The sequence below is a fragment of the Protomyctophum parallelum genome (assembly GCF_964188405.1).
Source record: "Protomyctophum parallelum genome assembly, chromosome: 11".
Taxonomy (NCBI): domain Eukaryota; kingdom Metazoa; phylum Chordata; class Actinopteri; order Myctophiformes; family Myctophidae; genus Protomyctophum; species Protomyctophum parallelum.
Window position 1 is genome coordinate 11,078,535 of NC_139707.1, and position 72,089 is coordinate 11,150,623.

Consider the following 72,089-nt stretch of genomic DNA (forward strand, 5'->3'; position numbering starts at 1 on the left):
GGACCTAAAATCTGTAAACCATGAGCGCATGGGTCGAGCGCGTGTCGTGTGTGTCGTACTATTTAAACATCTTTAAAGGTCTGTTGCCAGTTGCATGCCCACGCAAGCCCATGTCCCTTATCGTTGTTTCCAGCCTGAATCGCTGTGTTCCGTGATTATGAATTGTCACTTCGCTACTCAGTCTGGACAGAGGCTGCTTGACTTGCATTTCATAACATCAACTGTTACGTAGCCACGTTGTTGCTGATACGTCATCAGCCAGCGCCATGCTTCTCACTGTTCGAGACTCGAGAGTCCAAACCTACGGTAAAAAGTAAACGATTCAGTAGTACACTGTCAGATTCTGTAGTACAAAAGAAAACTGGCTGGGACCGTTGAGTTTAGTGAATAATAAATTATAAGGGGACGTCGCAGGACAACAGCAGTAGCTGTGTGGGGTGAGTTTAGTGAATGATAAGGGGACGTCGCAGGACAACAGCAGTAGCTGTGTGGGGTGAGTTTAGTGAATGATAAGGGGACGTCTCAGGACAACAGCAGTAGCTGTGTGGGGTGAGTTTAGTAAATGATAAGGGGACGTCGCAGGACAACAGCAGTAGCTGTGTGGGGTGAGTTTAGTGAATGATAAGGGGATGTCGCAGGACAACAGCAGTAGCTGTGTGGGGTGAGTTTAGTGAATGATAAGGGGACGTCGCAGGACAACAGCAGTAGCTGTGTGGGGTGAGTTTAGTGAATGATAAGGGGACGTCGCAGGACAACAGCAGTAGCTGTGTGGGGTGAGTTTAGTGAATGATAAGGGGATGTCGCAGGACAACAGCAGTAGCTGTGTGGGGTGAGTTTAGTGAATGATAAGGGGACGTCGCAGGACAACAGCAGTAGCTGTGTGGTGTGAGTTTATTGAATGATAAGGGGACGTCGCAGGACAACGGCAGTAGCTGTGTGGGGTGAGTTTAGTGAACGATAAGGGGACGTCGCTACTACTTGACAAAGTGCAGGGCCTCTGCATGCGTGACGCTGCCCTTGCTGCTGTCCAGCGAGGTGATGAGCGTGTAGCCGGCGCGCAGCGCCAGCATGACGGTCTCCAGCTTGAGCGTGTCCAGCGTGCACAGGAAGGTGCTGTCCTCCTTCAGCACGAGGCGCGACCCCGGCTCGGAGCGGATGAAGTGGCGGAACTGGATCACGTTGGACGACACCTCGAACTCCTCGGGGAAGCCGTCCAGGCGGCTCTTGGAGATCTGCACGAGGCGACCCTTGACCTTGGTGATGAAGGCGGGGTCGCTGCAGTACACCTTGAGGCCCTGTAGGGGGGGAGGGGGGGTAGAGGTTAGGGAGGGGCGATATGGAAAATGTGTAATATCTGTGGTTTTTTCAAGCAGCATCATGATACTTGGCATTACGATATTTCTTTCATGCGGTTATTACTATGCACCTGCATTTCCGCCTCCATCTCCATATATGGAGCTGACCCGTTCAGACATTCCTTATGTTGATCTTACCTCATCAAACCCTGTAGACTCAAGACACGCTCCATATTTGGCCCAATATATACAGAATTCATTCCATATGGTGATCTGACCCCCCCACCCCCCCCCCCCCCCCCCCCCATGCAAAAGCGCCAGCGCTCGTCCAGCAGTCTGCCTTCACCCAGGCGGATGCGTGCACGCACAGTCGCACATACATATTTGTCCTACAGGATGAGCCTATAGGGGGATGGGATCAACGTCACATGTCCCAGTATGAGCCAATAGGGCAAGGGAATCAACATAATGTCTGGCTCTAAAACTATGGAATGCACTTCCCACTGCAGTCAGAACTGCATACTCACTCCCGATCTAAACTATGGAATGGACTTCCCATCGCATTCAGAACTGCAGACTCACTCCCAATCTTCTTCACCGTAGTCTTCTTCAAGACTCCATCTTAGCCCGTAGCACTTGCCCCGACGACCTTACAGGCGTATGGAAGGCTCAACTTATGTAACTAGCATTTTGTGTAGACGCAACACTCTATAGTGTATACTTCACTGTTCATGTACTGCTAATGCTTCTGGTTGGTTCTTTGCTTCCTTATCTTGTTTTATGAATTTGAGGTATTACCATGTGGTGTTCTTGCTCACTGTACATCGCTCTGGATTAAGAGTGTCTGCTTTTGATTGATTGAAGTAAATCGGCACTAGGGCAATTTTGAATGTCAGACCTATTTTCAATTGTTTGACCTGTCTTCTATACCCGGAGCCAGCCTATGCTATCCAGATGCTCTGCATGTAGGTGGGTCATTGGTCCCACGCCTAGAAGAAGTCGAATTAGTTTGTTTTGGAAGATTTGGAGCTTATTCTTCTGTGCCATTGAGATGTTTGTGAACCAGGATGTGCAAGCATAGTCGAAGATGGGCAGTATGAGTGCTCCAGCTAAAGTCCTGAGAGCCCTTTTGTTGACAAAAGAGAACATTCTGCCCAGGAATGTTGTCCTTTGATTTACTCTTTTGATCGCCCATGCTTTCACCTGTCATCTTATTGTCAAGGATACAGCCTAGATATGTGACCTCTCCTTTGCTAGAGATTACAATGTTGTCAACTTGGACCTTAAAAGATATGTACATTTAAGGGAACGGTTGGACCCGAAAAGGATGGATTCCATTTTACCAAGATGCAATGAGAGTTTCGAATTCGTATTTCCGTGAGTTCTGTACCGAGAGCCTCTTCAACCTGCTTTTGGTCTTCTCCCGATATCAGGAGTGCTGAGTAGTCGGGAAACGGGAACAATTTGCAATTACAGGCGGCACTCATGTCGTTAATGTATAGTAGGAACAGTAACGGTATGTTTCCTTGCTAAATGCCTAAATTGCGTCGCCTACTGATGCAGGCCTGGTTGACTAGATTTAGACATTTTGAATCTCTTACTACGGAAATGATTGATTTATAGGGAGAAACCCTGTTATTTAAAGGTTTCATGACATTAATTTTCATAATTTAAAATCTTTCGCTTTTTCTTATAGGTTATTTTTTTTTACCTCAATTACACCCAAACAACCTGAACATTCAGTGGATTTTATGTGGTCTGGGATTTTCTCTGTGTCTGTGAAGCCCTTTGAGCTGCAAAGAAACCCCCCCAGGAAAATCGGTTTGAGCCAGAAAACCCCACAGAAAATGTACTGAATGTTAAAAGTTCAGGGTTTTTTGGGTGCAATTGAGCAAATGAGAAAACCTAAAAATAATTACATTAATTATAATAATTACTTTTTATGTCGCAATCCCTTTTACATGCATCTCGGTCGCATAATACATTTCAACGACCGCGCATCTCTCTCTAACCTGCGATCGCTCGTGGCTGTCCGTCATCTCCAGGAAGGCAGGGTCGCGCTGCGCCGTCCTCTGCTGCGCCCACTCGGCCACGGCGTCCGACAGCGCCCCCAGGCGGTAGAAGTCGGCCTCGCGGCGCAGCAGCGCCGACTCGCGGAAGTCGTCGGGCAGCTGCAGCTCGCCGGCGCGCAGGAAGTTGAGCACGTGGCGGAAGGCGGGGCCGTCGCGGTCGATGAAGGTGTGGCCCATGGCGTCCGTGTGCGTCACGGCCTTCCTGCCGCTCGCCAGCTCCTCCAGCAAGGAGCCCGGGTGTTTGAGCAGCGTGGAGCGGTGGGCCGCATACAGGAAGCCCCCCACGTTCAGGGTGATGGTCCCCTGTTAATACAGTTAATATCAGAGTAAACTACAGTTATTATAGTTCATAGTTTATATCAGAGTTAACAGCAATTAATACAGTTAACTACAGTAGTTAACAATAAGTCTTTTGACGCCAAGATAATCTTTTGACGTCATTTATATATTTATTGATTCTGTATTGCTCTGGTTGCTGAGCGACAGAAGTAAACAGTCCATTCACATTTATATTATGAGGAGTCCATTCACATTGATATTATGAGGAGTCCATTCACATTAATATTATGAGGAGTCCATTAACATTGATATTATGAGGAGTCCATTAACATTAATATTATGAGGAGTCCATTCACATTGATATTATGAGGAGTCCATTAACATTAATATTATGAGGAGTCCATTAACATTAATATTATGAGGAGTCCATTCACATTAACATTATGAGGAGTCCATTCACATTGATATTATGAGGAGTCCATTAACATTAATATTATGAGGAGTCCATTCACATTGATATTATGAGGAGTCCATTATCATTAATATTATGAGGAGTCCATTCACATTAATATTATGAGGAGTCTATTCACATTGATATTATGAGGAGTCCATTAACATTAATATTATGAGGAGTCCATTCACATTAACATTATGAGGAGTCCATTCACATTGATATTATGAGGAGTCCATTCACATTGATATTATGAGGAGTCCATACACATTAACATTATGAATGGACTCCCCATAATATCAATGTGAATGGACTCATAATATCAATGTGATTGGAGTCATAATGTCAATGTGAATGGACTCATAATATCAACGTGAATGGAGTCATAATATCAATGTGAATGGACTCATAATATCAATGTGAATGGAGTCATAATGTCAATGTGAATGGATTGCAGTAACTCGTGAGTTCGAGTGGACTCGTTGGGGGGGGTCCCGAGTCCCGAGTCCCTTACTGAGTCAGGTCCAACGAGTCAAATTAAGGACGAGAAAGAAAAAAGGAGAACTCGAGACGAGGGCACGAGACAGAGTCAAATAAATTGCGAGACGAGAGCGAGTAAATGAAAGTGTGGAGCGGACACAGTGAGTCCAGGACTGGAGTCCTTACCTGCGAGGTCTTCTTGAAGCTCTTGCTGGGCTGCAGCAGGTCTGGGTTGATCTGTCTCACTTCACTCTCCATGCTACTGAGCTTCCATTCCATTCCACACCTTGCCTCCCTCCTCCTCCTCAAAGTTGGGAGAGCGCGTGCTTTCTTTGTGTGTGTGTGTGTTTGTGAGTGTGCTCGCTTTCGTGTACTAAAGAAAAACAATGAAAATAATAAAATAGAGTAGTTCTCTTGTCAGCGTGCCGCGCCGGTGTGTGAACTCCAAGCCAGCGAGTGTGAGAGTCAGAGAGAGGTCTTCACCGAGAGTCTGACCGCCCGAGAGCAGAGCGCTAAGAACTGCCTTCTCTGTGCAGCTCTGCAACCTCTCTCTCTCTCTCTCTCTCTCTCTCTCTCTCTCTCTCTCTCTCTCTCAGAAGGGGATGGGCACAGCACTTCGTCACAGAGGAGGTGGAGAGAGTGGGAACAGGATTAGAAAGCAACAGTGTATGACTAGGTTATATCCTATATGTACACTCTCTCTCTCTCTCTCTCTCTCTCTCTCTCTCTCTCTCTCCCCCTGTAATTTCCGTTGATGAAAAGGGCACTTGTCTGACAGCTCTGAGCTGCATCGTTTGAGTCCATATTTGAAGTGGCGTTTCTACGTAATAGAATTTATACTGTGTACAATTTACAATTTAGGCATTTATCAGACGCTCTTAACCCATTTAGATTCTACAAATGCCTTGCAAATCCTGACAGTTTTCTGAAAAAGAAACCTATGTTTCTATGTCAGTCATTCTCAAACATTTTCATGTCAAGGACCCCCAGAATTGTATGTATTTGGCCGCCGACCGCCACCTGAAAATATGTTGTTCCAGGGACCCTCCCCCCAGAAGCAAAGATTTTAGTTGAAAACGTTGGCTCTGAAAGAATATATAATCAAATATTTGTGCCACATTTTCATGATTTTTCAAAAATTGCAGATCTGCTATTTTTCAATGGTTAGTATAACATAATGCTTAAAACACCAACAGGGGTTCCCGTCCAGAATGGGTTTAAAACAGAGAGATTTACAGTGAGCAAGAACGGCACATGGTATAAAAAAGTACATACAAAATGTAGTCCTCAAGAATCATACGTAAGCTAAGAACCTAACATCCGTGGAACAGTGGAATATAATGAAACTATGTGTATACGCTATAGAGTGCTATGTCTTCATAATATTATATCTAAGTTACATAAGTTGAGGCCCATACACCTGTAAGGTCGTCGGGGCTAGGGCAAGTGCTACGGGCTAAGATGTAGTCTGAAGAGGTGGGTCTTCAGACTACCGTGGAAGATTGGCAGTGAGGCTGTAGTTCTGACTGCAATGGGAAGTGCATTCCATGAGTTTTGGAGCCAGAAGGGAGAAGAAGTTTAGGACGTGTGGAGCGTTGTCCCGGCATTTTCAGAATGAATGAAATTTTATCCAGAAACGGTCTGTATCAAATTTGAAAGACTCACCCTGACAGGAACGCCAGGATGATTTGTTTCTTTTTGGAACACAGTTGGAAGTGGGGTTCCAATTTGTTCGCACTTAAGCAGATAATAGCGACTTTAAGCAACGACGGATACGGCAGTCGGCTCCGGCATCCGGAAATGGATCAGTGTCTCGATACATAAACCTGCTCTCCGTCGCAGCCCTTTCTACTACGGCATAACCTACACTTACACGTAGTGTCTACAACGCCATGTCATAACCATGTTTATTGAAATTATAGCTGTCATACATTTACACCGATTGCTCCATCACCTCTCTTATGCTGTGTAATGTGTTGGCATGTTCTGAATGAAGAAATAACACTAATACCATCATATGTCATATTAACCATGCTTATTAAAACGGTTTTAGAATAAAACAGATAGCTCCAGCACCTTCCTCTTTCCACTGCTGATCATGTCTAGCGCATGTAAGAATTAAACAATATCGGCACGTTAGCTGACGCACGACGTTGTTGTTGTATGTTTCTATTCAATTCAATTCAATTTTATTATAGTGTCAAATCACAACGAGTTGTCTCAAGACACTTTACAACCAACAAAGATCCACCCAGAGCAAGCAATATTGCGAATTTGCGACAGTGGCAACGAAAAACTCCCCTTTTAGGAGAGGAGAAAAGAACGTCAGGCAGAACCAGACTCTGGGGTGGGCGGCCATCTGCCTCGACTGTGTCGGGGGGGGGGGGGGGGGGGGGGGGGTAGAGGGAGAGAGAGAGAAATAGACAGAAATAGACAGGTGGGCTCCGTGGAGGGGTCTGGTCCACATCTGGTCGAGCTCTGTGAGGCCGGGTCCAGGTCACACTTCTGGTGGGCTCCATGAAGAGGCCTGATCCACGGTCACGCTCATTCAGTCAGTTGGGGGTTAGTATTAGAGGTCCACAGAACTGCGACGGGGAGGACGAAAAGAGACTCCGGGGAGAGATTCCCCGGATGTTGGATTAGTGGCAGGCCTTACTGGAGCCTATATAGTGTATATTACAAGTACTGCTGGGAGACAGACCCACACAACAATGTACGACCATGGTATCCAGCCAGACTTGGAGACAACTCTAGCTATAGGCTTTGTCGTAGAGAAAGGTTTTCAACCTAGTCTTGAATGTGCAGAGCGTGTCAGCCCCACGGACCGAAGCCGGGAGAAGGTTCCACAGCTGAGGTGCCTGGGACCTAAACGCCCTGCCTCCTATTGTAACTTTTGATATTTTTGGAACAGTAAGCATTTTTGCATACTGTAGACGCACTGGTGTTCTATTTGGTTTGTAAGGATCAATGAGATCTTTGAGATATTGTGGTGCCTGACCATTGAGAGCTTTGTAGGTAAGAAGAAGAATTTTGAACTCTATTCTGTGTTTGACAGGGAGCCAGTGTAGAGAGGCCAGTGAAGGAGTGATATGGTCTCTTCTTCTGGTACCTGTCAGCACACGCGCCGCAGCATTTTGAACTAGCTGTAGGCTTTTCAGAGACTTACCTGGGCAGCCTGATAATAGCGAGTTGCAGTAGTCCAGCCTTGAGGTAACAAATGCGTGGACAAGTTTTTCTGCGTCTATTTTGGATAGGATGTGCCTAACCTTTGCAATGTTTCGCAGGTGAAAAAAGGCAGTCTTTGAGATTTGTTTGATGTGCGATTTGAAAGACATATCTTGATCAAAGGTAACTCCCAGATTCTTTACAGTGGCCTTGGAGGCCAAGGTAATGCCATCTAGAGAAAAGTTCTCATCGGCTAGCTTGTCTCTTAGGGGCTTAGGGCCGATCACGATAATTTCCGTTTTGTCAGAGTTGAGGAGTAGGTAATTACGGCTCATCCAACTCTTTATGTCTTTAAGACAAGCTTGAAGTTTGACTAATTGATCCGTTTCGTTCGGTTTCATCGATAGATATAATTTAAAAAAATATATATAATAATATTAATAATGTGTTTATGTTTGACACATGCATGGACGCGCGTCACCATGGCAATCAATGTCGCCATCGCCGGAGGCTGATTGCTTAACGATTTTGACAGCTACGGCGACTGCGTCACAGCCGCCGTACTTCCGCGTATAGCGGAGCTGTCCTGAAAACAGTCGTTGCTTAAAGTCCCTAGTGTCCCATGGCTGGGGGGGTACGAATATGTTCATACTTAGCAAAATAATGATATTTGGTATGGTATTTGTAGGCCTACTTTACTTGAGTATTTTCAATTTCCAATACTTTTACTTCTACTCCACTGCACCTCAGAGGGAAACATTGTCCACTGCATATAGCCTATTTGAAAACTTTAGTTACTAGTCAATTTGTAGATTTTGATTATTACAAAAAAGATATCCACTTCAACACTAATCCACTTTCGCCATTTGAAAATAGCCAGTCTACAAGCTGCCAATCACAATGCATTGTGGGCTTGTATAGATCTGCTATTTTCAAAAGATTTAAACAAAAAAAAATTAACTTCAAACTTCAAAACTTGAAATGGGACATACATAATGAGTACTTTTACTTTTGGTACTTTCAGTGCATTTTGATACCAATACCTATGTACTTTTACTCAAGTAAATTTTGAATTCCGGACAGAGTATTTCTATATTGCAGTATTGATACTTTTTACTTAACATGTGAGCACACACACGTACATGCACGCATGCACGCACGCACGACACACCAGTCTCCAGATGGGAGAGGGGGCTGTGTACTGTGCTCTGGGTGGGTGTGAACTGTGAAGGTGTCTTGGCTCGCTGGTGAGCGTGCGTGTGAAATCCCCCGTATATATCTTCCAACAGCTCAACCTATGCCACAAAAAAAAACTAACTCCATCTGTTTACCGTGCAGCGTGGGAATAGCAGGTGGATCAGAATTAGGGATGCGCAGATATATATCGGCCACCTATATCGGCAAATTAGACTGACATTAAGAGGGACGGCCGGGGGCATTCGTATTGTGAGGTGAAATTATTGGAACCGGCGCAAGACGGACAAAAGTGAAAGCATTTGCCAAGAATGTTTTCATTAACCGATGGCAGTAGCCGATATGTATCTGTTGTTGATAAGCATTCATTTTGCGTTGGTGTAGATATACATGTTTTTCAGGGCTATCAGGCCGACGGGATGGGGAGAGAGTATGTTTTGCTCTCTGTCCGTGTGGGTGTGAGTCCATGTGTGTGTGTGCGTCCTCCGTCTGTTAAAACTCATCCAGTGCCACAGGTGGATACCAGTTTTGGCCCTCGTTGCCACCGAAGTCCATTATAAATAAAAGAAAGAATTTGTAATAAAATTGTGCATGTAATGTGAATATCATCACCTGAACACCAGATTAGAGGAATTTTTGAAATCTGGATAAAGTAAAAAAAAACAAAAACAAAAACATTTTTCTTTTTCAAAAAGGCGTCCAAAGGCGCCCATGGCAACGAGGTTGTCACAGGATAGGCGTCCATAGGCGTCATGTGGCACTGAATTAGTTTTAACAGCTAATCTCCGGCACCGTTAACCGTTAATTTGAGGCTTTTTGTTCAAAACGGGCCAATCCTGCAAAATCTAAAAGCCAATGTTAGCCAATTAGGATGGAATATGAAATAACGGACAGATCCGTCTTGAACACGTGACAATAGAGATAGTGTGTAACGATTTGTGGGCTTTTTGGACAGCATCTGGAGGAGTAATATCAAAAAAAATGTTTCTCAAAAGTAGGCCGTGGCGCTATAACAGGCCATTCTGGAAAATTTGGGGCAGAGGTTCATCGTTGGCATCCAGGGAGTGTGTGTTCAAAATGTAGCATCGACCGGGTTAACGGTGACGGACATTAGCTGGTAACAGACGGACAGACTCGCACACGGACGGACTGACGGAGTGCAAAACATACTTCGGCCTGGTGGACACAACTGAGTGGTGCAACTCCCCCACTCCCCCACCCCTCTCTCTCGCTCTCTCTCTCTCTCTCTCTCTCTCATTAGCAGGCAACAGTGCAGCACTATCCCTCTATCTGTTTCTGGCACAACAGTGCCCCTACTGGTACTCATTATACTGGTGCTCATTAACGTCACATAGGTGAACAACACATAGGTGAACACAGACATTGCTGTTCCTTGGAGTGGTTGCACCACTCAAAAAACACAGACAATTAAATTGTTAATCTCAATTATTCGTGTGGCAATGAATCGTCATCTTAAACGTGTAACGGTGACGGCTCTAGATCCGACGAGAGGAATTCAACAAGTGTGCATGATGTCAGGGGCGTTTATGTAAATGGTGGTAATGGCAATTGTATTTATGCAAATTGGCTCTCTCTCTCTCTCTCTCCCCCAGAGGTAACGAGCAGCTGGCAGCGAGCTGTGTCATTAAAAGACAAAAAGTGTGTGTGTGTGTGTGTGTGTGTGTGTGTGTGTGTGTGTGTGTGTGTGTGTGTGTGTGTGTGTGTGTGTGTGTGTGTGTGTGTGCTAATTTGAGTGTGGGCTTGAGCAAATTGCAATGAGCAGATTAGGTTTCAGTGGTGAATTCCGAGGGAGTGTAAGTGACGTCTTTGTAAGAATAAAAATAACATGAGTGTGTGTGTGTGTTATATATATATATATATATATATATGCACACACACAGTATGCTTTTCATACGGTGAATATTCCTAAAGTACAATCTGACGGTATTTGAGTGTTTGTTCATAAACATGGTCTCTCTCGTCTCTCTGAGTGTTTGTTCATAAACATGGTCTCTCTCGTCTCTCTATGTGAGTGTTTGTTCATAAACATGGTCTCTCTCGTCTCTCTGAGTGTTTGTTCATAAACATGGTCTCTCTCGTCTCTCTATGTGAGTGTTTGTTCATAAACATGGTCTCTCTCGTCTCTCTGAGTGTTTGTTCATAAACATGGTCTCTCTCGTCTCTCTATGCGAGTGTTTGTTCATAAACATGGTCTCTCTCGTCTCTCTCCAGCTCTTTATAAAACACAAAATCCAACGGTATCGGCTGCAGTAAAGAGCACCTCTCAAAGATAATTACAATTTAGGCATTTAGCAGACGCTCTTGATCCAGAGTGACTCACAGTAAGCATGAAGACTAACAAACCTGGTAACACATCAAACGCATAGGAATAGTCGTCATGAATCATACGCAAGCTTAACCCATTCTGACCTTAGATCAGATTAAAAAAATGTCTTCTACATCCTGACAGTTTTCTGAAAAAGCTATGTTTCTATGTCAGTCGTTCTTCGATTTTTCAAAAATAGCAGACCTACAAGGTCGTAGCGCGCCACTCGGTAGCGCGCTATGAGCTTGTAGATCTGCTATTTTCCAATAGCTAAATTATAACATAATGCTTAAAACACCACACATAACAGTGGCACAAATTGAAAGTCGCACCCTATATGGCCAGAAAAATAATGAAGTCTGTGTTTGACTGGATTGCTGAATTCCTACAATGCCCATAATGCAGTGCACTTCCCCTCCTTGTGGAGAGGGGGGGGGGGGGGGAGGCTGCATGGATGTGTGACTTTGTCAGACGGAGCATTCCGCCAGAAGCAGTTGCTAGTTAGATTTGTTCTGGCGGAACGTTAACGTCACAAGCAATAAGTCTGTTAAAATAAGCTCTGGTTGTAAAAGTGTCCCTTTAAGAATATGACAGTGGAATATCTATATCATGAAACTATAAGTGTATGTATTGTATACACTATAGAGCAGTGGTGCAGACATTTATATTTTATAATAAATATTTCCTTTTCGAAAATATATTGTATTTATTTCGCTGCTATCACTGCCTCTCATTCAGACAGGCTGGACGCGCTGCTTCCATTCTGTGCAGGTACAACAGTGCTTGTTTTTTGAGTGGTGCAACCGCTCCTACATCCAGCAATGTCCGTTTACCTGTGAGCACGAGTGGTGTGCGCATGTGTGAAATTGGAACGAGAGAACTATGTGACATGGCTGCCACCTGCTGGACGCAAATCCAACTTCTGACTGTCTAGGTTCGCTAAAGAAGGAAAGGCTGAGCCAAAATAATAACTAAAAAATAGTTCTCAGCGACGCGGATTGATATCCATAATAAAGCTAATCTGACGGAGCAGAGAGAGAGAGAGAGAGGAGGGGGGGGAGGGGGGAGAGAGGGGAGTTTCACCACTCGGTTCACACAGGTGTGATTTTTATTTTATTTTATTTATAACCAATGAGATTTCTTTCCTTGTAAACATCTCCACCGTGAGGCTGGATATAGAGATTGACAGGTTCCTTAGCCAATCAGATTTTGAGTTTGCCCTGCTGGGCGTTTTCTTTCAAGTGCCAGGATACTCTAGCTGGCCTTTGGTGACGTTAGCATCTTGCCTGTATCCCATCGCTGGGGAACAATATTGTCCATTGAGAAAACAGTACTGGTGTTTCAAACTTTCTGCGCAAGATACTATGGGTTGAATTGAGCTCGCTAAATTAACAGATTTAATTCACAAACAAACGCGTAAAACAGCTGAAGGAGAAGAAGAAACATATGTGGTGGAGGATTTACAGTCAAAGACTTTTTCGAGAAGGAAGGACTTTTTAAAGGACCTATAACATAAAATTCAACTTTTTCAATTTATTTTGTGTTTTTGGTGCTCCCATGTTTTCTATCCCCACAAATAACCAATTTTGAACAATCAGGCTTTCATATCATATCAGGTGTTTTAATGGAAATTGCTCTCAGGAACAGCTCAACTGATTTTGTCCTCATTGTCATCAGTATCGCTCTACTTTGTATAATTCCTCCCCCTCAAATTTGCATTCCCACTTTGTTTATAATGCCCGCCATTGTTGATTTTCCAAGCTGGCATGGAATGGAAATAAGCCTGGTTTTATAATGATTCAAATATTTAAAAAATAAATCTGCATATCAGCGCCCCCACCACCTCAGGACATTGTGGTACTGCAGCAAAAAACTGCTTTCAAAGTCCAGAAAGAAATGACAAGGACTGGTTATATCAGAGAGGTGATTGAGGCTCAAACCATTAGAAATAATGAGGGACATAGACAATATGATATTAAATATTAAAAGCAGTTTAAAAATGCATGTTATTTGCGCTTTAAGGGAAGCTTGCTATTCTAACGAAGGGACGAGGAGGACCATGGTATGATGCAGGCAGCCATGGCATAAGGATCCATAGTATATCATATTTATACATGCAATGCGACGCAGCTTATTGATGATTGTGTGTGTGTGTGTGTGTGTGTGTGTGTGTGTGTGTGTGTGTGTGTGTGTGTGTGTGTGTGTGTGTGTGTGTGTGTGTGTGTGTGTGTGTGTGTGTGTGTGTGTGTGTGTGTGTGTGTGTGTGTGTGTGTGTGTGTGTGTGTGTGTGTGTGTGTGAGACTATAGCTTGTGCAGCATGGCTTGTGCAGCATGGCTGGAATATGTGATAGAGCCTGAGTGTCGTTCAGTTCCACTTATTCTTTGCGTGCTTTCGTGTTGTATAAGAAAATATGAGAGGTTGTTGTTATGTAACGCCGTTGCCATTGTTTGTGTGTTTGTGTGTGTGGGGGGGGGGGGGTGTTGAAGGCCTGGTTCATTTCGGCACCGCCCGCCACTGCTATAGAGTGTTGTGTCTACATAAAATGCTGTCTAAGTTACATAAGCTGAGTCTTTGCATACACCTGTAGGAGGTCAAGGCTACGGGCTGAGATGGAGTCTGAAGAAGAGGTGGGTTTTCAGACTGCGGCGGGAGAAGATTATGATAATAATAATGAACATAATAAACATAATAATCAGGGGTGCACATTATTACTTTGGGCTAGTCCTCTGAGGAGCAGCTGTAGACGTAGCTTGGTGCGCGCAGCGGGGAGGGGGGGTACGGACGTTTCTACCTTCCAGGACCTCTAGTAGTGCAGCTTGTGAGCTCGTAGATCGGCTATTTTCAAATCGGAAATGTACCGTATATCGATCGGGCTGAAGTGGTTGATGTGTGTTTTGTAGTTAAGAATCCAAATCAGAGCTCTCTGGTGGCGTGGTCGAGATCATGGGTTTCACAATGCCACGTCAGACCTCCCAGTCCTTCATTGCCATCCCCAGTTCCTGCTTACTGATTGATGCCTGTGTCCCTAGCGATGACATAAGGGAAGATATAACTTACTGATGCCTGTGTCCCTAGCGATGACATAAGGGAAGATATAACTTACTGATGCCTGTGTCCCTAACGATGACATAAGGGAAGATATAACTTACTGATGCCTGTGTCCCTATAGCGATGACATCAGGGAAGATATAACCTCATTGTCAGTTCTGTAGCAGTGGCCGGTAAACTGTGTTCCTCTGGATCGGACTAGTGAAGAAACACGGGGAAGGCATGCCATATATTAGATGTACTTAGTTACATTCCAGTGCTGTTTACAGCCCGGAGGAAGCATGAACAGAGTCAGGCAGGCAGTATGTCGTGTATAATTGAACAGCTCTGGCTCTTTGGTCTGACACTGACAAACGACCTGGACTCTGGAAGCATTTGTCACCGCAGGTCTCGTGTAGCCAGACAATTATTCCACAGTTTCCGAATGTTATATAGAGTCTGGAACTACACCTCCCAAAATCAGAGTTAAGGGCCTTGCAAACGGGGAGCGATAAAACGTGCCTATACTTCATTTTCAATGAGACCTGCATTTTTGCTCAGAAGTCGCAGTGCGACAACGCAAGCCTATTTACATGAATGCGCTCCCGTGAATTTGTTGCGCGCATGCTCGTTTCGTGCACACTCACCAGACCTGGATTCGGTTTAGCTTTTTTTTTACGCTTGCGTTGTCGCGCCCCTCTTGAGCAGACCTGTAGCAGTCCTGTAGCAGACCTGTCTTTGATCCAGATCTGGAGGAGACCTGTCGTTGATCCAGACCTGGAGGAGACCTGTCTTTGATCCAGACCTGTAGCAGACCTGTCGTTGATCCAGACCTGTAGAAGACCTGTCGTTGATCCAGACCTGTAGCAGACCTGTCGTTGATCCAGACCTGGAGGAGACCTGTCGTTGATCCAGACCTGGAGGAGACCTGTCGTTGATCCAGACCTGTAGCAGACCTGTCGTTGATCCAGACCTGTAGCAGACCTGTCGTTGATCCAGACCTGTAGCAGACCTGTCGTTGATCCAGACCTGTAGCAGACCTGTCGTTGATCCAGACCTGTAGCAGACCTGTCATTGATCCAGGCAACAACGTGTGCGTTCTTCACTCCCCCGATGGGAAGGCCCTTTAGGAATCTGGCATTTCCGTTCACGAAAATATATTTTAAAATATCACGAAAATATATTTTAAAATATCTTTACATTTCATTTCTTTCCATTTCCTTTTCTGCTAAGCAAAAAGCTATATATGTTTAGATGATTTTGATTTATATTACGATACATTTGTCTGAGAGGCTTAATGTAATTAATTGGTGGTCTGTGGCTCAGATGTCGAATACATAACGGGCGTGCGACACTGACAAACGGCCTGGACTCAGGCAGCATTGGTCACTCTAGGGGAGGGAGAGGGAGAGGGAGAGGGGGAGAGGGAGAGGGGGAGAGGGGGAGAGGGAGAGGGGGAGAGGGAGAGGGAGAGAGAGAGAGAGAGAGAGAGAGAGAGAGAGAGAGACGCGGGCACCGGTGTGCAACATTGACAAACTGCCTGGACTCTAAGCATTTGTCACTCTAGGAGAGAGCATTGCTTATTTCGGACCCTGGTCTTGGAATGACCTAGAGTACAGACTGGCTGCTGTGATTCCCCTAGTGAGCTTTAAAAGGATTGCCATGGGAACACTTCCCATACATTGCTCCTGCTTTGACGTATACAGTAGCAAATGTCTGTTTGCTTTTTAGTCAACTAGCAATTTCCGTTGCTTAGTTTTTATTTATTAGTCCTTATTGGTCGCGTTCCTTGTTCTCCCTTTGAGCTTCTTCGGTAGTGGTTACTGTATTTATGAGCATTGTATGTCTGTCCTGTTTTTGGTTGTGTATTTTTTGTTACTGGCAGAGCTGTGTCACTTATTTTTCCTCTTGTCTTGGCCAGTTCACACTGTGTAAAAGAGACTTCAGTCTCAATGTGGTTTTTACTGGTTAAATAAAGTGGTCGATGATGCACGCGTCAAGTGTGAAATATGACACCGTCTCCGTCGGTCTGGAAACCTCATGAGTCCCAAAACGTTTTTTTACTGTTCAGCGTTTCAAATTTAAAAATTAGCAGACCTACAAGTTCCAAATCCTTGGGTTTGATGTAACGGCTGAAATCCAATCTAACTTTATTCATGAAGCACATTTAACAACAACAGAGTTGTTAATAATAATAATAAAACAATGCAATGGGAAAACAACACACAATACGGCTAAACATGAGCACACAAATCAATCACTGTTTGAAAGCCAAAGGAATACAAATTTTCAAGTTTTCAAGATGTGTTTCATAATCAGGTAGTGTTGGAGGTGAGGTGTGTGGTGAGGTAGAAATAAATAACAAACAGTATTCCAATATTAACCCGCAGCCCACGTTAAGTTGCCCACGGCTGTACTCCATTAAGCTGAGGACACTACAGTAGCAGTACAATACAATATCTCACAATTAGGGATGTCCCGATTTTCGTTTCGTTTTCGTTTCAGATCCGATCCCGATACGACCATTTCTGTGTTTGCAGATACTGATACCGAATAGAAGTCCACCGACCGGAAATTATGTTTATAGCTATCTAGCTACAGTATATATCTCATGTTGTGTTTATAGCAGACTCCTCACTCAATGTGCACTTGCAGTTCGGGGCAACTCCAAAGCAAACTCCACATGCCCCAACATTTTATTTACCTGCTATAGTGTCAACCCCTTATTACCCCTGTGTCGGATCGGTGGTCAGACTGGCATATTCACCCATACCGATATGACCCGATATGACCAAATAAGGGCCGATCCGCTATACTTTAGCGATACAGTATCGGGACATCTCTACTCACAGTATGGAGGGACATTCTAGTGACAATATGTTACGATCATAACATTATCATTTTTACCACCATAGTTGAGTAACTTTATGGTACGATATATCTCATGCATCCACGTGTTCCTGGTACTTAACATCGTGATGTGTATCTAATGCCACCTGGATAATTATAGACGTCTGAGAAACGTTCTGTAAACACTAACGTTTCATCAAATGCTGTATCAAATATTAATAGTGTTTGGTCTTGATTCCTGTGGCGTGTGAAGTTCATGCTTTGCTTTGGAAGGCCTACAGCTGTCTCTGTAATGTAGGTGGCTTCTCTCTCTCTCTCTCTCTCTCTCCCTCTCCTATACATGTATGTTCCCTCAAGGCCACCAACACATACCGTGCATGCATCCTTCCTAACACACACACACACACAAAGTGTGTGCGTGCGTGCGAAGGTATCCAGGGACTGTAAGGGTTGAGTGGTGGGCGGTTCTGTGTGTGTGTGTGTGTGTGTGTGTGTGTGTGTGTGTGTGTGTGTGTGTGTGTGTGAGAGAGAGAGAGACAGAGAGACAGAGACACAGCGCATGTGTTATTTCATCAAGGGTGGCGCAAATATCTGCACTTTTAGGTGTTATGTGGTTTTATGTGTGCAGCATGACAACTGTTTTAAAGTATTGCACTGCAGTTCATGACAACTAAGGTCTCTGATGTTTATGATGTACTATTACTAAAAAAACTGTGGTTTAAGATCATTAAAGCTGGACTGAAGTGACTGATAGTGTTCTCACGATATACTGCCCGACTCAGAAACTCACAAACTATTACTGTGCTTTTTCGAGACGTCAATATAATTATATCGTTTGTAAATCGCAACACGAGGTCTCAGAAAATATATGTATTCTTTATTTTTATTCTTTTACAAGTTCTTAAAAAAATGATGTTTCTTCATTCATGCCTTGTCTACTGGACTCCCATTGAGTCCAGTGCATTCCGTTAGTTTCTGGTCCAGAGCTTTGTAACTATTGGACTCCCCATTGGGCTGCCCGTGGCCGCCATGAATTGAACGGAGAACTCTCTCGTCCTATAGCTCTGGATTGGATGAATTGTAGAACGAGAGAGAGGGGGAGGATGAGGGGGCTGAAGAAAGACGAGCATCTCTCTGACTCTCTCTCTCTCTCTCTCTCTCTCTCTCTCTCTCTCTCTCTCTCTCTCTCTCCCCCCCTGTCCTGTGGGACTTCAAAATAAAGGTATTCACTGAAAAAGAAAAAAAAAAACACTGGCAGTGGGCGGAATAATTAATGAAATTAATGAACACCTGGCAGTGAAGGTGTTAACCCATTCAGGACGGGAAGCCCTCTTGGTTTCTTAAGCATTATGTTATACTCTAGCTATCTACAAGCTCATAGCGCGGCACCGAGTGCTAATTTTGAAAAATCTTAAAAATGTGGCGCAAGTCTTTGAATATATTGTCTTTCAGAGCGAACGTGTTTAACTCAAATCTTTGCTTCTGGGTGGGTCCCTGGAACCAGGGCCAGATTAAGCTCGAAGGGCCCCCCTTCACATGCACATGTAAATCTTTGTGCGCTCGCGTATCACAAAGCGCAACATTTTTACTGTTTTGGGCCGTTTTGGGACAGTTTTATGCCGTTATATTGGCCTATTTCCGGTCCCCCCCCCCCCATATCAGCTGCCTTCTCACCAACAATAAAACAGCAATCTTCTTAGAACAACATATTTTCAGATGGTGGTCAGCGGCCAAATACAGATCATTCTGGGGGTCCTTGACATGAAATAGTTTGAGAACCACTGACATAGAAACATGAGGTCTTTCAGAAAACATTTGGAAGACATTTTGTAGAATCGAGCTCAGGTCTAAATGGGTTAAATGTTTGACATATTTAGTCTGTCAGTGCATGCGTAGACATGACAGGACTATTTTAAATGATTGACGTACAGTACAGTCATCTCTCAGTGCGTACTGGAGTTATTTTTATCCACGGCATAAACAGACTCAAAACTAAAACGGAGAAGTTCTGAAGCGGCGGCAGACAGGCAATATTGTTTATTTTTTGTTCCATTTGTATTCACAGAGAACAGAATACACATAGTACAGCATCGTGAAGGGCTCTATTCACAGAGAACAGAGTACAGCATCATGGAGAGCTCTATTCACAGAGAACAGAGTACAGCATCATGGAGAGCTCTATTCAGAGAACAGAGTACAGCATCATGGAGAGCTCTATTCACAGAGAACAGAGTACAGCATCATGGAGAGCTCTATTCAGAGATAACAGAGTACAGCATCATGGAGAGCTCTATTCAGAGAGAACAGAGTACAGCCTCATGAAGAGCTCTATTCAGAGAACAGAGTACAGCCTCATGAAGAGCTCTATTCAGAGAACAGAGTACAGCATCATGGAGAGCTCTATTCAGAGAACAGAGTACAGCATCATGGAGAGCTCTATTCACAGAGAACAGAGTACAGCATCATGGAGAGCTCTATTCACAGAACAGAGTACAGCATCATGGAGAGCTCTATTCAGAGAACAGAGTACAGCATCATGGAGAGCTCTATTCAGAGAACAGAGTACAGCATCATGAAGAGCTCTATTCAGAGAACAGAGTACAGCATCATGGAGAGCTCTATTCACAGAACAGAGTACATCCTCATGAAGAGCTCTATTCACAGAGAACAGAGTACATCATCATGGAGAGCTCTATTCACAGAGAACAGAGTACAGCCTCATGGAGAGCTCTATTCACAGAACAGAGTACAGCCTCATGGAGAGCTCTATTCAGAGAGAACAGAGTACAGCATCATGTAGAGCTCTATTCAGAGATACCAGAGTACAGCATCATGGAGAGCTCTATTCAGAGAGAACAGAGTACAGCATCATGGAGAGCTCTATTCACAGAGAACAGAGTACAGCATCATGGAGAGCTCTATTCAGAGAGAACAGAGTACAGCCTCATGAAGAGCTCTATTCACAGAGAACAGAGTACAGCCTCATGGAGAGCTCTATTCAGAGAGAACAGAGTACAGCATCATGTAGAGCTCTATTCAGAGATACCAGAGTACAGCATCATGTAGAGCTCTATTCAGATATACCAGAGTACAGCATCATGGAGAGCTCTATTCAGAGATTACAGAGTACAGCATCATGGAGAGCTCTATTCAGAGATACCAGAGTACAGCATCATGGAGAGCTCTATTCAGAGATAACAGAGTACAGCATCATGGAGAGCTCTATTCACAGAGAACAGAGTACAGCATCATGGAGAGCTCTATTCACAGAGAACAGAGTACAGCATCATGGAGAGCTCTATTCACAGAACAGAGTACAGTCTCATGGAGAGCTCTATTCACAGAACAGAGTACAGTCTCATGGAGAGCTCTATTCACAGAACAGAGTACAGTCTCATGGAGAGCTCTATTCACAGAACAGAGTACAGTCTCATGGAGAGCTCTATTCACAGAGAACAGAGTACAGCATCATGGAGAGCTCTATTCACAGAGAACAGAGTACAGCATCATGGAGAGCTCTATTCACAGAACAGAGTACAGCCTCATGGAGAGCTCTATTCACAGAACAGAGTACAGCCTCATGGAGAGCTCTATTCAGAGAACAGAGTACAGCATCATGGAGAGCTCTATTCACAGAGAACAGAGTACAGCATCATGGAGAGCTCTATTCACAGAACAGAGTACATCATCATGGAGAGCTCTATTCAGAGATAACAGAGTACAGCATCATGGAGAGCTCTATTCACAGAACAGAGTACAGCATCATGGAGAGCTCTATTCAGAGATAACAGAGTACAGCATCATGGAGAGCTCTATTCACAGAACAGAGTACAGCATCATGGAGAGCTCTATTCAGAGATAACAGAGTACATCATCATGGAGAGCTCTATTCAGAGATAACAGAGTACAGCATCATGGAGAGCTCTATTCACAGAACAGAGTACATCATCATGGAGAGCTCTATTCACAGAACAGAGTACAGCCTCATGGAGAGCTCTATTCACAGAACAGAGTACAGCATCATGGAGAGCTCTATTCAGAGATAACAGAGTACAGCATCATGGAGAGCTCTATTCACAGAACAGTGAACAGTTTTTGACTTCTTATATACTGTAAGGCCAGTGGTTCCCAAAGTTTTCATGTCGAGGACTATCATTTTGGGGGTCCTTGAAGGACCCCCAAAATCATAGTCATTGAACTGTGGACACCTTTAGTTTAATAATTTGGGGACCCCCCTCCAACATAGTTTTGGGACCGCTCGAGGGGTCTCAACCCCCAGGATGAGAACCCCTGAACTATATAGGCGTTTGGTCAGAGCAGCTGAAGTCATTCTCTGGTTTGAGGGAGACGACAACTCAGTTTAATTTAGACTGTTGTCGTTGTCGGTTAATTTATGGAACATGAATACACACCAGTACAGTACAGTACAGTACAGTACCGGCAACAGGACTATTTCCAGTGGTTGCCATGCCAGCCTCACAGCAGGCCGTCTGACTCCGACTCACATTACGCCACGAGGATGAGGATGAGGAGGATGATGATGATGATGAGGACATGCATAATTCAGCGGCTCCACATCAAAGGGAGAGTGTCCTCGCCATTAGCGTTTATAAAGGAGGGAGAGAGAGAGAGAGAGAGAGAGGGAGAGGGAGAGGGGGAGGGGGAGGGGGAGAGAGAGATGAAGAGGGAGGGAGGGAGAGAGAGAGAGATGAAGAGGGAGGGAGAGAGAGAGAGATGAAGAGGGAGGGAGAGAGAGAGAGAAAGAGAGAGGAGGGAGAGAGAGCAAAAGTGAGTTTGTAGATGATTAGCGTTGTTGATTAAGCAGTTAGCCATTTAGGCCTGACCTCAAAGTTTATCTTCTAAATCCTAGCAGACCTACAAGCTCGTAGCGCGCCACTCTGTGGCACGCTATGAGCTTGTAGATCTGCTATTTTTCAATAGCTACATTATAACATAATGTTTAAAACAACCAAAAGCAAAAATGGGTTAATGAGAGCAGAGCAGAATGTTTTGTGGTAATCATCAGAGAGAGAGAGAGAGAGATGTCAGAAGATGGAATTTCAACAGAAAACGCATGTGCGCACGTGTGTGTGAAAAAAAACTAAAACCAGTTTGCCGTCTAAATCAACACTGTGGTGCATTGTGTTCTGTCTTTGTGTTCATCATTCATGACTCGGAAATGTTAAAAAAGGAAACAAAACAAAAGCAGCGTGCATGCCGACCCTCGCCTGTCCTTGAGCGCTGAGAGCTATATAGTATTGATTGAAGGTCGATTTGTGTGAGCGTTGCAAGGAAAGAAAAACCTGTTAGCTTCATTTAATTATTCATTCTCTCACTAATTGCTGTGGACCATCTGGCCTTCATCACTGATGAAGCATTTTATTTTTATAATTTATTTTTGGCATGAATATATATATATAAATATATATATATATATATAGTATATATATTTTTTCTGACTGAGACAAATAGAATATTTGCACCAGACAGTCGCACCGCAGTGACTTCACTGTTGGGAAGTAGCTTAAAGGACCACTTCACCACTTTTCAACGTCTCTTTAATATGATTTGGTCCTCAGTAATGTTCATGATAAAATTCCACAATTCTTTTTATACTCTGTCTGTATAGTCTGTGTCTCATAGGAGGGCTATGGGCAGTTCAGAGACCCGTCCACCAGTGACATCATTAGGCAAATTAATTTTTTTAATTAGATGTTTTTTAACGATAATTAGATTTGTATTATAGTGAGGACTAGAAAGCCTGCTGTTTCTATTAGCATAGATTCCCCATTCACTGGTGGACTGGTTTCTGAACTGCCCACAGCCCTTATGAGACAGACTGGTTTCTGAACTGCCCACAGCCCTCCTATGAGACACTAATTGCGGCATTTTATCATGAACATTAGTGAGGACCTATTATATGAATGTAGGTATAAAAGTGGTGAAGTAATATTACTTAAATTTTACTTAATACAATTATACGTTTTAAACATATTTTCGGAACTATAGGGGTGTGTGTGTGTGAGTGCCGCTGCACGTGCACAGCAGCAGTACATAATATGATGGATTTACCAAGCCATTTTGAACAAAAGTCATTCAGAGGAAAAACAAGCAGAACTATATTTTCCTGGAGGCGTTTCACAAACTTTGGAAATATTATGAACAAAAAATAAATCCATTTCAGATGACGTGTTCTGTCAATCTGTCAATCATCCACTGAAGGTCTGTCTGTCTGTCTGTCTGTCTGTCTGTCTGTCTGTCTGTCTGTCTGTCTGTCTGTCTGTCTGTCTGTCTGTGTCTCTCTCTCTCTGTCTCTCTGCCTCTCTCTGTCACTCTCTGTGTGTGTGTCTGTCTCTCTCTCTCTCTCTCTCTCTCTCTCTCTCTCCTCTTTTAGATATAGTTATCCATTATGTAATAATTTCTACATTATGACACATTAAGGTCCCCACGCACCGTCTGCTTCCCGTGGGGGCGTGGTGGACCTGTGATGATTCAAAATGTACCCGTCTGAAGTGAGTGCTATGTACTGTACTAGGCATGTAACGATTCACTCAACTCACGATACGGTTTTTCAGGATATTTTAAACAAAGATATTTTCCAGAAATATTACTGTTTATTTTTATTTTATATAATTTATCTTCCCCCCGGGGTTTTTTCCCATTTTTTATTTAACTACATTGCAAAATAAGTAGCATTACTTTTGAAACATAATTGCCTTCCTTGATGAGCATCAACGACCATCAGCTGGGCACAGTCACAGACACACACATCTCCCCTCTGCAGTCACAGACACACAGCTCTAGCCTGGTTAATAAACCAGACTAATATCGCACGGACCGCGGGATATTAGTCTGGGGAGGCTCAGCTTGGATTACATTTCCAGGGAAACATTTTCTCTTTGACGCAATTGGTCAGAGCTACTGTCAGTCAAAGGTCTCAAGCATTGAAAGTCACTGTACCAAAGCCCGCCCATATTGCATACCGTGTCCCGATTGGCCGCCCACATTCTCTGGTGTAGGAAATGGGCGTACAATTGAGCCTCTCCAGACCGAAATCCGCCGGCAGGCAATTTATTTTTGCCAACGGCTGATTCGGTCTGGTTTATTAACCAGGCTAACACAGCTCCCCTCTACAGAACTATACTACTGAAAGTGACTAATTCTCTCCAAAAGCACTTGAATATGATGGAATATCACTCACCATTATTCACTAGCTCCCCCTTTTTTTGTTTTTCTTCTTTTTTTTTGGAAAATCAATTTTTTGTATTTCAATAAATCGATTCATATGGTCGGGATTAATATCGATATACGATATATCGGTACTGGACTGGACTGGACTGTACAAGCCCTCCTCCCTGGCCTGTGTGTGTGTTAGGCTGTGCAACAGTGACACTTGGTCGTGAACAAACGCTATATTTTGTGCTCGGACACAGCCAGGGACACGGGGTCAGACCCAGTCGCACACTGTAGCTGCCTATAGGAGTGGTTGCACCACTCAAAAACAAGATGAATCAATAAAATACATAGAACCATCAACTGTGTTTTAAATATGTCTAACGACCAGTCTTCAAAGTGCTCTATAGCGACGCGACAACGAGGAAACTTAACAACTTTTGTGTGTGTGTGTGTGTGTGTGTGTGTGTGTGTGTGTGTGTGTGTGTGTGTGTGTGTGTGTGTGTGTGTGTGTGTGTGTGTGTGTGTGTGTGTGTGTGTGTGTGTGTGTGTGTGTGTGTGTGTGTGTGTGTGTGTGTGTGTGTGTGTGTGTGTGTGTGTGTGACACAACGAGGAACTTAACAACTTTTATGTGTGTGTGTTAGATGGCCTCGCTCTGGAGGGTGTGGTGGTTCAGAGAGGGGAGTGCAGGCCCGCTGCCACCGACAACTACTACATGAAGCTGAAGAAGTAAGTCCATTCAATTTCAATTCTAAGGAGCTTTATTGACATATGAGAAAACATACGTTCAGGCACGTGCAGAGTGATAGAGAGGCAGGGGGCTGGACTTTGTCCAAAGACTTTTGGACAAAAATATTTTCGGGGCGCAACCCAGCACTCTTTAGCTTGTGGAGATGTGGTTGTACGACATGGAATTAGTTCAATGCCAAATGCTGCGTTCAAGTTCAGGAGACTTCGGGGGGAAAAAAAACAATTCTCCTGAATGCTGCCTTCCGGCATGGCATGGACAGGAGAGGAAAGGAGGGCATTTGCATTTCTTTCACCATGTAGTAAATGCTGCATTCGTGGTCTGGAGAGGGCAAGTTGTTTTACAGACGGGTAAAAGGGCAGGGGCTGAAGCCCCCTTTGATGTCTATGTGTGCACGTCCCTGCATTTACATTGCCTTAGCAAGTGTCAAAATATACCGTTAGACATGGGGATATATATATATATATATATATACATATACAGCTGGAGGGTACAGCATTGTGAAAATCACATGAACACAACTGTCCGGGTTAAAATCACCCAGGTTTAGTGTTCTAGGGTTTACCAATTTTACTGTCCCCCCCCCCCTTTTTTACTATCTTTATTTGTGTATTTTCTTTTAACGAATTAAACAACAAATTACAAAGTGTTCATGCATGAATGAGTGAATGATAAATAAACTTTAAATAAGTAAGGTAATTACATTAGCTTATCTGCAAGCGATGTAGATTTTCACGAGTTTTGTCCCCGGGGAGAAGAAGGTTGTTCTTCAGAGTGTACTTCAGTAAGATGTTTCTGTGCCTGTGGTGAATGGTATCGCTATAGCAACAGCATCTGTGTGTGTGGTGTGTGCGTGCATGTGTGCGTGCAGAGGAGATGGTGTGTGTGTGTGCGCGCGCGCGCCTCAGGCAGCAGAGTTCTTCATGAATGATTCTGTTGAAACCTACGGTGTGAACGGGGAACGAATTCCGTCACTTTTCCTCAAACGTTCGTGGAGTCGTTGGTTTTGCTCCATGTGGAAAAGCCTGGCGACGCTCCGTAAGGCCTGGCTACGCCCCGTAAGGCTCAGTCAGTCGGTGGTGAAAGAACGCCACCTTTTTTTTGAGGTTTCATTAATTTTCATACTTTTTTCTTTTAGGTTTTATGACCTCAATTACATCCACACAACCTCAACTTTGAACATTCAGTGGATTTTCTGTGGTCTGGGGTTTTCTCTGTGTGTTCTGAAGCCTTTTGAGCTGCAATGAAAACAGGCAAAAATCCCTCAACAGTGACACAGAAACTGCACTCCTAAGAGTCCTCAATGACATACGTCTAACCACTGATACAGGCTCCCCTGCAGCGCTGGTGCCCCTTGATCTGACAGCCGCATTTGACACAGTGGATCATCGGATCCTGCTGTCCAGATTGGAGCACCATGTTGGCATTTCTGGCACCGCTCTAACATGGTTCAGGTCTTATCTTACCGATCGTTGTTTTAAAGTTAGACTAGGCGACTTTAACTCCAGTGTGGCCCCTCTAACCTGTGGCGTCCCTCAGGGTTCCATCCTTGGTCCCATCCTCTTTCTGCTCTACATACACCCACTAGGCTCACTCATTAAACAACCCAACAAATCATTTAATCTCTATGCAGATGATATTCAGCTCTACTTACCTCTAAACATGACCAGCACCGACCCCGCTCAGCCGCTGTTGAAGTGCCTCTCTGATATCAAATCTTGGATGGATACAAACTTTCTCACTCTGAACGAAAGCAAGACCGAAGTCATCATTTTCAACCATAACCCCAGCTCACCCATCACCCCACTCGGTCCCCTCAGTGATAACATCCATTCTTCAGTTAAGAGCCTTGGTGTCACCTTTGACAATAACTTCAAATTCGCACATTAGTTCTGTGGTCAAGGCTAGCTTTTTTCAACTTAGGCTTCTAGCTAGGGCAAAGGCCTGTCTGCCCCGTACTGACCTCGAGAGAGTCATCCACGCCTTTATTTCAACTCGACTAGATTACTGTAACGCTCTCTATGCAGGCATCGATCAGTCAGCTATTAGGCGTCTTCAGCTTGTCCAGAATGCCGCCGCTCGCCTCCTCACCAACACAAATAGGCGGGACCATATCACCCCAGTCCTCGCCTCCCTCCACTGGCTCCCTGTCTGCTTCAGAATTGATTTTAAGATTTTAGTGTTTGTTTTTAAAGCCCAAAATGACCTGTCCCCTCCATATTTAGCTGAATTGATCACTCCCTATGTCCCAACAAGAGCCCTGAGATCGGCCAATCAGTCTCTCCTGATTGTTCCTGACACACAATTCAGGACCAGAGGAGATTGCGCGTTCGCCGTGGCCGGTCCCAACGTCTGGAACGCCCTGCCGTTCCATGTTCGCTCTGCTCGGTCATTGACGGTTTTCAAATCCCTATTAAAGACAATTTTTTACTCTATCGCTTTTAATTCAATTTAATTTAATTCTACCCATGTACGATGTTCCCATGTATTGCCTATTGTATCTTACATTTTTCTCTCTTACACATTGAAATAATGCTATATTTTATCACCTTCTTTCTGTTTGCCTGTGTATGTTATTATGCGTTGTAATCTGAAGCACTTTGGTTCGACCTTGGTCGATGTAAATGTGCTATATAAAGTTTGATTTGATTTGATCTGCTGGCAAATTGCTATGTCGGATGTGTGGCCTCACAGTCCACAGGGAAATCAAAGCACTTGTTTGAGTCCGAAAACCCCAGACCTGCACAGAAGATCCATTGAATTGAACGTGTCGTCTCCAAACAGCTCTCTCTCCATCTCTCACAGAACAACCTGCTGGATCCCAACCAGTCCGGATTCAAGAAGGCCCACTCCACAGAAACTGCCCTGCTGGCAGTCACAGAAGCACTACATGCTGCCCAAGCTGCTTCCCACTCTGCAGTACTGATTCTCCTAGACCTATCAGCAGCATTTGACACAGTGAACCACCAGCTGCTCCTAGACACCCTAGCGGAGCTAGGCATCGGTGGAACGGCACTAAAGTGGTTCTCCTCCTACCTCACCGACCGGACCTACCAGGTTTCCTGGAAAGGTCTGTTATCATCCCCCCGAACCCTCCAAACTGGGGTCCCACAGGGATCTGTACTTGGTCCCCTCCTTTTCTCACTGTATACTAAATCCCTTGGCACTATCATCTCTGCCCACAATATATCCTATCACTGCTACGCCGATGACACACAACTGTTCCTATCCTTCCCCCCCTCTACCACTCAGGTGGAAGAGCGCATCACTGCATGCCTGGCTGACATCTCACAGTGGATGTCCTCCAACCATCTCAAGCTGAACCCAGACAAGACTGAGCTTCTCTTCTTCCCAGCTAAGTCCTGCCCTATGCGGGAGCTAACTATTTCCGTAGACAACGCCCTGGTAACGTCTGTCCCAACAGCCAGGAATCTTGGTGTTGTCCTGGACAGTCAGCTCTCGTTCAAACCTCACATCACAGCTGTCACTCGATCCTGTAGGTTCACACTCTATAACATACGACGAATTAGACCGTTCCTCACCCAGGAATCAGCCCAGCTCCTAATCCAGACAACAGTCTTATCAAAACTCGACTACTGTAACTCCCTCCTTACTGGCCTACCAGCATGTGCACTTAAGCCTCTCCAGCTGATCCAAAATGCAGCAGCTCGCTTGGTCTTCAACCAGCCAAAATTCTCACATCTCCCCCCTGCTCCGCTCCCTCCACTGGCTCCCGGTCGCTGCCCGCACAGAATACAAAACTCTGATGCTGGCATTCAAAGCAACCAAAGGTATGGCTCCCCCATATCTTACAAGTATGATTGAACCCTACAAACCCTCCCGCGCACTCAGATCAGCCAACGCAGGGAAGCTGGAAGTACCCTCACTAAAAACGCCGGGACAACGCTCCACACGTCCCAAACTCTTCTCCCTTCTGGCTCCAAAACTGTGGAATGCACTTCCCATTGCAGTCAGAACTGCAGCATCACTCCCAATCTTCCGCCGTAGCCTGAAAACCCACCTTTTCAGACTCCATCATGGCCCTTAGCACTTACCCTAAACCCTTAGATAGCATTTCTGTTGGATTATATAGCATTTGATACAGACTTATAGCATGTTATGTAGACAGCACTGTAATTGTATTGTATGTAGTCATAGCACGCCATAGTACACATATATAGCATAGTAGTAAAGATGTATAGTTTATATGTATAGTGTATGTATAGTTTCACTATATAAATATTCCACTGTTACTTTCTTAGCTTATGCATGTTTCATGATAAATGCTTTTTATGTGATGTATTCCCATGCTTTGTTCTTGCTTAAATGTAAGTCGCTCTGGATTAAGAGCGTCTGCTAAATGCCTAAATTGTAAAATTGTAAATTGAATGTTACAAGTTCAGTTTTGTGGGGTGCAATTGAGAAAAATAATAAATAAGAACAATTTCCAAAACATATCTATATCTTTTTTGGAGGGGTGACCTTTAAAACCCTGCAAGACCCTGTGTTCACCTAAACATCATCATTGATGTTCATTGCAATGCCATTGGTCATGATATTTATAATAAAAATATAAATATGATAATAATAATAATATATTTTTAATAATAACTGCTGAAAAAAGCCCTAATGCGCTGTGAGCTTGTACATCCGCTGCGTTTGGATATTTTTGGCCAAGTGTGACCTGTTTATTAGGGGGGAATTTCATCCCCTGTCTAAGGCTGACCCTTCTAACATCCCCTGTCTCTCTCTACCATTCTCTGTCTCTCTCTTAACATCCCCTGTCTCTCTCTTAACATCCCCTGTCTCTCTCTGCCATTCTCTGTCTCTCTCTACCATTCTCTGTCTCTCTCTACCATCCCCTGTCTCTCTCTACCATTCCCTGTCTCTCTCTACCATTCTCTGTCTCTCTCTACCATTCTCTTTCTCTCTCTACCATTCTCTGTCTCTCTCTACCATTCTCGGTCTCTCTCTAACATTCTCTGTCTCTCTCTACCATTCTCTCTCAGGAGTTTGACCGCAGAGTCCATCAAGCCTCGCCGTGTGACCGAGCAGCTGGAGAAAGCTGTCACCACCGTCTACAAGCCTGTGGCCAATCACGTTGTTAACGTAAGCAACGTTAAAATCTTATGGTATTTATTCGATTAAAACATTTCAGTCGACCAAAACGTGACTAAAACTAAATAGAATTTCATTCAAAAGACTACATACATCCATCTTCAACCGCTTATCCGAGAGGCATCCTAACCAGATGCCCGAACCACCTAAGATGGCTCCTTTCCAGGCGAAGAAGCAGATACTCTCTCCCGCATGACTGAACTTCTCACCCTATCTCTAAAGGCTCATACATACTCCAGTTTTTGGTGATATAGCTTATCACCGCGGTGTAGTTTTTAAAGGGTTGGAAAACTACACCATTACGTCAATCGCGGTGATGATCAGCTATCACCGCGGACACAGACCCATCTCTCTGTTTTTACTATCAGACAAGTCTTTTCACTCTGGAGCTATCACCCCGTTCACTGATTGGTCTAGAAGTTGGGTAAACCACAGGGAGGCGGGGTCAATCCTTAAGGACATCACCGCGAGTATGATGGCCTCAACTCTTATCACCGTTTTAGGTGGTAAGCTATCACCTAAAACGGTGATAACCTATCTCCACAAACTGGAGTATGTATGAGCCTTTAGGGAGATGCCAGCCACCCGTTGGAGAAAACTAATTTTGGCCCGCTTGTATTCGAGACCTTGTTCTTTGGGTCATCACCCCACACGAAGACGGAGAGCTTTGCTTTCCAAAGACTACAACTAACAGTAAATGTGGACTACAACTAACGGTAAATGTGGACTACAACTAACAGTAAATGTGGACTACAACTAACAGTAAATGTGGACTACAACTAACAGTAATGTGGACTACAACTAACGGTAAATGTGGACTACAACTAACAGTAAATGTGGACTACAACTAACGGTAAATGTGGACTACAACTAACGGTAAATGTGGACTACAACTAACAGTAAATGTGGACTACAACTAACAGTAAATGTGGACTACAACTAACGGTAAATGTGGACTACAACTAACAGTAAATGTGGCGCAGGTGGAGCACGAGAAGAAGAGGAAGTCAGAGGGGAGGATGGTGCGTGCGGAGCGCCAGGTGGTTCTGGACATGCTGTTCTCCGCCTTCGAGAAACACCAGTACTACAACATCAAGGACCTGGTGGACGTCACCAAGCAGCCCGTGGTGAGTATAGCCCCACCTGGTGGAGAAACACCAGTACTACAACATAGTGGTGAGTAGCCCCCCCCCCCCCCCCCCCTAGTGGAGAAACAGCCCGTGGCAGGTTAAAACTGAGCCGTGGCTTCCTGTGAGGTTGGGTTCTGGGGTAGGGCGTCGGAGCCGGACTGTTAAGGCTCATACGTATAGTCTGGATTTTCAGTGGTGGGGTGACCACCGAACTACAACATGACGTCACTGAGCCGCGGTGAAGAGCAAACCACCGGCACCGCTCCAGCCCTTCTCTCTGTTTTTACTCACCACCGCTCAACGTTATTTCAGCTCCGGTGGTCAGCTCACCACCGGAGCGGTGGTCACCTCACCACCGAAAATCCAGACTATGAATAGGCCTTTAGTACATCGGACCAAACGCATGCAAAAACAGCTGATCTTACAAGCTTTTTTCGTCCAACCTTTAACCTTTAACCTCTAACACACTCTGCGCGTCCCTGCATCCGCTGCCACCTGACCAATCGCATGCTCCCGCAGTCACCTGACCAATCACATGCTCCTGCGGTCACCCACTCCTTCAAACGACAGCATCAAAGGTCCCCTAATTTCTCCTGATGTGCAGGTTGGTGCCTTGCATGGTTTCCTCCGCCATCGGTGTAAGAATGAATGGGTGAATGTAATGCACAATCTATGTGAAGCACTTTGGATAAATGCACCATTTTAAGGCATGACTAACAGGTTTGTCTTTTTTTCTTCTTTAAAGTAAAAACATATGATGATCACCTACCCACAATGCACCCTGGCCTTGCGAATAATTCAAGGAGTCGCCCACAGCAATGACACCTGTCACCTGTTTGGCTTAAAATTAGCCTCAGGTGTACATACACACACACACGCACGCACGCATGCACGCACGCACGCACACAGGCACACACGCACACACACACACACACGATTCTCTGCCGGCCCGGCCAGGCCCAGCCTGGCATCGATCCACCACACTATTGATCCATATGTACTGTGTGTGTGCGTGTGTGTGAGTGTGTGCGTGCCTGTGTGTGTGCTTGCGTGCGTGTATGTGGGCCTCTGTGTGTGCGTGGGGGCCTGTGTGTGTGTGTGTGTGTGTGTGTGTGTGTGTGTGCGCATGCATGTGTGTGGGCCGGTGTGTGTGCATGCGTGCTAGGGTGTGTGTGTGTGTGTGTGTGTGTGTGTGTGTGTGTGCGTGGGTACATGTGTGTGTGGGCCTGTGTAAGGAGACCTTGCAGGTCTCTGTGCTTCAACATGTGTTTGGCTCTTATCTGATTGCATAACAGATGACCGAGTAGGAGTTAAGCTGTATATCAACACTCCGTCTGTCTGTCCCTCAGTAAGAGTTAAGCTGTGTATCAACACTCCGTCTGTCTGTCCCTCAGTAGGAGTTAAGCTGTGTATCAACACTCCGTCTGTCTGTCCCTCAGTAGGAGTTAAGCTGTGTATCAACACTCCGTCTGTCTGTCCCTCAGTAGGAGTTAAGCTGTGTATCAACACTCCGTCTGTCTGTCCCTCAGTAGGAATTAAGCTGTGTATCAACACTCCGTCCGTCTGTCCGTCTGTCTGTCCCTCAGTAGGAGTTAAGCTGTGTATCAACACTCCGTCCGTCTGTCTGTCCCTCAGTAGGAGTTAAGCTGTATATCAACACTCCGTCTCCGAGAGAGAGAGGAACTGACGCTAATAACTGAGTGTACAAATTTAACCTTTTTCATTCATTCCGAAGACCCCCATAACTATGAGTGTTTTCTGTACCTTTTAATGAGAAAAAAGAACAGAAAATCAGGACTGGTCTCGCCTCCCGTCGGTCTCGGTCTCCACTTGGACTCGGCCTCGACCCCCTCCCACACTCCCAGACTTGGGCTCAATCCCAATTCCCCCCTTCGTCCTGGCCCTTAGCCCTTGCCCTTGCTTATGCGCGTTCACGTGAGGGGGAAGGGTTATCTAAATTGTCTTTGGATCGAGGGGTAGGGCCGAGGGCGAGGGGTAGAATCCCCTTCGTTTGAAGGGATATCTCGACGGGACTTCAAACGGAGCAACATCACTGAGGGCTGAAAGGCAGACGAGGTAAGAAGCCTTTTATGTCCTTTATTATGGAAAAATATTATAATAACCAATATTATTTGAATGTATTAACAATCTGCATCGCCAAAAATATCGCAATCTCTAGCAAAGGTTAACGTTACCTCACGTGAACTAACGATATGATACGGCGTTGAATTCATACAACGTTACCCATTCATTTGGCGCCGCATCGGCACTTTATTCTTTTTTATTTATCGCCGGTGCGCCGGTGATACAACTCGGATGCAAGCTAGCTTATTAGCAGGCATCAGTCCGACCCCCCAGACCACGATATGTAAACATTCTGCTGTTTTGGAGCTCTTAAAAGCCGTGAAATAGCCTACTGTACCTACATAACGCTGTCACTGCATAACGTTGGCTACTCGCTGCAGTGATAGCTATGGTTTTATCATGACCAATGCTAAGCTAATCCCCACAAGTTGCAAAACTTACATAACTAATTAGCAATGGTGTTGTTTTTTCCCCCAGGCAAACCAGCTATGGAAACAGATTGCAAGCTGCTGTGCAGACTGTACATTGGATGGAGATGAATCACGATGGCATTTTCATTGATAGAAAATTACTCTGTTCTTAATGATATTAAAAACAATGAACACAGTGACCACAGCCCCTTCTTTCTATACTGTAAATTGTTTTTCCTTTTTCTAACCCTGTATATATATCTGTACCCATGCTATACAAACTGTTAATACAATAATCAATGAATCAGGTACAACTGTTGAGCAGGTGTCAGAATGAGCTATATCTAGCTGAATTACATTATGCATGGTGGGCTACCAACATGAGACAAAATTACAATATATTTATTTCATCATAACCACAGCAACGTTATATTTACGTTCCATCTCTACAGCTTAAATCAAATGGAAAGTAGTTTCCAAAGTGGGTTGTGGACTAAATGATAGTTTGTACACTCTCAGAGTTAATTAACATTGATTTTACAATATAAATTGGGGGTTCTAGAGACAGAAATGCCATCAAAGTTTGGGGACCACTGGCCTGTAGTGAGCTTGCAGATCAGCTATTTTCTGAGAACAGGTTGTATATCTACAAGGGATGTTCAATATTTAGGGACGTTCCAATTCCTAGGGGGATGATTTATCTCCCTACCCCTTGACACTCATTATGTAGGGACAAGGGGAAGGGGCTAGGGCTGAGGGGTAGGGTTAAAAAAGGAATTGGGAAAGGGCCTTGGTCTTGACTTGGACTCGCTTTAGGTGGACTCGACTACAACAGTAATAAATGCATAGTTTCATTATATAGATATTCCACTGTTGTGTTGTTCTTGCTCACCGTAAGAGCGTCTAGCCTTGGAAACCCAGACGTTTTTATTTCCAGGGAGAAAAAAGAAAGTCCACTTCAATTCGGCAATTCGGCGCAAATGTCGATCGATCACTCTCTGCTGATTTCTGATCATCTGCACCTTTGTTAAATTGACGCACACCCCACACACACACACACACAACTCTCTCTCTTTCTGTCGCTCTAAGTAATTAGGGCAGATTCATACTCTTTCATACAATTTTACCGGTGTTTCGGCGCTGTAGTGCCGAAATGATTTTGGCTCGTCAAATTTTTTCTTTAGCACGAAGAGCCGACTTTAGGAAAGTATCCCCCCCCCCACCCCCCCGAACCTCAAATGACGTCACATTGTAGGCTCTACAGCCGAACCGACTTTTATTCGGCTCTAAAATAGGAGTATGAATCGGCCCTTAGTCTCATGTCACGCAGCTGCGTCTACATTCTCCCGGCGGATCCTGCCGGGAGCTGCCTATGCCATAGAAAGCATAGGTGGACCCATAGAGTATTAAAAGGATAGAGACTGATCTGGTGCGAAGCTCCGCCCCCTCCGATATTCATGTCAGTGGAAGTAGCTCAGTGGCGTTTTGAAGCACCCGGAAGGACCGTCTCAAAACGTCTACTTCCGCATTGGACCACAACATGTTGGTGGTCAAATGCGGAAGTGCAACCGAGCGCTCAATGTTAAAGCCCAGCTGTACGGGGTTTCCTCGTCATGAATCCACGGGTCCGCCTGCAGTCCTTCCTCTTACCACTAGGGCCCAGTGCTTCAACGTTGGAGCGCCTCACTGGCCCCTTGGGTGGACCCCAGGCTAAGTTCGTCTGATAAAATGCCTACGCTGTAAATTGTAAATGTGCACGTGTGTTCTCCCCCCCCTCCCCAGATGTACCTGAAGGAGATCATGAGGGAGATCGGCGTGTACAACACCAAGGGGGCGCACAAGAGCACCTGGGAGCTGAAGCCGGAGTACAGCCACTACGCGCAGGCCGCTGAAGAAGAGGAGGAGGGGGAGGACGGGGGGAGGACGAAGAAGAAGAAGAGCTCCGCCTAGACCGCCCGGAGACGACCCTCCTGGCCTGGCCTGGCCTGGCCTGGCCTGGCTGCTACACCCTCCTCTGGGCCAATCCTGGCTGGGCTGGCTGCTTCCACCTCCACCCTCTGCTGACCCCTGCTGGCCGGATGTGGGAGTGCGGCCTGGTTGAACCATCGTCATCGTTGAGGGTGAACTCATGCTGGCCTCTGAGCGGTGAGACTATTGTTCAATTTGAGAACTTCATAATTTTAGTGTTTGGTTGTTGTTATTTTGTTGTTGTTGAAATGCTGCCCCCCGTATTGTCTAATTTTGGCTCTTTTCGACTGAGAAGGTAATTAATAGCTTTGCAAGGAAGGAAGGAAGGAAGGAAGGAAAAAGAAAAATGGTGGAGTCTTTGTGGTGGTATTGGTGAAGTCGTATACCCTACCTCACTATTATGCTAATAAGTGACCCAGCCACATTGTTGTTTAAGTTTAGTTTTTGAGGGGGACTGTATGAGTAAAGGAACATTAAAATAACCGCCGCCACCGCCCTCTGTGTTCTATGGTTGTTGTTTGTTTGGAGGTCAAAGCCGTGCTGCCTGGTGAAGGTCCTTTAGGTCAGCGGTGCTCAAGGTACGGTCCTGGGACCCCCAAGGGGTTCTGGGGGTCCCCAGCCAGCCAGCCAGCAGTGTTGATTTCAGCGACTAAAACTATGACGAAATAATGTTCGTTGACTGCCTTTTTTTCACTGACGAAAACTACATAAAAACTAAGTCACTATGATGACTAAAACTGAGACTAAATACTATTAACAACAGATCTGTACAAAATAGACTAAAATGATATGGAAGGGAAGAGATCAAAGTAATTTTGGTTGCATGCCGAAAATAGCAGATCTACAAGCTCACAATTATGTCACAGCCCGACGCGTTGTGAGCTTGTATATCGGCTGTTTTCAGCACGGAACTAAGTGTAAAATCAGGCATTTTGACGCCATCATCATCCCATACTTGTTTAAAAAAGGACAGAGCCAACAGCCGAGTTGACAAATCAATCAAGAAAGAAAGGGCAGTGTACAACAGTGTACACAGTTTTTCTTCTGTCTAATTATTTGCTCTGCCCAAAAAAAAAAGTTTATTGTCATGATTTGTCAACTCGGCTGTTGGCTCTGTCCCGAGGCTTTTAACCCATTCAGGTCTTCTAAATCATGACAATTTTCTGAAAGATTTGAGGCACATTTTAACGATTTTTCAAAAATAGCAGATCTACAAGTGAGCTTGTAGGTCTACATTCACATGTTCACCGAGTGCCGCGCTACAAGCTTGTAGATCTGGGGAGTCCACAGCCAAATAGAGGGTATGCGCACGCATAAAGTGAATGGCAAATCGAGTGGCAAAGTGAGTTTAACATTGTTTAATGACGTTTAATGCAATCAGATAGGACTTTTCTCAAGGCCAAAAAGTAGTTTTTTGCCACTCAGTACAGGCGTTCCTGCAGTATTTCCGGGTTTGATGATGATGTCACGCGCATACCCTCTATATATATACAGATAATTCTGGGGGTCCTTCTGACGTGAAAAAGGTTGAGCACCACTGACACAGAAACACAGGTTTTTCAAAAAACTTTTAAGATTTAGAAAACTTTATTTTTTTTAGAATCGGCCTCAGGTCTAAATGGGTTAAAGTCCATTAGACTATAGCTCTATGTTCGCCACACACACACCTGGAAAACAATCAAGTGGTCTCCACACAGTAGGCCCTATAGGGTTACACTGCCACCTGCCTGACATTTGTTGTCATTGTCTGTTCTCAAGTCCACATGCTGTATACAATCAACTTGCTGCCAATATATTATTGTCTCCACCAGGCCGAAGGCATGTGGGGAGAGTATGTTTTGCACTCCGTCCGTCCGCGTGTCCGTCCGTGTGTCCGTGTGTCCGTGTGTCCGTGAACAGCTAATCTCGGCCACCGTTAACCCGGTCGATGCCATATTTTGCACACACACTCCCTGGATGCCAACCATGAACCTCTGCCCCAAACTTTCCAGAACGGCCTGTTATAGCGCCACCAGGAGGCCGCTTTGTGCAAAACAAGTTTTTGCACAGTACACCTACAGATTTTGTCCAAACATCACGCAAATTGGTACACAGTCTCTCTAGAGCCATTCAACGAAACGGGTCTTTCAGATTTATCAGACTCCATCCTGATTGGTTAAGATTGGCTTCCAAAGTTCACAGGAGTGCTCAGTTTCAAACAAAATGCTGCAAATCATGAACACATCGCGTGATTTCCGTGAAATTGTGCACCCACATTCCCACTAGGCCGAGGACGAAATGCCACATGAACAATTTCAACTCAGCCTCAAGGTGGCGCTATAACTGGCCGAAAAGTGTTTTTACCTCTAACTGCACGGATCTGTGGATAACCTGGTGGAGACCTGTGCCCGGAAGGGCACTTTTTCTAGTTGTTAAATGGAACGCTGTGAGTCCTTCCTGTTGTGCACCAGTACATAGAGTCCTTCCTGTCCAATGGAATGCTGTGGTGTGCGTCGGTATATATACAGTCCTCCCTGATATTCTTTTAGTTTGTCCCACTTTCTCACAGGGATGGTTCCAACTCTTTCATTAACGATCTTCCCCCCAAAAAAACAAATGCAAAGCAAAGCAAAGAAAAGTTCTTTGTTTACCCAGGAAAGTGGACTAAGCTCGAGATGCTTGTTTACAGCCACACCCTGCTCATAGAACATTTCATGGTAGGGGTTCACTGCCTTGCTCAAGGGCACTTCAGCGGTGGTAATTTTAACGTGCCGGTCCGGGGATTCAAACTGGCGACCTTCCGGTATCAAGACCGCTCCGCAAACCGTTCGGCCACCACTGCCTCAGTGGTGGACAGTAACTAACTAAGTACATTTACTGTACTTGTACAAATACTGTACTTTAGGAACATTTTGATTTAAAATTATAAACAATTGAAATGTTTGGAAAAAAGTTTAAACCAAAAAAACGTCACAACTTTTAAAAACAATCCCAACTTAATTATTTCAAACGTATTCTTAAGTAAAATAAAAAAAACGAATGATTTCCATGAATAAAAAAGGTTAAGTATAGTTAAAACAGCAGATCTATACAAGCTTGCGACACTGGCACAAAATGGCACGTTGCGGGCTTGTAGATCTGCTATTTTCACTTGTTTGGGTCCTGCGGGCAAATTGATTTTTTTACATTTTAACATTGTGTTGCAGATTAAACATTTTCATAGATTTCATGGTTTCATGGTAGGGATGCATCGGAATCGGTCATTTAACCCATGTTGGTGTTTTAAGCATTATGTTCTATGTATCTGTGTGTGTGTGTGTGTGTGTGTGTGTGTGTGTGTGTGTGTGTGTGTGTGTGTGTGTGTGTGTGTGTGTGTGTGTGTGTGTGTGTGTGTGTGTGTGTGTGTGTGTGTGTGTGTGTGTGTGTGTGTGTGTGTGTGTGTGTGTGTGTGTGTGTGTGAAAGGGTGAATATAATGCACAATCTATGTAAAGCGCCTTGGATAAAGGCGCTATATAAATGCACCATTTACCATTTTACCTTCCACGTGCTATACGTCCAACCGGGGAAACTCCCCCTGTCAGATGATAAGAAGCGTCTTGGACTCCTCATGCATAGAAGGGGGCATGAGCTCAGTCCGTTGCTCTCCCCAGGTTGGCAGAGGAAGTGTAGCGCTCAGGATTAAATTAGATAATTGACACAGAGTGAAACATAATGGGTTATAAAATTGTGGTTATACATTGACGTGAAGTGAAGTGAAGGGAGCTCTTATCATCATACATCATCTCATTCCGGCCAATCGCAATTTCCGTCCTCACTTTCGTCTTCAATGTTTGTGTGAAAACTGGCCACTCATTGTCAATGGCATTCAATGTTTGTGTTTACACAAACCCTCAAAGCTGGCCATAGGAAGGGCTCCTATAAGCGCCCCTCAAAAAATGACAAGCCATGACGGTTTCAGACGTAGTCGCTGAGCCTGTAGCCGCTGCTGGACCTGGAAAGCCGCGACGGCGGCCCGCGGCGGTGGTTGTCCTTCAGCGCCTGCGGGGGGCGGTAGGGAGGCGCTGCGGCTGGGGGGCGGGGCATCATGGCGTCGAAGGGAGGAGGAGGAGGAGACGGCGGGCGGTATCTGGGCACGCGGAGTCCGCCCGCGGCCCCGCCCGCTCCGCGGCGGTCGCCATGACAGCTCCAGCACAGCGCAGCCCCGCCAGACATGCTCAGGAAGGACGAGGCGAAGCCGAGGTACACCGCCATGCCGATCTCGTACTTCATACCGCTGGGGGGGAGGAGGAGACGCAGTGGTTATCAATTAATTAATCAATCAATCACTCAATTCATTAACCCATTTAGACCTGAGGACGATTCTACAAATGTCTTCTAAATCTTGACAGAAACCCTATGTTTCTATGTCAGACGTTCGTAAACATTCTCATGTCAAGGACCCCCATCTGAAAATATGTAGTTCCAGGGACCCCCCAGAAGCAAAGATTTGAGTTACAGACACTCTGAAAGAATATGTATTCAAAGATTTGCGCCACATTTTCAAGATTGTTAAAAAATAGCAGATCTGGCACTCGGTGAGCTTGTAGATCTGCCATTTTTCAATAGTTAAAGTATAACATAATGCTTAATCGACGGAACATTCACGAGCAGTGAATCAGTTAAGGGGTGGTACACTGACCTCGGGAGGAAGGGGTCGTAGAAGTCCAGGACGACATCGTGGGTGGTCCAGCACACGGTGACCAGGCACAGCAGCCCGGCGGCCACGAAGCACACGCCTCCACTCAGCGCCATCGCCGGCTTGGCGGGCGAGCCGCGGGCGAAGCGCGTGCACTTCATGCCCGCCACGGACACCAGGAGGGCCAGCGCGGAGGTGACGCAGGACAGGACCATGAGGGCGCGGGCAGCCTGCGGGCGGGGGAGGAACGCATGGACAATCGGCACCGGGATTTCGTTCAGAATAACAGCTCGGGGTGCCGCGCAGATATGGCCGCTTTTACTCTGTAAGCAGTAGCAGTAGGTACGTACCTGGAGGTCAGCGGGCAGTGCAGGCAGTAGCAGCAGTATACGTACCTGGAGGTCAGCGGGCAGTAGCAGCAGTAGGTACGTACCTGGAGGTCAGCGGGCAGTGTCAGCAGTAGCAGCAGTAGGTACGTACCTGGAGGTCAGCGGGCAGTGCAGGCAGTAGCAGCAGTATACGTACCTGGAGGTCAGCGGGCAGTAGCAGCAGTAGGTACGTACCTGGAGGGCAGCGGGCAGCGCCAGCAGTAGCAGCAGTATACGTACCTGGAGGTCAGCGGGCAGCGCCAGCAGTAGCAGCAGTATACGTACCTGGAGGTCAGCGGGCAGTGCAGGCAGTAGCAGCAGTACGTACCTGGAGGTCAGGTAGCAGCGCCAGCAGTAGCAGCAGTATACGTACCTGGAGGTCAGCGGGCAGCGCCAGCAGCGAGCGGTGCAGCTCACACTGGTAGATGCCCGTGCTGTGCCACACGCACTCCATCCACAGGCCCTTCATGTAGGCCGAGGCCGTGATGATGTTGGAGCCCACGTAGGCCGTGCGCCGCCACTCCGGGAGGCACGTGGAGACTACGCTACCCACGAGGCCGAGCAGGCCCAGCAGGAAGCCCAGGATCTGCACCGCCATGCCGGCCGCCATGGTCGGTCTGACGGCTGGCGTGACAGAGACAGACAGACAGACAGACAGACGATCCACTTGATGAAAGTCGTTTGGAGCCAAAAAAATAAAGAAAGAATTGCTTTTCAACCTTTCAACTTTGTGTTCCGGTATAGCTCATCTGGTAGAGCTCTCGTCTTTGCACCACAAGTTCATGGGTTCGATCCCGGGGCACCGCCAACTCGCCAAGCGTATGAGGAGCACGTCGTGCGGGGAGTAACTTGGAGCTGATGGTAGGTGTGGGCCTAGGTGTAGGTGTGGGCCTCAGCAGTCCATCTCCCAGAAGTCTAGCACGTTGTAACGGGGACAGACTCCATCTCCCAGGGGTCTATAGTGCATTTTAACGGCGACAGACTCCATCTCCCAGGTGTCTAGTGCATTGTAACGGGGACAGACTCCATCTCCCCCAAAAATTAAATAACTAAATAAAATAAAATAAATTATTCAATCAAAGTAGTTTAGGTCCTGCACAGCAGCCTGTGATAATCACAAACCACATGACATCATGACTGGACAAAGTACTCGACATATGCAGTACTTAAGGGTACAGATACTCCTGGTCAAATGTACTCTACTACAAGTAAATGTAGCCCAATCACAGTGTTACTCAAGTAAGAGTTAAACAAAGACAGCATTTGCTTTTTAAATATATTAAGTGCATGCTTGCTTAGCATCACAAATACTTAAAGCAAGTACATTTCTTAATATCAATGAACTGCTGTCATGTTTTCACAATGATTTTGTAGGACTTTGTAACTCTTGTTTCAGAGAAACCACAACCTTATATACAATTTAAAGTCTGCAGAAACGCAGATTAAAAACCGAAAGGACTTAGGATGTGACAACGCAGACCGCTTAAAGTAGTGTCATTAATAGACTAACTCATTATTTTGCATACTAAGAAGTGTAAAAATAAGTAAGGCTCAGCGAGGTGTCCGAGTGCCATGCCGTATCCATGTATCCATGTAGGATCCATGATCCAAGCCAACCAAAAGTACTTTGTATCCTTCCTAGAAATGTAGTTGTACACAAGTAAAAGTAAAATATTTGTATTGTATATCCAAGTTACAAAAACATTAAAAAAATAAATCCTCAGATCCTCAGAATCTGTACTTGAGTACAGTGCTCAAGTACTCTGTTAATATGTCCACCTCTGTGCATAGAAGACATAATCTCTCTCTCTCTCTCTCTCTCTCTCTCTCTCTATCTCTCTCTCTCTCTCTCTCTCTCTCTCTCAGCAGCATAATCCCCAGCATTGTAGTAGAACGGTAAACTCCATTTAGTTTGGAGGCAGCGGCACAGTGTTGTCTTGTAGGTATCTCTCTCTCTCTCTCTCTCTCTCTCTCTCTCTCTCTCTCTCTCTCTCTCTGTGTCTCTCTCTCTCTCTCTCTCTCTCTCTCTCTCTCTCTCTCTCTCTCTCTGGGGTGTTGCCAGCTGAATGAGTTACTAATGAAGAAGCCTGCAGTTCAGCTTCACCTGTTCAACGATCCTCCTTCCGGGGGCGAGTCGCCTGCACTGCCAACCAGAGAGAGAGAGAGAGAGAAAATTAAACATTCACAGAAAACACCTCAGCTGAGATTATGGTTACAAGGCACTAACTTTGAAATGACAAAGGTCTGTTTTTTTCCACCGCTCTGTGAAAACAGAACACTTCAAGCTCTTTAGGCCAAAGTGTATTCATTACAAATATCTGGAACGCCCAGAAAGCTGCAGGTGTGCTTGAACTTTACAACAACTCTCAGTTCCCATTCAGATTCAGGACGGGAACCCCTTTTTGGTGTTTTTAAGCAGTATGTTATGCTTAATAAAGCGTGCTTCGAATTACCTCAAAGTGTGCTACGTACAAATTAACTTCCCTCTGCCTAATTGTATTGTTATTACCTGCCATGTTTTTGCGTTCATGCTCAGCAAAGAACATGAAAATCCCAAGAAGGGTACAGTTAAGCATTGACCGCGCTTAACTTTCACTGCGCCTTTCTGTTGCTTCCTCCTTGGTGGGGTTTAGTACAGCTAGTGGTTCCCAAAGGGGGGTCCGGAGACCCCCAGGGGTCCTTGAGGGAGTTCCAGGGGGTCCCCAGCTAAATGAGATGGAACCCAATACTCGACAAAAACCCGATAACAAGCTTATCGAGTACCCTGTATCAATAAGCTTTAGGCTTATCAAGCCTGTTATCGAGCATATAACGGTCCGCGGCGTCGTGATAAAACAATCAAGACAAGAGGCGATCAAGAAATAAATCTAATCATCCATGCTGGCACAAACATGTCGGTCTAAAAGTACTGTATTTGAAGGCCCTAGTAAAATATATTGGTTCTGTTTTCGAAAATCCTCGATAGTGGGCTCGATAAGAACCCGGCTCTGTAAGCCTGATCGATAAGGTGCTCGTTATCAATAAAAATCATAACGAGCTTCATCCCTGTACTCTCTATCCAAATGACACAGCGCAGTCAAAGAGCCATTGTTGGGACTTCCTCAAAAGGCCAGGGGAGCGGATGACCCCCCTCTGCCCCCCCCCCCCCCCCCCCCCGCAGACAGGCAGACGTTTGTCCACTGTGACTCGGCTGGTACTGAGCAGCAGCGGTGGAGAACAAAAAAAGTACTCCGATTTTGTGTTACTTAAGTAACAGTATACTGCAATACGGAATCGATACTCTGACACAAAGTATAAAAGTCCAATATTCAAGATGTACTTGAGTAAAAGTACAAATGGCGTCAAAATGTACTTAATGAAGAATACCGTCCCATTGTCCCCAAGTCTTCACATTTTTAAACATCGTTTGGAAATGGCAGATGTGTCACGAGGCCTAGCCCAGTCATAAAAGCACTACATGCACACACACACACACACACAGTCCCCTGTTGTTCTTTCTTACTGATTGACAGCACGGCGACAGCGTGACAAGCGAGCACCAGGAAAAAAAACATCCAACAACGTGACAAAGCACAAAACAAAAACGGAGGAAAAAACAGCAGCGCGCTCAGAGCCAAACAAAAGATAAAAGAATGTTGTGGCCGTGAATCGTCCTACTGTAACTAAAAATCACACCCGTGTGAACTGAGTAGTGCAACTCCCCCCCCCCCCCCCCCCCCCCCCCTCGTCTCTCTCTCTCTCATTAGCAGGCAACAGTGCAGCACTAATACTATCTCTCTCTCTCTGTTTCTGGCACAACAGCGCTCCTACTGGTACTCATAGTCATATACTGGTGCTCATGGCCACATAGGTGAACACGGACATTGCTGTTCCTTGGAGTGGTTGCACCACTCAAAAATACACGCACATGATCACAATGCATGCCGGCTGGCTCACTGGTCGTTCACTTCCTTGCAACCTCATAACTCAATTTTTTTGGTTTATTTTTGGCATACATCGGTGCTATTGAACACCCTTTACGTCTGTGTGTTGTTTTCGAAAATATTGAACCAATGGAAAGCAGTAAAAAGTGCTCTTAACTCCATTGGACCCTCAACATGTCTGCGCAAGCAACTAACTCCACCACCTCTCCCCCTCTCATGGAAGTAATAATAAAGTTACAACACCAACTTTGATGAGGCTGTATTGCTTTGTTTAAAAAATATGAGGTTTTCTTAATTTCCTGAAAAATGAACATTTTGGAATTTACGAGGTTTCCTCCCGACAACAGAGATATACTGTCTTATCAAACATAGCAGTAAATAGAGATGATGTGGTAAATGTATGGTTTTGTAATAACAATCTACAAAGTAACTAGTAACTGATGTTCTCAAATATATGTAGTGTACAGTAAAAAGTACAATATTTGCCTTTGAGATGCAGTAGAAGTAAAAGTATTGAAAATTGGAAAGTACAAATACCTCAGAATAGCACTTAAGTGCAGTACTTTCCACCACCGCTAATATACATACTTATTATACATACTAATACTAATATACATACTTAATATACATATAATACTAATATACATACTAAAACCAGTGGATATTAAATGTGAAGCGTCTTACCTGTGAGCAGCGCCTGGTGTCCACAGGTGTTGAAGTGATGTCATCATCGATAAACGACGTGTTTAACGATGCACCTTGACGAGTTCCAGAGGGGGCGGGGCACTACCACCATGCTTCCTCGTTCTCTGCCAAAATAATGATGCCCCATCTGTCCTGGTGAATGTCTCTCTCTCGCTCCCTCTTTCTCTCTCTCCCTCTTTCTCTCTCTCTCTCTCTCTCTCTCTCTCTCTCTCTCTCTCTCTCTCTCTCTCTCTCTCACACACTCTGTCTGTCTCTCAATTTCAATACAAATTCCAGGGAGCTTTATTGGCATAACATTGCCAAAGCAAAAGTGGAACCAAAACAATTGAGATAATACAAAATAAAAATATTGAATTCAAATAGGAATATAATATAAAGGTGTAAACAGAGCTGTGTTTACATTGACACTTTGAGGGAATAAGCCTATCCTAAAAATATTATTTAAAAAAAACATTTCGCTTTTTCTGTCAGAGATATAGTTATACATCCATATTGGAGAGGTTAACTTGACTAAAGTTGACAGCAGTCAGTCAGTGTTTCAATGTCACTCATTGTGTTACTCTATATACACCTCCCCACCACATGTCTCTCTAATCCAAGCATTACTACTACTCTCATTTATATTACATACTGTACATACAGACAGAATTACACATGCAACATTGGTACACACACCTGTTGGCTTTATCCTTCCTTCTCTCGTCTCTTTCTCTGTGAGTGCAATGCCATCCGGCTCTTTGCGACCAGCAGCTCTCTCTCTCTCTCTCTCTCTCTCTCTCTCTCTCTCTGTCTCTCTCTCTCTCTCTCTCTCTCTCTCTCTCTCTCTCTCTCTCTCTCTCTCTGTCTCTCTCTGTGTGTGTGTGTGTGTCAGGCCGGATTACACTCTCCATGGCCTTCCAGCTGTAGATTAATAAGGTGTAATAGCCTTTACTCGAACACGCTATAAGCCTGTGATTAGTGGGTGAGCATGCATGCATGCCAGCCAGTCATGCATGCATGCACCTTACTGGCAGTCTCGCCAGATATTGTGGAAGGAGCAAGCATGCAACACAATCCCTCCCAGCCGTCAAGAGGGAATCATGGCGCCAGAACTAGAAATGCTCTGTCGAGCTGCCAACTTGCGCAGTGCGCACAAGTATAGGCCATGTATGGCCTACTTGTGCGCAAGCAGAGCGCGCCGGGGGTGCGCTCACCACTGCTGGTACGACTGCTGCTTTGAGTCCTACAGCTCTCTGCTGTCTGTCTGAGTACGACTGCTGCTCTGGGTCCTAAAGCTCTCTGCTGATTTCTGGGTACGACTGCTGCTCTGAGTCCTAGAGCTCTCTGTCTGGGTACGACTGCTGCTCTGAGCCCTAGAGCTCTCTGTCTGGGTACGACTGCTGCTCTGAGCCCTAGAGCTCTCTGTCTGGGTACGACTGCTGCTCTGAGTCCTAGAGCTCTCTGCTGTCTGTCTGGGTACGACTGCTGCTCTGAGTCCTAAAGCTCTCTGCTGTCTGTCTGGGTACGACTGCTGCTCTGAGCTCTCTGCTGTCTGTCTAGGTTTGAAACACAGCAGTGGTCAGCGGTCCCTCATTGCCCGGTGGAGTACACCGACATACACACAGACCCAGCCGATACAGTACATACCCCCTATTGACCTTGTACCAATTTATGAAACTTACTTCAGTTACGTCATCGAGAACAGTGGTTTCTCATTGGCTGGTGGGAATGTACCGACATAACGTACATACCCGGCCGATCGCTGTTCTTGGTCCCTGATTGGCCGAGCGACGCCACCGACATACAGTACATACTGTACGCAGCCGATTACAGTATGTGCGCGCTCTGCTCGCGCACGTAAAAATGTGTGTGTAACCAAAGAAGAATAAACACCTGTCTAACTAGGACGTGAACTTTAAATGGGACAATCTGCATAATTGAGTGATGAGTCATACATTTGGTACTAATATGCCTATAATATCTCACAGCCCTTCCCTGCCCCGCCCCCTTCCCACGCCCCCTTTCTACGCCCCTCCATAGACATTACATGTTAAAAGACCTACATTCAGAAGCCATAAACAACGCTTTTTCTGAAGGTAAACTTTTTGTTTGTTTTAGCTGTCTTTACCATCTTGTTTTCTTCATAATAATGTTGGTCATTTACATTTTAACATTTGGAAACGGCCTTAAATGGCGCAGAGAAAGCAGGTAAGGATGTAGCTGTGGTCCATAGCCTTACTCATGGACCTTACTTCATATTAGTATGAGAAATCAAGATGTTAAGACCGCAAATAGAATAAATCCCACGAGAGAGAGACAGAGAGAGACAGACACAGACAGACACTGACTGACTGACTGACTGACTGACTGACTGACTGACTGACACTGGTCATGAAGTTCCTTCATTCATTTCAACTGCTCATTATGTCATGTCTCTGTGTCCTGCTGCATCCTCCTCTGTTCTTGTCTGCACAACATCTAAACACCAGTGGAGAAACTCACAGAAGCTCAACAACAATGCTGTGGTTTCACTGTATACTTTGTTTTAAAGCAGACGGCTCAGATATAATAATAATGTATGTTTTAATAATTCTACTATTAGTAGCAGCAGGGATACCAGGAGAGTTCAGTTATTTAAAATAACTGAACTCTCCTGGTATCCCTGCTGCTTTGGCACTTCATTTTTTCCTTCAACAGAATAACAGATGCTAGTTTACTATGCAGATTACACAATAATCTAATTGTTTCTCGACCACAAATGTACAGAAAGGTACTTAGATATCAGGTCGTTATAGATAAACACTAGGTTCCTTCTTTAGCTGCTATCCTATAGTTTATTTGAGGCACTATATTGTTCTCTGCATTCTATTTACCACTAGTACGTTACTATATTTACCTTGTTTATTGACTACAGTTCATGTTCACTTATTCTGATTTATCACTTCCAATTGTCTGCTATATTATAGCAGACAATAGCATGGTATATTTAACCATATTATGGTTAAATTGTAATTGAATTGGACATTGTTCTTAAAACATGAAATAGTTTCCATAATAACCAACAACATAATACTGACTGATGGAAGTGACTTTCTTTTCAGTAAAAATGCATAAAGCTCAGATGATCTGATGTTATTTACTATTAATAGAAGACAAAACATCCACTGGAACAAAATCAGTGATGTTCTCTTTTCTATTTCTGGGTTCAAATCCTTCTACATAATGTTGAGCATGTAGACATGTGAGCCAGTAGATGGTGCTACAGGCCACACTGAGGAAATAGACAATCTGCAATGTTTTATTATGACTTCCCATAATCACTGGTGGAAGGTAACTAAGAACATTTACTCAACTACTGTACTTAAGTATCTTTCTGATTAATTGAAAATGGAGGACCCTGTTGTAAACAAGTCAGAGCAGTTCTTGTATTGACTTGTTTTCGTTTGAAAGCTTGTACCCATTCTACAAAAGAATAGTTCTCAACAGGCCCAGAAATTAAGGCCCGGCCCTATACCTGGGCCCTCATCAAACCCTGTACAGTCAAGAGAATGTCCCCACTACCACCCTTAGATCTCCATTTATGGAGCTGACCTGTTCTGACATTCCATATGTTGATCTGACATCAAACCCTGTACACTCAAGACGTGCTCCTTATATGGCCAGTACAGAATTCATTCCATGTTGATCTGACCCCCCCATTCCAAAACGCCAGCGCTCGCCCACCAGTCTGCCGTCAACGAGGCGGATGCGTGCATGCGACCTCGCCCTTCTCGTCCCCAGGCGTCTTACTGGTAGATATGTTACTGTATGTTCACTATTTATTTCATTTTATTTAGTTTTTAATAATGATAAAAAGTAAATGTTGGACATAGCAGGTTTCCACCAGACAGCGTTCATGTTCAATGTAGAGCATAATGACACGGTGTTAACAAACTGTGGGTCGGGACCCATTTGTGGGTCACAGACACATTTCTATGGGTCACACGACTAGAGTAAAAAAACTTTTTTTTTCCTACATTTAAATAAAAAAAAAAAATATATATATAAAAATAAAAAAAAAGGCCCAGGCCGTAGCGTAACGGTCTGGGCACCGGACTGGTGATCCAGTCGCGGTGTGCCGCGGGTTCGACTCCCGGACCCGACACGGCCTTTACCGCATGTCATCCCCCCATCTCTCTCCCGTTTCCTGTCAGCCTACTTTCTATCCCTTAAAAAATCAATAAAGGCGTAAGCCACAAAAAAATATCTTTAAAAAAAAAAAAAAAAAAAAAAAAAAAGCAATATACATTTTAAAACAAACTAACATACACATCTAATAAATTCCATAAATAAATAAAAATAAAAATAATTAAGACGTAGTGAAAATGGCTGAGCTACAAGCGTGCAACGCTGCACAAAGCAACGCGTTGCACGCCTGTAGATCTGCTATTTTCACTAGTACGGGTCCCGGACAAACACTTTAGGGTCTCAACCTGTGAACCTCTGATCTGCATGACAGAGAGTTATCTGTACACAACGTTGGTTATATTTCATATCATTCTGCTCTGCATGACAGACAGTGAAGACAGAGAGATATCTCCTTATTTAGATTGTATATCATTCTTTATTTAACACAGTGCTGTACATACAGTAAATGTGCTTCTAAGATTAGCCTATATAAAAACAACACATTTCATTAAGGCACAAAATTGTACAGAAATTATGTTTTGGCATAATTTGGCGTCTATACGTTTTCTCTCGTATGCTATTGGTCAATATAACCAGTTATAACCCTTTTTTTGGGGGCAATACAAAAATAAAGTCTCAGTTCAATGTCAATCAATGTTGTACAAATTAAATCAATAGATTGTATTGAATTAAATCAATCTCTTTATCTGTAAACAATCATATATGAATTTAGCAGCTTTGTCATACAATTATCTATGTAACGGGTGACGGGTCCAGGGGTGCCCACACCCTTTTGACTTGAGATTTACTTTTAAAATGACCCGTCCAGCTCTTCAAGATCTACCCACCAAAAAAAAAAAGTATATTATCCCATTGCTAAAAAAGATATATATTAAAAATATACCTGACGGAAATATACCTTAATAACAGAGCTGGTGTTACACTGAATAATGCATTTTATTAACTGTACAATAATGTGAAGACATTGAGGGCTGGATATGAACCTAGTAGACCCAAGGCAGAGTACTTATGAATAGTCTGTGTGGAGGCAAGTGGAGTGCTGGTAAGCTCCATCCTAGAAAATACACCATGTCCAGCATATTCTGATTCTGGTTTAGTGGGATGAGGAGTTTTGTGATTTTTCTTATACATTTCGGGGAATGTTATGTGTTCTACCTGCAACAATCGCGATCTACCTTTTGGTCAACCCGTTAAGTTACGACAGGGAGAGTTTGCCCAGGGTGTCGTCCAGGCTGTGGTTTGTGGACTTTGCTGGATAGAAGTCTTCCAGGGTGATCCGTGTGTTCCAGCCTTGGTTCAGAGTGAACTTGTAGACACTTACGATGAGAGCAGGAAACATCTCCATCAGGTCAATGTCAGCAGCAGCCTCAGCACTGTAAACACACACACACACGTCATGACCTGAAGGCGGACCGCATGTAGTTCAGACAGGGAATTAGTCTGCTCCTGTGCTTGCGGTTATGGTTAGGTTAGAAGATGAGGTGGGTTGTCATTTGTCGGACCAATGACAACAAAATTCAATATCATCACAGGAAGAACTTGAACTGCACTCTGTCGAGTGCCTACTTGCTGGTTGCACACTAGTAGGCCATAAATGGCCTACTAGTGCTCAAGCAGAGCGTGCAAGTACTGTAGACCGCTACAAACTTTCAAATCTCAGCCTCTCTGTGAAAGAACGTTTGCGATATTGAATTATTAGGTTTAGCTATTTGCTACGTACCTTGCTTTTGGAGGAAAATAAGTAGTATTTTGATATGGTAATGATTACTTATGCCTGTTACGGCAGTGTTGTCAGATTACATACATTTATGTATACATAAATGTATGTATGTATACATGTATACATTACATAATGTATACATTACCTTTAGTCCACCCGACAATGAAACATGTTATCTTTACGTCACCATTGATAACCAATTATACCCTGGCATTGGTACATATATTCATCACGTCATGGGACATAAGCTTCGTAGCATGACGGAAAACATACCTGCACGGTCTGCTTCCGTATGTCCCGTGCCAGCATATGACGATTATCATAAGGGACATTGGTATATATCTTCATCACGTCATGGGACACACGCTTCGTCACATGCGGGACCCCTACCTGCACGGTCTGCTTCCATGTGTCCCGTGCCAGCGTGTGACGTCATATCATGTGCTGCTAAGGGACATACGTATCGCAGCACCTGACTGATAACATTACTTGCACGCTCTGCTTGCGTAAGTGATGAACACTGTAGGCCTACCGTATGTACAGGAGAGTACACTGACTTTAGTGACTTCTGTCTACTCTACTGTAACTGCTGCTTTCTAGAGCACAGAACACACTCAGATCTGTCTGACTGGATCCACACCCAGAGAAGTGATCACACTTTAGGTAATACAAAATTACAAATGGAAAATGGAATTTGACTTAAAGAACCATTTTTGTAACTATACCTTTCAAGACGGGAGCCCATATTTAGGGTTGCTGTTTCTATGTACACTTACAGTATTTGACAACATTTCTTTTTTTATAATTGTTGAATAAATATTTGAACATTTTCAGAAAACTTCAGGATTCAGGTCAGGATTTAGAAGATGTTTTTAGAAGCGGCCTCAGGTCTAAATGGGTTAAAGGATAATTCCATAGTAGAAGGCTTTCTTACCTTTATTTGTAGTTGTTACGTCCCCACCAAAGAGGTCCATGTGTTGTTTTGTGCAAAAGCGCATTATTGGCTATTTCCCCTACCATAAGCCCTCAATGAATTGCATTGAATTGAGGTGTTGCGCTAATTCGCTTATTTCCATGGCACAAATATATATATTTTTTTATATATCCTCTCTTCCTAATGTAAATAGTATCCCAAGCGGCGCACTTTACTACTTATTTAGATGGAAATAAGCTAATTAGCACAAAAACCTAACCCCCATTGAGGACTTATGGTAGGGGAAATAGCCAATAATGCGCTTTTGCACAAAATAACACCTGGACCTTGGTGGGGATGTAACAGCTACAAATAAAGCCTTCTAGTAAAAAGATTTTTAGCTGCACCACTTTGTGTTCTGTTGTGATCAAATTCAACATACTGGTGCTGGTGGAGATTGCGTATGAAGCGCAGCAGTCCAAACACATCATCATGGTAGGGAAACCTCTTCCTCCTGTTGTCCATCTCCTCATACACCACCTGTGGCAACTGGAAGAACACACAAATGGACCTGTTGTCTAATAAACACACACATATACACACCTGAACCCTACATGATTTAGTCTCTAATGGACACACCTGAACCCTACATGATTTAGTCTAATAGACTACAGTATACATATGATTTAGTCTGAAAACACACCTCTTCAGACCGTAGCACTTGCCCTAGCCTAGAACAACTTTGAACAACTTCAGTGATGCTTGCGGAACTCGACTACGTCTCATTCCTGACCGCATCACTATCGTGGCAATAATCACGTTAAACCACACCCTCTCGTGTAAAATTGCTTAAGTATGTCGCTCTGGGTTAAGAGCATCTGATAAATGCCTAAATTGTAATGGACATATAATGTGTATTTTATACAGATTTAGTCTAATGGACATATGTGTGTATATTATACACATGATTTAGTCACCTTGTGTTTCATGGTGTGTTTCCATGTGCTGAACAGTCCATCCTCAGCACACTGGTTCCACACAGCCATGACGTTGTGGCGCTCAGGGTTTTCATAGTGCTTGTCGATTTCCTTCTCATTCGCAACCTTTTGCAGGAAATCAATTCTCCTGGAAGAATTTACAAAACAAACATATTGAGAAAAATAAATCAAAAGGTTTACTTTAAAACTGGCATCCATGTTTTGGGCATGATATACATTATGGGCAGGATATGTAAGAAAACATCAAACAAAAACAACCACGAAAACATCATGTTGGTAGAAAACGTACTGTTGGATCAAAACGTTTACTTTAAAACCATGTTTGGGGCATGATATTATTGGCAGAAAAAAATAATCAATAGCCAAATTAGCTGATCTACAAGCTCCAAACGTGTTGTGACCCGTTGTGAGCTTGTATATGTGCTATTTATTTAATAGAGCTTAAGATAATAAAATGAGCTGTGGTTGTGATTATGCCATGTGATTATGCCATGATATGTATTGATTAAAGCTACTACTACTACTACTACTACTATTACTGTATGTGTAATGTGTACTTATTTCTAGTACGTTTTGTTTGTCCAGAAGTAGGGATGAGCCAAGCATTCCTCCACTCTAGGTCTTTTCTTTGGGTCTTCATGGATCATCCTCTCGATGAGATCCTTGGCATCCACATCCTGAACGTGATCCAGGTTGTAGATTCCATCATAGATGTTGGTTTCACATCTAAAGTCATCACCGAAGGGATGGTGTCCTCCGGATAGGATGTAATACATCAACATCCCAGCCACCTGACAAAAGGAGCATGGAAATGAATTGCATCATTTATATTGTTCTCATTTATTTAATTGTTCTCAGTCAGATTTTCCTTTTTATTAACCTGGATATCAGCACTTCTTTTAGCAACATCACTGTGAGCAGGTATCGTCTCCTTTGCCTTCCAGCATCTCGTTCCTGCATTGATTGTGTGGAGGGTTGTCCGTCCCTCCTGCAATCGTCGGCTTATTCCAAAATCTGCTAATCTTGCTTTATTTTTAACATCTATAAAGCAAATTGGGTAGATCAATACAAAAAACAGTGTTTACTATTGATGGAAATTACATGAATTGTATGTTGTTTCATTCTCTGAAACTGTATAGGCTATGCTCTTAATCTATTCTGTATCTTACCAATCAAGACATTCTGGGGCTTGATATCCCGGTGGAGAATTCGATACTCACAATGAAGAACATTTAAGCTATTGAGAACCTGCTTTGCAAGACCCTTCATTTCACCAAGGCTGTCTTCAGTGAAGTTACATTTAATGTATTCTTCCAGTGTGTATTCACATAACTGAAGAGCAAGGTATCCAAAGTACTCATCCTCTGCAAAGTCGACATATCGTACAATCGAAGGATCATCAAAAATACGTAAAAGTCTTTCCTCATTCTTTAGCACACCGCAGTTGGATATGGGCATTCTCTTAACTGCAACTTCAGTGCCGTCATTTCTTAACCCCAAGAAGACCTCAGTTCCATCACTTCCCTTTGCAATGCGGAATTCATTATCTTTCCCCAACACAAGACTTCCAACTTTGATCACTTTACTTTCATCTATGTCTGCAAAGCATGCAAGCTTCTCTAACTGTTGTTTCCATCTTTGACTGATTGGGTGCCATTTCTGTGGTTTTGATGACACACTGGCTACGGGGTGGATAGGTTGTGGTTTTGGTGACACACTGGCTACGGGGTGGATAGGTTGTGGTGTTGGTGACACACTGGCTACGGGGTGGATAGGTTGTGGTTGTGGTGACACACTGGCTACGGGGTGGATAGGTTGTGGTGTTGGTGACACACTGGCTACGGGGTGGATAGGTTGTGGTGTTGGTAACACACTGTCTACGGGGTGGATAGGTTGTGGTGTTGGTAACACACTGTCTACGGGGTGGATAGGTTGTGGCTGTGGTGACACACTGGCTACGGGGTGGATAGGTTGTGGTTGTGGTGACACACTGGCTACGGGGTGGATAGGTGAACTTTCAGTCAGACCAGATTTCTCAACAGGAACCGTTGTTGGCTTATCTTCAGTGAAGTTAAATTTGATGTATCCTTCCAGTGTGTATTCACATAACTCAAGAGCAAGGTATCCAAAGTCCTCATCCTCTGCAAAGTCGACAAATCCTTCCTCATTCTTCAGCACACCGCAGTTGGATATGGGCATTCTCTTAACTGCAACTTCAGTGCCGTCATTTCGTAACCCCAAGAAGACCTCAGTTCCATCACTTCCCTTTGCAATGCGGAATTCATTATCTTTCACAAACACAAGACTTCCAACTTTGATCACTTTACTTTCATCTATTTCTGCAAGCTTCTCTAACTGTTGCTTCCATCTTTGACTGATTGGGTGCCATTTCCGTAGTTTTGATGACACACTGGCTACGGGGTCGATAGGTTGTGGTTGTGGTGACACACTGGCTACGGGGTGGATAGGTTGTGGTGTTGGTGACACACTGGCTACGGGGTGGATAGGTTGTGGTGTTGGTGACACACTGGCTACGGGGTGGATAGGTTGTGGTTGTGGTGACACACTGGCTACGGGGTGGATAGGTTGTGGTGTTGGTGACACACTGGCTACGGGGTGGATAGGTTGTGGTTGTGGTGACACACTGGCTACGGGGTGGATAGGTTGTGGTTGTGGTGACACACTGGCTACGTGGTGGATAGGTTGTGGTGACACACTGGCTACGGGGTGGATAGGTTGTGGTTTTGGTGACACACTGGCTACGGGGTGGATAGGTTGTGGTTGTGGTGACACACTGGCTACGGGGTGGATAGGTTGCACATGTGAACTTTCAGTCAGACCAGATTCCTCAACAGGAACCGTTGTTGGCTTATCTGCATCAGCATGAACTTCATCTTTCAGCTCCTCTTGCTTCATTTTTTTTATCCTTCTCTTTTTGGTTCCTGACAGCTCTATGTTGGCAGTTGTGGAAACATCACGCTCTGAGCTTGCCTTGTTTAGGCACTTGTGCAGTTCTGTTAGCTCTTCTTTCAGTTTGTCATCGATGGGCAATTCTGCATAATATGCAATTATATCCTCAGGCACATGATCTATTCCCACTGATGCAAAGATGTCAGTGGCATGTTCACATGGAAGCAGGTTTGCCAGTATGCCATATGTTTTCAATCTCATGCCAGCGGGGTGCTCTTTCTTTACAAAAGGAACAATCGTTGTGACCAATGTAACCATGAGGTTCTGATTCCAGTCATCTTTAACTATAGGTATCAAATATAGTAGCCTCAGAACAGAATTATGTAGTTCAGGATATGGAGTGCTTGTGGAAAGGAGTTTCAGCAGCTTGGGGATCATAGACAGTGATACCTTACTGGGTATCTCTTTCATTGTGCAGATAACTAGAGATACATTTGAAACAAGTAGGTGTACAAGCTCTATGGGTACGACCATTGAAAGAATCTTCTGCATTCTGCAGTCTGCATTCTCAATGTAGAGGTTCATCTTATCATTGTCCTTCAACCACTTAATACTTCTCTGATGATACTCTCCTCCTAGTGGTCTAAGAGGAATTAACATGTCAATGGCGGTCAGATGGGACTGAGGATTCTCCTCCAGCATGTAACGATCAAACATGCTGAAAACTTCTGTTGGTGTTTTCTGTTGCACAGCAATATCCAGATCTATAAAAAGTTTTATTTTAGAATAATAGTCACCGTCGCTCAATGAAAGCTCATGCATCATGTCAGATATTTTTAAATTAAAAAAACCATGAGCAGGATGTTTAGCCGAGATTTGTGTTATAATCCCTCCAGCTTTGACTAGGACTTTCACAATATCACCTCTCTTACTGATGGCAGCAACCTGAACTGGTGTCATAGCGCGGGGAACATTTGCAATGAGATTTGGATGTGCTCCTGCTTTAATCAGTTTGTGCACAAAATCAAGTGGTGTTTTGTAATAAGAGGCATACTGCAGAGGGGTCCAGTTTTTCGTGGATAACTGATCTGGGTTTGCACGCTCTTTCAGAAGGAATGCAAAAATGTCCTCCTTGTGAAATGCCACAGCAGCACTTAAGGGACATATATGACTGTTGAGCTCTTTGCATGGGTAAAGGCCATTGATGTCTTTGCCTCGGATTGATTTCTTGAACTTCTTTAGGTCGCCACTCATAATGAGCTGTATTATGGGATGTGTTTCTGTTGGGGCAGATGTGGTCCCTGGTGGAACCTCTCGGAGATCATTGTTCATGCTCTGTGCTACCGGATCCATTTCTTTGCTTCAGAATAGCTGTGGGTTGACGAAGAAAAAAGTGTTCAATACATTTATTCAAACATGTATTATGTATTTAACTGAAGAAAGGTTCAGTTTTAGAAATGTAAGGTTGTTGTGTAATCATTGGTTGAAAGTAAGTACATTTACTCAAGTACTGAATACCATTTTGAGGCACTTCAATACTTTATACTTCTACTCCACTACATCAGAGGCAAATGTATTTACTGAGTTACTTATAGAGTTCACATTGCGAGCTTGTAGATCGGCTATGTTTGAAAGATTCTGCGGAATGAGTCGGCTACTTTTACTTTTGATATGTTAAGTACATTTTGATGACAATACATCTGTACTTTTGCTTGAATAAAAATGGCAATACATGACTTATTACTTTCTTAGTAAGTATTTCTTCATTGTAGTAGATACATGAAAAAACCTTTCCACCCTGTGTGTAATTGTTAAGGTTTAGGGCCGAAGGTCGCAGTTAACTATGAAACCTTGTGCTTTTTGTCACGTCACGTCACGTCACTCACAATCCCCATACATTGTTGTCACTCATTTTGTCACGTCACTCACACACATTTAAACTCAGACGGGCCTGCCCCAAAGTTATTTGTGCAGCCGCAGGTATATGGCAACAGGCCCTATACCTGGGCCCTCATCAAACCCTGTACACTCAATACACTGCCACCCTTAGATCTCCATATATGGAGCTGACCTGTTCTGACATTCCATATGTTGATCTGACCTAATCAAACCCTGTACACTCAAGACACGCTCCATATATGGATAATATGGCCAGTACACACGACCTCACCCTTTAGGGCAAGGTCGCTTCTCGCCCCCAGGCGTCTTACTGCAGGTCTTTTGAAGTACTTGAAATTAAAATATGTACCAGACCTGTCGTAGTCACTCAAACCAACAGTACAGAGATATACAGTACAAAACAAATACTGTTCTTGTTCTGATGGTAGGAAGGAAGGGGTTAAGTAAGGACGAGTGGAAACATGATTTCACAAATCAGCTCATACCATACAGTATCTGAGACATGAACATTTTTGCAAAACATATGTTCATAATAAACAGTCAAACCAACAGCTTTAAGAATAAGGTGGTACATTTAACTTACAGTTTCTGGGTATAATCTTGACAACACGACTCTTTCAAATCCACATGAATCAGATCTGACTGTTGACTCACAACTTCATGAAAACAATGTTACTTCCTCTTCCTTCCTTCTCTCTCTCTCTCTCTCTCTCTCTCTCTCTCTCTCTCTCTCTCTCTCTCTCTCTCTCTCTCTCTCTCTCTCTCTCTCCCCTCTCCCTCTCTCTTCTCTTCTAACTTTCACTATCCAGTAAACTAAGCTTGAATTCCCATGAAATAGAACGTATGAAAATTGTGTGTGTGTGTGTGTGTGTGTGTGTGTGTGTGCTTGTGCGCGGGTTGAAAGCGGCCAATCAGAGGCTGTCATGTGCCCTGACACGTGACACCATCCAGATGTGAACATAGGTTGAGCATTGCACACACACACACACACACACACACACACACACACACACAGCATGCTGGAACTCAACAGTCTCTCTGCTTCTCTTCTCTCACTCTCCAGACAAGCTTAAAGAAAACACAACATCCTGCTACGGATTTATAGTCTTCAGTTCCACAAGTGATGTCTGATGAAGACCTGAACGCTGGAATTGTGAATTGATTTGTTATAGAGCTACAATATCCAGAGTGTGGATATTTTAACTTGTCATTGTTCTTTGCATTGTTGTCCAGCACCTGGACGGCAGTGGCTCAGCGGTAGAGGTTCAAGGTTCAAGTTTATTTAGGGTGCGTTCGGAAATGCGCACCGGGAATGTGGTCAGTTTGTTTAGTGTGGTGGGCGGTGACGTCACAGAGTGTGTTCAGTGTGCCTTATGTACGATCGACAGCTGTGGTCGTTTGTAAATAATTCACACCGGACGACCCCAGCTTCAGGGTAGGGTCCCTCAGTGCGGGCACTTGCCACACCCGGTGCGCAGTGCACTGGATTTCCGCACGACAACGCACCAAGTGCACAGAATAACGAACGACAAGAGAGCACACCAGAGCGTTCAGGGCGCATTTCCGAATGTCCAATGTCCCCGAAGGGCAAATTGACAGTACATCAAACAATGAAACAACAAATACAACAAACAGTACACATAACAGATACCAAAAGTACAGTAAAATGCACATTAACCATTAAAGTGCAAGCGTTAAAGTGCTATGCAAAAAGTGTACGTTGGCCATAGGAAGTGCATGTGAATACGCACGAGACCAATAAAGTGCTCATTGGCCACTTGGATCACGCATCCAGGTCTTAAGTTAAGTAATAAGACCTGGTATACTTAAGACACGCAAAATACAGCCCATAGTGTTATATAATGTTATTATAGTGTATAGTGTTATATAGTGTTATCTACTCTATAGACTATAGAGCAGTCCCTCCCCCTTTCAGAACAACGAACGGCCCAGGAAATGAAAACGCAATGCATTTCCCCATAGGCAGTTTTTATTTAATTTATTTAAAGACCTTTTAAAGCGTCGTACGAAGCCAACTCTTGTCGTGACAAATCATGACAACACACACAATATTTCGGGCCAAACAAAGAATTAGAAAGTAGAAAAAAACGGCAGGTTACAACACTTTTATTGTTGTTTTTCTTCTTTGTAATTATTTGTTTGGTCCAAAATATTGTGTGTGATGTCATGATTTGTCACGACAAGAGTTGGCTTCGTACGACGCTTAAAAGATCTTTAAATAAATTAAATAAAAACTGCCTATGGGGAAATGCATTGCGTTTTCATTTCCTGGGCCGTTCGTTGTTCTGAAAGGGGGAGGGACTGCGCCGCTCTATAGACTATAATCTAGACTATGTCCGTTTCTAGTGAAAATGTAATTCAGTAGCAGTAACATTAGCGTTTTCTCTCAGTCAGTTGAGTCTAAATATCCATATGAATGAAACAGCCGGGATGACTTTGTTTAATTTTTCAAACACAGTTCTTATGAGGCGATCTAAAATCCCCCTATGGGGATTATACAATGCAAATAAAAAGTACATGAACCCGTGGATTTGCGCCCTCTACCGATATTGACGTCAGACTTCGGTGCTCTATATGCACAAAAAAATGACATACCGTATGCACAATAATGAATTTCACCCACTTTTTACATGCAAAACTGTGAAGTGACAATAAAGATGATTCTCATTCTGTATTAAGTGTGGCTGGCCTGCGTGCTGTATTCATTATAATAAATGGAGTTGGAACAACAGATGTTCAGGAGGCGGAGAAACACACATTGACCCTGCCCTTCACGTCACTCTTCGCCCTCCACGCCAACCTACCTGTCCCTAGTTATACCTGCCCAGTACCACCCAGAATCCTCCATGTTGACGGAGGGTCGATGACAGAGTACAGCATCTTGCAATGGGTCTGGTCCACAAGATTCGATACACCACCAAGATACCCATGTACCTGTCTAGATACTTCCTTAATGTAAACGAAGTCCACACCCACAACACCAGAGGGAGTGCAACAAACCATGTACAACCCAGATTCGGCACAAACAAGGGACTAAATTATTTTCGCTCCTATGCCACCAAAATGTGGAACGCCCTACCAACAGTCATTAAGACATGCAAATCCCTTGACTCCTTCAAAACCGCTCTCAAAGGGCACCTACGGACGGCTGCAATTCGAAACTGGACCCTGTAAAATCTGACCCGCCCTGGAACCTACACACACAAACTCCTTCATTCATCCCTCCATTTCCTTACTGTCAATAAATCCTTAAACCTCCCCAATCGTGTGTTTTCTCCAACTAGTGAATATTGTATTGTTGTTGAATTGTTTAGACTAGGCAACAGCACAGAAAGTGTGTGTGTGTGTGTGTGTGTGTGTGTGTGTGTGTGTGTGCGTGCGTGCATGCGACTCAGATACAAATAGTGTAGCCTACTTTTACTATTTATTATTTGAAAACTTTAGTCACTATGATTGATTACTTTGTAGATTTTATTATTACAAAACATACACTGACCTCTTCAGCCCAATATGCATTTCAGCCATTTGAAAATAGCTGATCTACAAGCTCACAATGCATCGCGACGCATTGTGAGCTTGTAGATCTGCTATTTTCAAATAATTTGCATACATTTTCATACACTTGAAACCTTGAAATGGAACATTCTGCTCACTGAGTACTTGTACTTTTCACATAGGCTACTTTAAATACATGTTGATGAATGAGTACTTTTGGTATATGGTAGGCATTTTGAATTCTGGACTTTTACAGTTGCAGTGTTGATACTTTTGTTATAATAGTAAAAACACACACGCACGCACGTCGCACACACACACACACACACACACACACACACACACACACACACACACACACACACACACACACACACGTATATATATATATATATGCCTATAAGCCTATAGGTAGGCTAGTAAATCAGTGTAATTCATAACTGAATAAAATCTACAGACTTGTTGGGTCTTATGATCAAAACAAGAACATTTTAAAATATAATGATGTGTAAAAAAAACTCTCTCTCTCTCTCTCTCTCTCTCTCTCTCTCTCTCTCTCTCTCTCTCTCTCTCTCTCTCTCTGCTTCCTGGGAGGGAGGGGCGGGGCTATTTAAGTACTTGATTTGTTGCCCCACCCCCTTTATTTACACTCCCACACGGAAAGGACTTATATGTTACATATATGTTAGACATATATGTCTAACATATATGTAACATATATGTTAGACATATATATTACATATATGATAGACATATATGTAACATATATGAAATTGGACCCCCTGAACATATATGTGCATATATGCACTTATATGAACATATATGCACATATATGCACATGTACATATATGTACATAAATAATATAATATAATAATAATAATAATACAATTATAAATAATACAATAATAATAATAATATAATAGCAACAATTTTATTTACACAGAAATTGTGTATGTGGTTTGGGAACCAGTGATGTAGCCTATTATATGTATAATTACATAATCTATATCTTTATCTTTCTGAATAAAAAAAATATGTGTCAGAAAAGAAGACCTCGGAGATGTTTCTTGGGAGAATAAACATTTAATTATGGCATTGGCATATAAAAATAAATCATAATAAATTATAATTAGCTCAAAAATACAGGTGGGGGCTCCAGGACACCATGCAAGGCTTCTCTCCGGCACTCGTCATCCCCAAATCTGATTTGATCAAAAAGAGGCATCATTAGTTCAGAAGCAAGCTACAAAATGCACATCACAATTTGCGTCATGTCATCATGACGGTACAATACACTATGATGTATCATTATCCATTCATTGTCAATCTGAATTTAATGTTTGTGTAGTCAGTGGACAGACATTAAAGCTGGATATAGGAGGGGCTGTATCAACAGCTTTATTTCATTTTAATAATATCATTACTTGTTTGTCTACTTCTTGTGGAACCGCCGCAGCTCCGTCAGCTTTCCGTTTACTGCTGTTCCCAGCATGCCTTTGGTTGACTGCGGGAACTTCTTTAATGTGGCTTCTACATAGAATCAAGGAAAAGGCAATAATGAGAAGACAGTGGACCCGATTTATAATTTAGGCATTTAGCAATGTAAATCGCTCTTAATCCAGAGCGATTTACATTTAAGCAAGAACAAAACATGGCAATACAAAAAAATACATGCTTGAAGTCAACTAGAATTCAAGCAGTCCATCTGTTAGTGTGTACACAAACCTATTGTTGACGATTGTTGGCCTTTAACCAAAAAGATGGTATATGGAATGAATAGATTTAAACAAGCTTTTCTCACAAATGTCACTTTAATTAGTATTGGCGACGTGACAGCACTCATCAGCACAGGTTATTTAGTGATAAGACATGCAAATCAAGCAAATTAACTAAAAGCATGATATGGTGCAAATGGCATGATTAATGATGAACCCATTTAGACCTGAAATACCCTTCATGTCAAAGTGCAATTCAATCTGGGAGTCATTTTGGACGTTACTACATTATACAGGGCTGGGTGTTAATGGACAAATTAAAATATCACAGGCCCTGTTATTTGTAGAGTGAGTATATATAGTTATATGTTCATTGAATGTTAACAATATTCTAAAAATAAAAACTAAGGTTACGACTGCGTTTTGAATTGGCCTCAAGTCTAAATGGGTTATGGGTGAAGAAGGGTGCAGTAGATGTAGGGAGGCATACTATGATCCGACGCGCATTGGTCCGAGGTTAGGTTTAGGTGTGCTGCGCCCCGGGGGAGGTTAGGGTTAGGGTGAGGGTCTGCGCTGGGGGTCGGGAGAGGGTTGGGGTTAGGTTTAGGTGTGCTGCCCCCGGGGAGGTTAGGGTTAGGGTTTGAGGTAGGTTGTCGATCACACCAATGCATCGGACCAATGCTCCGTCGGACCAAACACATGCACTCGTAGATGTAGATCAGTTTTTCCCAATCTTTTCTTGTGGCAGAACCAACATGAAAATCTTCAATTGTTTTCACGGCCCGCCTATCTGTTCACATAACCTGGCAGTAGACAAGTTGATACTGTAGGTGGGGCCACGTGCATTTTCTTAAGTTGTTTATTTGATGTTTATTTAATGATCAATCAACTTGTGTTCTGGCTTAGATCAATGGAACATAGTATACTTATTCCATTCTAAGAAACACCATAAAATAGTATCATTTTTAAAGACTTCTTTAAATATGAATGTTATATTTTAATAACATTCTAGTGTTTTGTCCAATGATTTGGGGCCCACTTGAAATCCCCTTGCGGCCCACCAGTTGGGAACCACTGCTGTAGGACAACAATTGTTATTGACTAACCAACTACTGTACATGTTCTACAACCCAGAGGACCACACTTATCTCAGTGGAAGCACACTAGTAGCCCAGAATATAGACTATAGTGAGCTGCGATGAAGTGAGCAAATTAAGTTAGGCTTTTATAATTACCAGGTGCTACGCCGTGCAGATTTCTGCAATGGGTGTCCTTGGACGATGCAAAAACGCTAATCCACGCCTTTGTTTTCTCTCGGCTTGATTACTGCAATGCACTTTTTTCAGGACTGCCTAAGAAAACAACTGACAGATTACAACTTGTCCAAAATGCAGCAGCCAGAGTTTTAACTAGAACTAAGATGAGAGAACATATTACTCCAGTTTTGGCATCACTGCACTGGCTTCCGGTTGTTTTTAGGATTGATTTTAAAATTATTTTACTTGTCTATAAAGCCCTCAATGGTCTCGCACCTTCCTACCTACATGACTGCTTGCCTAAATATGTCCCAAACCGCCCGCTAAGGTCTTCCACTGCTGGCCTGCTCGCTTTGCCTAAAAAAATGGCAACTAAAAAATACGGGGAAGCAGCCTTTTGCTTCTACGGGCCATCGGCATGGAACAAGCTCCCTCTGTACCTTCGTCAGGCAGCCTCTGTAGACATTTTTAAAGCTCAGCTCAAGACCCACTTCTACAACATTGCCTTCAAGTGATCTTATATTTTTTGTTATTCATGTCCTCACTGTACTGCATTACTGCTTGTTTTTTAATGTCGTTGCCTTGCTTTTCTTTTATGCTTTGCTTTTATTTTATTCTCCATTGTTCTGTAAAGCACTTTGAGCTGCATTTGATGTCATGAAAGGTGCTATACAAATAAAGTTTTATTATTATTATTATTATCACTTACCTGATATTTTCTGACTCCAGTGATAAATTACCACTGATGGCTAATAAATAGTGAAAATAGGGATGGTTAAAGTAGTCAACTCAATGCATATCTATGAACTGTTCTTTTACTTCTTGAATTCTTTTTTTGTACTCACCAAGTATGGCGTTCTTTTTCTCTGGATCCAGGGCCTTCAAATGTTCCCCAGTGCCACGCTTTGACATCCCACCTAAATAAGATATTTGAAACATTATTTTTCAAAATCCCCCTAACTACATGATGTTTCACTTAAGCAATATCTCAGATTTATGTTATGGAGGTACAAACGGAAATACATTATCCCAAGCAGGTTCAAATCTTAATTCTGCATTAGTTAATGGATCGACTTAAAGAGATTTTGGGGGAAAAAATACCGCTGAGGTTGCTCTCCAGGAGTTCCTCAATAGGGAACACGCCCATCAGCAGCAATCGCACCATTTGGGTTGGAGTGGTGCTGTTGGAGGTGGAAAACCAGGTTGTCCTGTTGCACAGGACTCCTGATCCTTTCACAATTTCAATCTGAAAAAATAAATACATATCACATTTAAGTTAACAATTTAGACCTGAGGAGGAGGATTCTAAAAAGTGCCATTTCTTCCTCTGCCTAGTGGTATTGTGCGTGCAAAAGGTCACGGAAATCACACAATGTGTTCATGATTTGCAGCATTTTGTACTCCTGCGAACTTTGGAAACCAATCTTAGCCAATCAGGATGAAAAATCTGAAAGACATGTTTCGTTGAATGGCTCTAGAGAGACTGCATTGTACCAATTTGCGCGATGTTTGGACAAAATCTGTAGGTGTACTGTCAAAACATTTGTTTTGCACAAAGTGGCCTCCTGGTGGCACTATAACAGGCCAATGTGAAAACTTTGGGGCAGAGGTTCAGCTCTGGCATTCAGGGAGTGTGTGTGCATAATATGGCTGCGATCAAGCCAGCGGTGCCAGAGATTAGCTGTTCACAGACGGACGGACGGACACACGGACGGACGGACGGAGTGCAAAACATACTCTCTCCCTATGCCTACGGCCTGGTGGAGACAATGACAATGTACTTACTTTCGGGGGACCTTCAGGTGCATTTGGCCGGTGTTGCTCGCGACAGGGAGGTCTGGAGCTCTCTGCTGGAGCTGTTGCCCTCACGACACGGCCCGGATAAGGGGTAGACGATGGCTGGATGGATGGATGGCTCTTAAAATTAAACAGTGACATGACAAAAGTGTTAACTTTTACAGTAGTGGGCAGGACAGCACTCTACTACTGTAAAACTTCAGTTACTTTGCTGCTGTTTTTATTAGCCTGGCCAGCATTCCTTTTTGGGTTCACACAGAACTTTTGTAACACAGACCAGGCTTTCCTCCGAGGTGGAAAGCCTGGTGATGCGAGGTTACGTTTTTATAAACTGTTTCCTGAACGGAAAACTGAAAAAAGCTGCAGCCGCATTATTTGGACTTTTTTGGTTGTGGGACAAAAACATAGCAGGCTGCATAATGCTGCCTTCACATTTACACCAGCAATATTATTTTGCTGCCATGATCTGAGAAAGTAATGAGGGTCAATGCATTGTCTACAGATAATTAACCATTGTCCCAGGAGGTCCAAAAGCAGAGCAGCAAAGTTGAGGATAGTTAAAAATTCTAAAAATAAAAAATAAAAAAAATAAATTGTTGATCAATTGTTAACATACCTACCTGCTGGCAGTGCAAATACATTGATAATTTTGTGAGATCAGCCCTTAACAAACCAATTTGCCTCCTCTAGTCAAATATAAGTAAATCACAATTCACAATCCTTCTGTCAAATATTACTCACCTGCAATGTTTGTGCTGATGTGTCTCTAATTGGTCGATTCTTAAACAATTATAAACACAAATGCAGCAAGTTAATTACCCTACCAATGAGACCAACATCATACAAACTTATCTATGGTGAAAAAAAGCAAGTAGGCCTACAATAAAAAATAAAATAAAAATAAGCCAGAAAGGCGATGTCGTCTTTAATTTGAGGTATATCTAGTGTAGGGATGAATAGGAAAGGATCAATCACGATGATCAGATCAACAGACAGTAAGTAATAAGTATAGTTAACCTTGGTACTAAGGCTAATTATAATAACCTTTGTTAAGGTTACCCTTGATAGTAAGGTAATAACAATAAAACATTGTGTGATGGCATGCCTAAAATGGCTTATCTACAAGCTCACATAGCTGTAGGTATTTTCAGTGTGCAACACCATCACACAACGGCCCATAATGTCACTGCGGTTCGGGCTCTTCCCATTTTGACATCTGAGCGGCTGCGCTCAGATGTCAAAATGGGAAGAGACATAGCCTTGTTGACAGAGGGCTGCAGTTTAAGAATACAGCAATGGCTGATTCTGTCACTGAATACAATATACATTTTAGACGATGTCTTTGTTACATAGCATTTGTATTTGTGCACGCACCTCGACAGTGGGTGCAGGGCCAATAAGGCAATCATGGAAAGAGGGAGCTGGGCCTGCACACCGGTCTCCAGGTAAAATAATTACTTTATTGAGAAGAAGACAATGTTTTCCATCTCACACAATCTTCATCAGGTCAGAAATTATTTTACCTGGAGATATTTGTTACAACAACACAGGAGCTATGCTCCTGTGTTGTATTTCATAATGTGTAGTACTAGTATCGATTCATTTTGATTCATATTACACAATCTATGTAATATATATATATATATATATAAATGCACCATTTACCAATGGAAAAATCTGACTACTGTACTTCCAAAAGGGCAATTAGGAGATAGATGACGAAAAATATCTGAGTGCATTAATGACGTGTCATTTAGAATTAGATACTGCTTTAATTAGAATCTTGGATTACTTTGTGGTAGCATGTACTGTACATAATAAACACACAAAAGACCACACTTACCTTTTTCTTAGAAAGATCCATTCCCCCCTCCTCCTCCACAAATTTTAGGTTAGGCTTGGGGGTCCGTTTACTGCCCTGCCCCTGTTGCTCTCGTCTCTCCATCTCCTCCAAAGTCTTCTGAATTAGCTGGAACATGAATAAGTGTTATGAAACTATAAATTTGTTCTGATCTTTGTCATTCCTTGCCAGTAGGCTCCGTTCCCCCAGTGTCTTTGTGCCACACATAGCCACCGCAAGTAGCCTTGCCGAGCCATGAGGCCCATAAGGCAGGAGCCTATCTCCTGTTTCTGTAGCCATGAGGCCCATAGGGCAGGAGCCTATCTCCTGTTTCTGTACCGTGAGGCAGCTTGATGTACAAGTACACCCCCTGGACATGACGCTAGTATGTCGCAGGGACTTACACCCCAATCCAACCCTTGATGCTGAGTGTCAAGCAGGGAGGCATTCTCAGGACACTCTAACCACAAGGCCACTGAGCTGGTGGCTCAGTAGCCACTGCAAGCTCCTTTACAAATAACGAATCCCTTGGAGAATTTTGGATTCTGGCCCAAGCCTCTCGCCAAATTTTAATGTCTCCTCCCAAGTGAATCTGACAAGCACAAACAGAAATAATCAGTATTACTACAGTACATATTTCATTACATATAATGTAACAAATGTTTTAATTTTGTCTGCTGATGTATTTGTTTCACTTCCATTTTTGCTTATTTTGTATGACTTCTGCTGTCAGGATTTAGAACTGTCAGGATTTAGAAGACATTTTAGAATCGTTGTCAGGTCTAAATGGGTTAAGTGAGTGTGTGTGTGATTTATTGTACATTTCTTTAACAGTTCTCTTAATTTTAACAAAAACAAAATACCTACAGCACATTTAACCAATCCACTAAGGCTGTACCCTAGCACATAACTTTGGGAAAGTGTCATAGTAGCTTGTTTACAGCTGAAACAGACTTCCTGTGCACTAACTTCCTCTTCAAAATAGGAGCAACATGTAATGATTAGTCAACACTAGTTTTATTTTAAGTCTACTTACAGGACATTAACATCACATTTGAGTTCCTTTTGAATGCCTGTCAGATTTCTCTACATAACTGTCTCAGCTTTGGTGCGCAAATGCGCCTTGCATGCCTTTGATCTACGCACAGAAAACATTTTGACGACGTATGCGCACTGGCACATCGGTTGTGTGCCCCCCTGATTAGGCCATTAATTAAGATTCGAGTGCCAACCCTAACGAGCGAAGGTTCGAACCCCGAATGTTCAGGGACATCCTTACAATCCACACAGATCTAAGTTGATTTGTATTGTAGTGGCAATGTATACCTACACCCTACAGTATTTTGTGTGTGTGTGTGTGTGTGTGTGTGTGTGTGTGTGTGTGTGTGTGTGTGTGTGTGTGTGTGTGTGTGTGTGTGTGTGTGTGTGTGTGTGTGTGTGTGTGTGTGTGTGTGCCTCGTCTCCTGTTGGAGATACAGATGGAGATGATTCCACTGCGTTGTCACTGCCAGACTCAGACTCTGAAACTACATATAGTACAGCAAAATGTAAACATTATTATTCACTTATACCAGTTTGATCAGTAGCCATTTTCAATGTGTGCGTAATGTTTTTATTTTCCACTTACTTTGTGATTTTGTCTTTGGGTTTGATAACACTGCATCTGTGACAGTTAGAAAGAGAACAACAAAGCAAAAGATTATGTTAAACATTATGCATCATAAATATATTATGGGAGAAGTTTGTGTCTTAAACTGGCTTTAGAATGTCTATGGACTTATTAGACAGATAATATGCAACAAAATTACACAATTAAATTAAAGTGGTATCAGTAATAAGAAGCTAAAATGTATGTCCATTATGACAATGACAAATAATGTTTCTTCACCATTGCATTGTGCATTGTGCCTATAGGCAATACAGCTTATTATAATTTATAAATAGCTAGTGGGATTTTATTTATATTTTTTATCCAGTTAAAACAGTTAAGGAAATGTAGTGTTTTACCATATTTATTTTATGTCATCGTTACAGGCTAGACTTTTTTTTAATATATATATCTATCTATATTAATCCAGAGGGCCAATCCAAGTATGATGTATCTGTACCTTAAGTAGACCTACTGCACATGTAAAACAGAGCTATAAACCTTACATCTTATTTTAGTCTTGAGAGAAAAAATGCTGCTTTGTCTAAATGACTACAAAACAAAATGCTATTTTTTTTCTTCAAAAAATGTATAAAACGATGCAATGTGATATAGCTCTGTCTACAAAATGCTGTACCCTCCAACTGTATATATACTTTATGTGTGTAATATGTGGTTTTAGTTATTTTAGATTGTAGCAGTGAGCCTGTTGTCTCTGATGTCATGGACACTGGTCTCACTACCTTCCTGGACTACAATTCCCATAATTCTTTGGTGCACTGCTCCTCCTTGTGGATAGGGGGAGAGCTGTCTTACTGAGACAACATGTAGTCCAGGAAGGAAGCTAGTGAGCCCAGTGTCCATGACATCAGAGACAACAGGCTCACTGCTACAATCTAAAATATCTAAAACCACATATTACACACATAAAGATCTCCAGGAAAGTGTTCTAAAGCTTCTAAACGTCATTAACATATTTTTTTTTGCAAAAAGGGTGAAGTGTCCCTATTTTGATCACAGCCCCGCCCCCGCTAATCATTTCAATGGAAGTGACGTACGTACATTCATTGTTTATTTGTTTTTAGCATCTTCTCTCGGTGCACCCGGACTGCTGTGGTGTGATTTTTCTTTCAAAGTTTGCACTCGAACTCTTTTCCCCTTCGAGAGAGGAGTTGTTCTTCTCTTGACTCTGAAAACACATAAGATGTAAGTACAGAAAACGACCTATAACTATAACGTCGGCATACTGTCTGTCCATTTGTGGCCATATACTGAAGCCACGTTAGCTTAACCAGCTAGCTAGCTAGCTAGCTGTGGGACAGCTTTAGCTAGCCAGCTTTAGCTCTAAGCTAGCTCTGGTTTAGCTTTAGCCCAAACATTTACCGCCTCCTCCCGGTTCCGAATTCCCGTAGACATAGTATACAAGTATACAACACAAAGCCAGCGGTTTGTTTCCATTGCGGTCCTTTCACGTGTATATGAATGTATTGAGTCTAATGTGCGTATTATAGGCTCGTCAGCATTATGAAAATATAGCTATTAGCTTGACACAAGTTACAAGCATGATTTATATTTATCCGTACCATGGTATCGCGCCGAAAGCTCGAGCGTACTAGTGAACTATTTTCCACCGTCTACGGGCGGTAGACTGTCTACCTACCCCCAAATGCATGTTTTCCAAATTAAAAGACTTAAGTTAGGTATATTTTTAATACTTATTAGTTATTACTTTGAGTGTTTTAGTATGACTCACCTTTCAGCAACAAAATTTGCCCCTGCCAGCGCACCCAATAAACCGTAGCAATATGCACTGCTGCTGTCAAAATCCTTAATGTCAGAGGTGGGAACTATTGCTTTACAATTCTCATCTAAATATTTTACATAAGCAAACATTTTTGCTGTGTGAACTAGTAGACGCCGGACTGTCTATAGCAAAAGTGAAATGATATAAATTGTGAGTCTGAGAACAAAGTATGAGGTAAATTGGACTTGCTCCGTGGCTTGTGTCGGTGTAGAGTAGGTTCTATTCGCCACTCTGATTGGTGCGTACTACTGCGTGCTCGAGACCTTTAACTTTAGGCGGTAATAAGCACACATTAAAACTTTATTGAGCATTACAGGATGTCCTATTGAACAATGGGGGGAAAATAGGCTATAACACCCTTCTGTTTAGTTTATTTTTTTAAGTGTAAACTCACATTCTGTTAAAGAATCTGTCAGTTACTAATGTCGTCTTTTTTTCTCCTTTTTTAAAAAAATTAAAGAATGTCTAGACGTAAGTACAAA

The 72,089-nt window shown here is 43.5% G+C and overlaps 4 protein-coding genes across 4 annotated transcripts; 1 reads left to right on the forward strand and 3 right to left on the reverse strand.

Moving 5' to 3' along the window:
- Positions 1-974: 974 nt before the first annotated feature.
- On the reverse strand, positions 975-4,868 carry kctd4 (potassium channel tetramerization domain containing 4; the record flags this gene model as incomplete). The annotated part of the gene is made up of 3 exons (XM_083777495.1): positions 4,764-4,868; positions 3,308-3,670; positions 975-1,295 (listed from the first exon to the last, which is right to left on the reverse strand). Exons 1-3 carry the CDS (start codon positions 4,854-4,856, stop codon positions 975-977), a joined length of 777 nt encoding a protein of 258 aa, XP_083633621.1. The 5' UTR covers positions 4,857-4,868.
- A 15,780-nt stretch (positions 4,869-20,648) lies between these two features.
- Positions 20,649-35,754, forward strand: LOC310866885 (general transcription factor IIF subunit 2-like; the record flags this gene model as incomplete). Its single annotated transcript, XM_083776681.1, has 5 exons — positions 20,649-20,784; positions 24,958-25,042; positions 30,071-30,170; positions 31,163-31,306; positions 35,587-35,754. 5 exons carry the CDS (start codon positions 20,649-20,651, stop codon positions 35,752-35,754), a joined length of 633 nt encoding a protein of 210 aa, XP_083632807.1.
- A 3,952-nt stretch (positions 35,755-39,706) lies between these two features.
- LOC310866692 (claudin-14-like) lies at positions 39,707-41,393 on the reverse strand (the record flags this gene model as incomplete). The annotated part of the gene is made up of 3 exons (XM_083776401.1): positions 39,707-40,025; positions 40,431-40,657; positions 41,169-41,393. 3 exons carry the CDS (start codon positions 41,391-41,393, stop codon positions 39,707-39,709), a joined length of 771 nt encoding a protein of 256 aa, XP_083632527.1.
- An 8,608-nt stretch (positions 41,394-50,001) lies between these two features.
- Positions 50,002-58,708, reverse strand: LOC310866886 (uncharacterized protein). The gene is made up of 7 exons (XM_083776682.1): positions 58,614-58,708; positions 54,391-57,502; positions 54,102-54,262; positions 53,792-54,012; positions 53,201-53,348; positions 52,666-52,772; positions 50,002-50,963 (listed from the first exon to the last, which is right to left on the reverse strand). Exons 2-7 carry the CDS (start codon positions 57,482-57,484, stop codon positions 50,786-50,788), a joined length of 3,909 nt encoding a protein of 1,302 aa, XP_083632808.1. The 5' UTR covers positions 57,485-57,502; positions 58,614-58,708; the 3' UTR covers positions 50,002-50,785.
- Positions 58,709-72,089: the final 13,381 nt, after the last annotated feature.

Excerpts from the sequence above, each read along its gene's own strand:
- LOC310866886 (XM_083776682.1), bottom strand. The coding sequence starts at position 57,484 with ATGGATCCGGTAGCACAGAGCATGAACAATGATCTCCGAGAGGTTCCA. Across the intron at positions 54,013-54,101 it reads AAAGAAGTGCTGATATCCAG|GTGGCTGGGATGTTGATGTA; the intron begins GTTAATAAAAAG and ends TCCTTTTGTCAG. Across the intron at positions 53,349-53,791 it reads TACTTCTGGACAAACAAAAC|GAGAATTGATTTCCTGCAAA; the intron begins GTACTAGAAATA and ends AAATTCTTCCAG.